The sequence below is a fragment of the Theropithecus gelada genome, chromosome 11, assembly GCF_003255815.1.
Source record: "Theropithecus gelada isolate Dixy chromosome 11, Tgel_1.0, whole genome shotgun sequence".
Lineage (NCBI taxonomy): Eukaryota > Metazoa > Chordata > Mammalia > Primates > Cercopithecidae > Theropithecus > Theropithecus gelada.
In genome coordinates, this window is record NC_037679.1 from 10,477,777 (window position 1) to 10,548,571 (window position 70,795).

General features: G+C 46.1%; 3 protein-coding genes across 9 annotated transcripts in view; all 3 read right to left on the reverse strand.

Annotated features, from left to right (window-relative positions):
• Positions 1 to 901, reverse strand: part of SMAGP (small cell adhesion glycoprotein) — a 25,143-nt gene extending 24,242 nt beyond the window's left edge. For 2 of the 6 annotated variants that reach the window (XM_025402162.1, XM_025402161.1), the window contains exon 1: positions 1 to 467. This exon is cut by the window's left edge and continues 263 nt beyond it. In XM_025402162.1, the coding sequence (XP_025257947.1) occupies positions 1 to 8 (8 nt within the window). In that variant the 5' untranslated portion in view covers positions 9 to 467. Of the gene's footprint in view, positions 468 to 547; positions 714 to 744 lie in introns of those variants that run through there. The other 4 variants (XM_025402163.1, XM_025402166.1, XM_025402164.1 and 1 more) reach the window with 4 other exon arrangements.
• Positions 902 to 12,857: 11,956 nt separating this feature from the next.
• On the reverse strand, positions 12,858 to 53,508 carry BIN2 (bridging integrator 2). Of its 2 annotated transcripts, XM_025401570.1 has the most exons (14): positions 53,332 to 53,508; positions 43,841 to 43,921; positions 35,385 to 35,439; positions 34,983 to 35,077; positions 34,324 to 34,419; positions 31,942 to 32,049; positions 31,538 to 31,623; positions 29,462 to 29,537; positions 28,213 to 28,295; positions 26,389 to 26,391; positions 24,448 to 25,198; positions 20,880 to 20,960; positions 17,533 to 17,604; positions 12,858 to 13,346 (listed from the first exon to the last, which is right to left on the reverse strand). In XM_025401570.1, exons 1-14 carry the CDS (start codon positions 53,506 to 53,508, stop codon positions 13,317 to 13,319), a joined length of 1,794 nt encoding a protein of 597 aa, XP_025257355.1. In that variant the 3' UTR covers positions 12,858 to 13,316. The 2 variants fall into 2 exon arrangements, with proteins under 2 accessions (XP_025257355.1, XP_025257356.1); XM_025401571.1 differs by lacking the exon at positions 34,324 to 34,419.
• Positions 53,509 to 58,031: 4,523 nt separating this feature from the next.
• CELA1 (chymotrypsin like elastase family member 1) overlaps positions 58,032 to 70,795 on the reverse strand; it is an 18,589-nt gene continuing 5,825 nt past the window's right edge. The window contains exons 6-8 of the mRNA XM_025401572.1: positions 70,156 to 70,301; positions 59,129 to 59,278; positions 58,032 to 58,049 (exon numbers count right to left, since the gene is read on the reverse strand). Coding sequence (XP_025257357.1) covers positions 58,032 to 58,049; positions 59,129 to 59,278; positions 70,156 to 70,301 — 314 coding nt within the window. The remainder of the gene's footprint in view (positions 58,050 to 59,128; positions 59,279 to 70,155; positions 70,302 to 70,795) is intronic.

Here is a 70,795-nt window from a genome sequence, read left to right on the forward strand (position 1 = left end):
GGCCACATGCACTTTACCGGGGTGTTACCTTCACACGCTCTCTCCCGATCCTTTCAATGGGCCACCAAATTTACCTCGGAGATCTCTCAAGGCCTGATAAAGTCAGGCAAAGTTTCGCAAATCAGCAGCGGACCCAGTTTCGCCAAAGCGCGGTAACAGGTACCCTAGGGTTCCACAGCTCGGAGTTCTGGTAACGCCATCCACCAGGTGTCAGGAGAGGGCCGGGAAGGTCAGGACCCGCGCCTAAGCTCCGGAGCGGATTGGGCGCAGCGCGGCAGCCGGGCCGGGACCGGGAGGCGAGGGCCGTGGGCCGCCTTCTGGCCCGCCTGGGACGCAGGGACGCCAGGCTGGCCGCCCCGTCCGGACCTGCCTTCGCCGTCTAGGGCGCGGTCCGCGCACAGCCTGCCGAGCCTCACTTGGCTCCTGCCTGCGCCTCACGTCCCGGAGACCCTCGACGCCCCTGCGAACGCAGGGTGGACGCAGCGGGCTGGGTTGGTCCTCGCCCCGCGGTCCCGCCCCCGTCCCCGCCCGGAGCCCCCCGCGTTACCAGCACCCGGCGGAGCGCGCTGCGCTGGGAGCGGCCGGTGCGCTGGAGAGCGGCGTTTCCAGCCGCCGCGACCCTCGGTCCCAGCGGGGCGCTGAGCTTCGGCCGCTCCGGGTTTCGGTTCCTGCCGCGGCCGAGGTGGCTGAGGCGAGTGTGGGCGACCCGGCTTTCCGGCGCCCCCGCCCTCCCCTCGTGCTCACCTTTCCAGTCCGACGGGCTGCCGGGGGAGGGCCGGCGCCGCTCCGCGCGTCCTTTTGAACTCAGTGGGGGCGGGCACCGCGGAGTCGCGGAGGCCGGCAGAGGCCCAACGAGGACCCCGAGAGGAAGAAGCCGCGGGCGGCGCGCGGGGTTGGCGCAGAGGCCGGAGGGGGTGGGGGGCAGGCCGACGGGGTGGGACAGGAAAAGCGGAGAGAAACCGCCCTCTGCAGGTCCCCTCGGCTCCCCCGGGAGGAAAGGCAGCCTGCCCTTCTCCGATTGTCACTTTACTCTCCATCCGGAGCCGCTTCCTCTCTCGCCCCGAGGCTCGGGGTGGCGGGGGACCAGATTGGAGCCGCGGGCTAACTGGGATCAGTCCCATTTCCCTGGGCTTGACGTTCTCTGAATTTTTAGCTAACGTGGAAAGTTACATTTATTTGCATTTGTTTATCACTTGCTCACATAGGTCTGTGTCCCGAAGCTTGGCAGATGAGCGAACTTAGCCAGCACACCCCCGGCCGTGAAGCGGAAAGGTGAAACGGGGAGAGCAACGAGCCTCTCCACCCCGCCCGCCCCCGGGTCTTGCCAGCTGGACGTTCTTGTGGGGCAGCATTGAGCAGCGGTTAGGAGTGTCGTGGACTTTGGATTCAAACAGCCCAGCTCCTCTGCTTGCTAGCTGGGTGACTGGGCAAATTAACATCTCGAAAATCTGTTTCCTCATTCCTAAAATGCGGGGCTGAAAGTGATCATGCCTGTAAAGCCATCTCATATCCATGGTTCTAGAGCATGGTGAGCACCTCAATTTGAATAATCAGTGCCATGCTGTAGTTACCTCTTGACTCACTCGTTTGTGGCAGGAAATGTTCCCAAATTAATAGAAGAATTCAGTGACTAAGAGGATGTAATAGTATATAACACAGGCACTGGAATCAGCTCTGCTGTGTGATCTTGGACAAGTTGCTTCTGTTTCATTTATCTGGGGCAATACCTGTCTGATAGAGTGACTGTCCGGACGAAATAAGTTAGTAAATATGTACTGTAAGGCATTAGAACCTTGCCTGGCACATAGTAAGTGCTCAGTAAACGCTAGCTCTTGTTATCTTGGCTTCCTGTTTAGGATTGAAACCCTTGTGATTATTCTTTCCCTCCCAGTGACAGACTTCTGTGCTTACTTCACACTTCTGTGCTTTCTGTAGGTTTGTGAACCAGTATTTATACAGAAATACTTTCTATAGAAAGACAGGCATCATCAGATTGTGCATGTTAATCCGGGGAACAGACTGAAAGAGGTCTCAGAGGAGAGAGGCATAAAGGGAGAAAACAAAACAAAGCCATAAGCAAAGCAAGAGTAGTTGCTTTTATTCCTAAAGTGTTTGTTATAAAAGAAACCAGAGGGCAGGGCAGTGTGGCTCACGCCTGTAATCCCAGCACTTTGGGAGGCCGAGGCTGGTGAATCACTTGAGGTCAGTAGTTTGAGACCAGCCTGGCCAACAAGGTGAAACCCTGTCTCTACTAAAAATACAAAATCTGCTGGGTGTGGTGGTGTACGCCTGTAATCCCAGCTACTCCAGAGGCTGAGGCAGCAGAATCGCTTGATCCTGGGAGGCAGAGGTTGCAGTGAGCCGAGATTACACCATTGCATTCCAGCCTGGGCAACAGCAGCATAACTCCATCTCAAAAAATAAATAAATAAATAAATAAATAAAAAAGTGAAGAAATTCATTTTATGTAAATATATTGAGAAATATATGTAAATATATGCATGGGAAAATGCCATTCCAACCAAGAAAGGCAAAGAAAGTGACATGCTAGCTATGCATAAGTAACTTAATAAAAGAAAGGTGAGCCTGGCTTGTCCTCAGATAAGAGAATATCCAAGAGAAAAGGAAATTAAAATCCTAGAGGGCTAAATCCAAAAGAGGACAATTGCTGGCATTGACATACTTTAGCTGACCACCTTGATCATGAATTCCAGAAGTTGATATCGTTCTTGTACCTGGGTCTGTCTCTTTCACATTTTCTATTATGTGTTGAAGATTGTTTAGAACTACAGATTCAGCTGAGCGTGGTGGCTCACACTTGTAATCCCAGCACTTGGGGAGGCCAAGACGGGTGGATCACAAGGTCAGGAGTTTGAGACCAGCCTGGCCAACATGGTGAAATCCTCTCTCTACTAAAAATATAAAAATACAAAAATTAGCTGGACGTGGTGGCAGGCACCTGGAATCCCAGCTACTCAGGAGGCTGAGGCAGGAGAATTGCTTGAACCCAGGAGATGGAGGTTGCGGTGAGCCTAGATTGTGCCACTGCACTCCAGCCTGGGCGACAGAGCTACACTCTGTCTCAAAAAAAAAAAACAGACAGACTCAGAGGCTGTCTGGCTCAACTGACTGACTCTACTGATTTGCTGTAACTTCAACAATTTCTTTTTTTTTTTTTTTTGAGACGGAGTCTCGCTCTGTCACCCAGGCTGGAGTGCTGTGGCCGGATCTCGGCTCACTGCAAGCTCCACCTCCCGGGTTCCCGCCATTCTCCTGCCTCAGCCTCCCGAGTAGCTGGGACTACAGGTGCCCGCCACCTCGCCCGGCTAGTTTTTTGTATTTTTTAGTAGAGACGGGGTTTCACCGTGTTAGCCAGGATGGTCTCGATCTCCTGGCCTCGTGATCCGCCCGTGTCGGCCTCCCAAAGTGCTGGGATTACAGGCTTGAGCCACCGCGCCCGGCCCAACTTCAACAATTTCAACAGTTGTTAGTAATGTTCTCTCAATAAGCATCTTTTTTTTTCTCTTTAAAATGTGACTGGCGGGGCGCAGTGGCTCACGTCTGTAATCTCAGCACTTTGGGAAGCCAAGGCAGGCGGATCACCTGAGGTCAGGAGTTTGAGATCAGCCTGGCCAACATGGTGAAATCCCGTCTCTACTAAAAATATAAAAATTAGCGAGTGTGATGATGGGTGCCTGTAATCCCAGCTACTTGGGAGTCTGAGGCAGGAGAATCCCTTGAACCCAGGAGGTGGAGGTTGCAGGGAGCCAAGATCACACCAACCCACTCCAGCCTTGGCAACAGAGTGAGACTCTGATTCAAAAAAAAAAAAAAAAAAGTAACCTTACACCTATAATCCCAGCACTTTGGGAGGCCAAGGTGGGCAGATCACTTGAGCCTAGGAGTTTGAGACCAGCCTGGGCAACATGTTGAAACCCTGTCTCTACAAATACAAAAAAGTTAGGAGTTGTGGCATGCGCCTGCGGTCCCAGCTAGTCGGGAGGCTGAGGTGAGAGGATCACTTGAGCCCGGGGGGTAAAGACTGCACTCCAGCCTGGGAGATACAGCAAGACCCTTTCCCCCCAACCAAAAAAAAGTAACCTTAGGGAGGGAGGTGGGGATGATTAATGGGTACAAAAAAAAAAAAAAAAGAAAGAAAGAATGAATAAGACCTTAAGACCTACTATTTGGTAGCACAACAGGGTGACTATAAATAATAACTTAATTGTACATTTAAAAATAACTAAAATAGTATAATTGGATTGTTTTTAACACAAATGCTTAAGGGGATGTATACTGCATTCTCCATGATATGATTTTATTATGCATTTGCATGCTTGTATCAAAACGTATCATGAGGCTGGGCGGGTGGCTCACACCTGTAATCCCAGCACTTTGGGAGGCTGAGGTGGGTGGATCACGAGGTCAGGAGATCAAGACCATCCTGGCTAACGCGGTGAAACCCCGTCTCTACTAAAAATACAAAAAATTAGCCGGGCGTGGTGGCGGGCGCCTGTAGTCCCAGCTACTTGGCAGACTGAGGCAGGAGAATGGTGTGAACCCGGGAGGCGGAGCTTGCAGTGAGCCGAGATAGCGCCATTGCACTCCAGTCTGGGAAGACGCCGTCTCAAAAAAAAAAAAAAAAATCTCATGCACCCCATAAATATATATATATCCTATGAACCCACACAAATTAAATATTAAAAAAATAAAAATAGGCCAGGCGCAGTGGCTCACGCCTGTAATCCCAGAACTGTGGGAGGCCGAGACGGGCGGATCACAAGGTCAAGTGATCGAGACCATCCTGGCCAACATGGTGAAACCCCGTCTCTAATAAAAATACAAAAATTAGTCGGGCGTAGTGACACATGCCTGTAATCCCAGCTACTCAGGAGGCTGAGGCAGAAGAATCGCTTGAACCTGGGAGGCGGAGGTTTCAGTGAGCAGAGATCACACCGCTGCACTCCAGCCTAGCAACAGAGTGAGACTCCGTCTCAAAATAAATAAATAATAATAATAAATAAAATGTAACCTTAGAAGGTTTGCCGATACTTGATTTTTTTAAAATATTTATTTATTTATTTATTTATTTATTTATTTTTTGAGACGAAGTCTCGCTCTGTCGCCCAGGCTGGAGTGCAGTGGCCGAATCTCAGCTCACAGCAAGCTCCGCCTCCCGGGTTTACACCATTCTCCTGCCTCAGCCTCCCAAGTAGCTGGGACTACAGGCGCCCGCCACCTCACCCGGCTGGTTTTTTGTATTTTTTAGTAGAGACGGGGTTTCACCGTGTTAGCCAGGATGGTCTCGATCTCCTGACCTCGTGATCCGCCCGTCTCGGCCTCCCAAAGTGCTGGGATTACAGGCTTGAGCCACCGTGCCCGGCCTTTAATTTTTATTTTTTACTTTTTATTTATTTATTTTTTTTGAGACAGAGTATTGCTCTATCAGCCAGGCTGGAGTGCAATGGCGTGATCTCAGCTCACTGCAACCTCCACCTCCCGGGTTCAAGCAATTCTTCTGCCTCAGCCTCCCAAGCAGCTGGGATTACAGACATCTGCCATCGGGCCCCGATAACTTTTTGTATTTTTAGTAGAGACAGAGTTTTGCCATGTTGGCCAGGCTGGTCTTGAACTCCTGACCTCAGGCGATCCACCCACCTCGGCCTCCCAAAGCGCTCGGATTATAGGTATGAGCCAGCACGCCTGGACTGATACATGATTTTTTTTTTTAAGCTAGTCACATACCTCATTTTATTTTTAGAGATGGAGTCTCACTCTGTCGTCCAGGTTGGAGTGCAGTGTCTCCATCTCAGCTCACTGCAACCTCTGCCTCCTGGGTTTAAGTGATTCTCATGCCTTAGCCTCTGAAGTAGCTGGGATTACAGGTGTGCACCACCATGCCTGGCTAACTTTTGTATTTTTAGTAGACAGGGTTTCACCATGTTGGCCAGGCTGGTCTCAAACTCCTGACCTCGAGTGATCCACCCATCTCAGCCTCCCAAAGTGCTGGGATAACAGGCGTAAGCTACTGCTCCCGGCCAACATACCTCATTTTAAAAGTGTAGTCATACAGAAAAATAGGATCCAATATGCACATGCTCAGCCTCCAGTTTGGTGTAAAATAAAGACTATTGTAAGCAGTGTGCATATTATGCTCTCTGGTGCATGCTGTTTATCTGGATATGTCATGTCTCGAGTTCTCTGCATGTCTTACCTAGTCTGTCAGTATGTCCTTCAAACTGCTGGAGGGCAGTGACTGGAGAATGCTCTTGCAATTAATTCTATGTAGAGAGGCATACAGATAGATGATGAATGAAGCCTTGTGATGGTAAACTACCAGTGTTCTCCAAGGATTAAATGCTAAACCTCAGAAACTGCAGCAGCCGTCCTTTTGTCAACAGACCTCAAAGGGCCTCAGGGGAGGGACAAGAGATTCATCTCCACCCAGTTTTATTGGCCTTCAGCCCCACCTTGTGCTGCTGCCAGGATGGCAGTCTTTCCCCTGGACGTTACCATTTTGTCAGGGTAAACAAGCTGTTCCCCAAATGGCACCATCCACCCTTGGTAAGCATACAGGCCGTTTCCCCTGCCTCCTTGGAGCCCTCAGTAGGGTTATATGCAAACCAAGTGCCAACCTCACAATTTAGTAAAAATTTCCACTTCAGGTGTGCCTCTATTGCAGCAGTTACTGCTTGTCTGCCCCACCAGACTGTAAGTCCCTAGAAGTCTCTGGCACATGCCAAAGAGGATCAGTCTCCTGAGGAGAGGAGGGAAAGCCCTGGAGAGAAAAGGGTTGAGGGCCTTGTGCAGCTAGGAGCCTCTGTTCCCAGCATTTCCCCTGTATCATTCGCAGCAGTGATTCTGAATGCCAAGGGAGTGGAATATCTTTATTTTATTTTATCTTATTTATTTATTTAATCTTTTGAGATGGAGTCTTGCTTGGTCACCAGGCTGAAGTACAGTGGCACAATCTCAGCTCACTGCAACCTCCACCTCCTGGGTTCACACGATTCTCCTGCCTCAGCCTCCCGAGTAGCTGAGACTACAGGCATGTGCCACCACACTGAGTTAATTTTTAATTTTTATATTTTTAGTAGGGACGGGGTTTCACCATGTTGGCCAGGATGGTCTTGATCTCTTGACCCTGTGATCCGCCCGCCTTGACCTCCCAAAGTGCTGGGATTACAGTCATGAGCCACTGTGCCTGGCCCTGGAGTGGAACACTTTTTAGGAGAGCCATGAAAAAGGACAGGCAGTAGGGCTTTTATAATTTGAAGAACAACTCTCCTCTCGGGGAAATGCAAGCACCTCTCCATTACTGCTGTATACAGTAGAGATCCTTTGAAGATGAAGATGATCCTTTTCTTTTTTCTTTTTTTTGAGACTGGGTCTCGCTCTGTTGCCCAGGCTGGCTGGAGTACAATGAATGGTGTGATCAAAGAACACCGCAGCCTTGATGTGGGCTCAAGATACCCTCCCGCCTCAGCCTCTAGAGTGGCTTGGGCTACAGGCATGTGCCACCACACCTAGCTAATTTTTTATTTCTTGTGGAGATGGGGTTTTGCTTTGTCACCCAGGCTGGCCTTGAACTCTTGGGCTGAAGCGATCCTTGAGCCTTGGCCTCCCAAAGCAAAGATGATGCTTTTTTTTTTTTTTTTTTTTTTGAGATAGTCTTGCTCTATTGCCTAGGCTGGAGTGTAGTGGCGCGATCTCAGCTCACCACAGACTCTGCCTCCCGGGTTCAAGCGAGTCTCCTGCCTCAGCCTCCTGAGTAGCTGGGACTACAGGCACCCACCACCACACCTGGCTAATTTTTTGTATTTTTAGTAGAAGTGGGGTTTTACTATGTTATGTTGGCCAGGGTGGTCTTGAACTCCTGACTTTGTGATCTGCCTGCCTCGGCCTCCCAAAGTGCTGGGATTACAGGCGTGAGCCACTGTGCCCGGCCAAATGATGCTTTTTAAAGAGTAACATCAGCCTGGCTATCATGGCAAAACCCCACCTCTACAAAAAACACAAAAATTAGCCAGGCATGGTGGCACGTACGAGTAGTCCCAGCTACTCAGGAGGCTAAGGTGGAAGAATCACTTGAGCCCAGGCAGCAGAGGTTGCAGTGAGCCTGAGATGGTACCACTGCACTCCAGCCTGGGCAAGAGTGAGCCCTCATCTCAAAAAAAAAAAAAAGAAGAAAGAAAAAGGAGTAACAGGATTAGATTTTAGAAAAAATGACTCCCAAGTATAAACATGTATTTCCAGCTCCTTAATGAACATATCTACTGGAACATCCTGCAAGGACTACAAATTCCTTGCATCCAGTGCTTGTAGGGGTCACCTAGGGTTTGTTTTATAGCTTAATCAAGGCATAACTGATGCACAGTAAATTGCACATAAAATATACAATTTGATAAGCTTTGATACAGTGTATACCCCTAAAACTATCACCATAATTAAAATTAAGAACATTTCTCGCTGGACGCAGTGGCTCACGCTTGTAATCCCAGCACTTTGGGAGGCTGAGGCAGGCAGATCACCTGAGGTCAGGAGTTCGAGACCAGCCTGACCAACATGGAGAAACTCCATCTCTACTAAAAATACAAAATCAGCCGGGCATGATGGTACATGCCTGTAATCCCAGCTACTCGGGAGGCTGAAGCAGGAGAATTGCTTGAATCCAGGAGCACAGATCGCGCCATTGCACTCCAGCCTGGGCAACAAGAGCGAAACTCCGTCTCAAGGAAAAGAAAAAAAAAAAAAAGAACATTTCTATCATCCCTCAAAGTTTCCTCATGCACCTTTAAATTCACCCTCCTCGGCTAGACGTGGTGGCTCACACCTGTAATCCCAGCACTTTGGGAGGCCAAGGTGGGCAGATCACTTGAGGTCAGGAGTTCATGATCAGCCTGGCCAACATGGTGAAACCCCATTCCTACTAAAAATACAAAAATTAGCCAGGCGTGGTGGCGTGCGCCTGTAATCCCAGCTACTAGGGAGGCTGAGGCAGGAGAATTGCTTGAACCTGGGGGGCGGAGCTTGCAGTGAGCCAAGATAGCACCACTGCACTCCAGCCTGGGCAACAGAGTGAGACTCTGTCTCAAAAAAAAAAAAAAAAAATTCATTCTCCTTACCATGCTCCCCTCCTATCACTGGTCTTCCCGTCATAGGCACTAACATGTCTGGTAATAGTGCCAGTCACAGTTCGCCATTTCCCTGGCCATAGGATGGACATATCATGCAAACTGGGCCAGTTCAGTTTTCTCTAAGGAATGTAGATCTGGAGAAAACACAGTGGCAGAAGGTAGCAGCTGCTGGAGGGGCTGTCCACATATTCTTGCTGCAGACATCTGGGGGCTGGCTCTTGTCCTTCTTGCAGCCTGGTTCTTCTTTTGGCTCTGTGAGCTGTCTAATATCAACACATCCTTTTTTTTTTTTTTCTTTTTTGAGACAGGGTCTCACTCTGTTGCTCAGGCTAGAGTGCAGTGGCACAATCTCAGCTCACTGCAACCTCTGGCTCCCACAAGCAATTCTCAGTGCCTCAGCCTCCAGATTAGCTGTGACTATAGGCTCGCAACACCATGCCCAGCTAATTTTTGTTATTTTTTGGTACAGATGGAGTTTCATCGTGTTGCCCAGGCTGGTGTCAAACTCCTGGGCTTTGCCATGAGATCAGAAGCGATCTGCCCATGTCAGTCTCCCAAAGTGCTGGGATTACAGGCATGAGCCACCGTTCCCAGCCCCAACATACCTATTTTTTTTCAGTCTCGCTCTGTTGCCCAGGCTGGACTGCAGTGGTGCAACCATGGCTCACTGCAACCTCTGCCTTCCAGGCTCAAGCGATCCTCCCATCTCAGCCTCCCAAGTAGCTGGGACCACAGGTACATGCCACCAGGTGTGGCTAATTTTTTGTAGAGATGGGGTCTCACTATGTTACCCAGGCTGGACTTGAACTCCTGAACTCAAGCAATCCTCCGGCCTCTGTTTCCCAAAGTGCTGGGATTACAGGTGTGAACCACCACGCTCAGCCCCAATATATCCTTTATTACTTAATTTTGTCAGTTTGTTGCTTGCAACCAGAGAACCCATATAAATGTACATCTTTCTGTGGTCACTGTTAGAGGGAAAGACACCACCAAGTTCTAGTCTCTCAAGCCGAACTTAGAATAATTCCTGGCCAGGTGTGATGGCTCGCACCTGTAATCCTAGCACTTTGGGAGGCCGTGGCGGGTGGATCACCTGAGGTCAGGAGTTCGAGACCAGCCTGGTCAACATGGTGAAACCCTGTCTCTACTAAAAATACAAACAGTTACCTGGGCGTGGTGGTGGGCACCTGTAATCCCAGCTACTTGGATGCTTGGGCAGGGAATCACTTGAACCAGGGAGGCGGAGGTGGCAGTGAGCCAAGACTGTGCCATTGTACTCCAGCCTGGGCAACAAAGCGAGACTCCATCTCAAACAAAACGAAACAAAACAAAAACACCTCAGTTTTCATCATGTGTCCCCTTCTGGCCCATAACTAAATCTTGCCCATTCTGCTCCCTGCTCAATAGTCTATCTCATTAAAGATCTTATTTTTACCCCCCTCATCATTATTTCCCTCGTTCCTAGTACTAGTACTCAGTGCTTGGTAGACAGTTGATGCTCAGTAAATGCTTGCAGAATGACTGAACTAATGGTGATATCATCACTTTAAAAACAAGAGCAGGGGCCGGGCGCGGTGGCTCAACCCTGTAATCCCAGCACTTTGGGAGGCCGAGGCGGGTGGATCACAAGGTCAGGAGATCGAGACCATCCTGGCTAACATGGGGAAACCCCGTCTCTACTAAAAATACAAAAAACTAGCCGGGCGTGGTGGCGGGCGCCTGTAGTCCCAGCTACTCGGAGGCTGAGGCAGGAGAATGGCGTAAACCCGAGAGGCGGAGCTTGCAGTGAGCCGAGATCGCGCCACTGCACTCCAGCCTGGGTGACACAGCGAGACTCCGTCTCAAAAAAAAAAAAAAAAAAAAAAACACAAGAGCAGGGATGGAAGGGTTTTGGCATTTATGTGGCATTTATCAAGGTGGCAGGACTTCAGAGCTATTTTGAAAATGTTTTCACAAATATTTTCATATAAAGTAATGATAGGACTTGAATCCAAGACTTCCTTTTTTAATTTTTTTTTTTTTTGAGACAGTGTCTTGCTTTGCCACCCAGGCTGTGCAATCTTGGCTCACTGCAACCCCTGCCTCCTGGGTTCAAGCAATAATCCTGCCTCAGCTTCCCGAATAGCTGGGACTACAGGTGCGTGCCACCACGCCCAGCTAATTTTTGTATTTTTAGTAGAGATGGGGATTCACCATGTTGGCCAGGTTGGTCTTGAACTCTTGACCTCGTGATCCACTTGCCTCACCCTCCTAAAGTAGCTGGGATTATAGGTGTGAGCCACCGTGCCCGGCCATTTTTTTTTTTTTTTAAGACAGGGTCGGCCGGGCGCGGTGGCTCAAGCCTGTAATCCCAGCACTTTGGGAGGCCGAGACAGGCGGATCATGAGGTCAGGGGATCGAGACCATCCTGGCTAACACGGTGAAACCCCGTCTCTACTAAAAGAAATACAAAAAACCAGCCGGGCGAGGTGGCGGGCGCCTGTAGTCCCAGCTACTCAGGAGGCTGAGGCAGGAGAATGGCATAAACCCGGGAGGCAGAGCTTGCAGTGAGCTGAGATCCGGCCACTGCACTCCAGCCTGGGCGACAGAGCGAGACTCCGTCTCAATTAAAAAAAAAACAAACAAAAAAAACAAGACAGGGTCTCCCTCTGTCACTCAGGTTGGCATGCAGTTGTGTGATTGTTGCTCCTTGCAGACTCAACCTCCCATGCTGGAGTGACCCTCCCTCCTCAGCCTCCTAAGTGGCTGGGAGTATAGGTGCACTCTACCGTGCCTGGCCTAGTTTTTAAATTTTTTGTAGAGATGGGAGTCTATGTTGCCCAGGCTGGTGTCAAACTCCTGGGCTCAAGTTATCCTCCCGCGTCAGCCTCCCAAAGTGCTGGGATTAAAGGTGTGAGCCACTATACCCAGCCCTTTAAAATTTTTTTTAAAAATAAGAGATGGAGGTCTTACCATCTTGCCCAGGTTAGTCTCCAACTCCTGGGCTCAAGCAGTCTTCCCCCGTTGGCCTCCCAAAGGAATCCAGGACTTCTGACTCCAAATTTCATGCCATTTCCAGGATATGATTTTTTTTTTTTTTTTTTTTTTTTGAGACAGAGTTTCATTCTTGTTGCCCAGGCTGGAGTGCAATGGCATGATCTTGGCTCACTGTAACCTCCGCCTCCTGGGTTCAAATGATTCTCCTGCCTCAGCCTTCCAAGTTGCTGTGGTTACAGGCATGCACCACCACACCCAGCTAATTTTGTATTTTTTAGTAGAGACAGGGTTTCTCCATGTTGGTCAGGCTGGTCTGGACTCCCGACCTCAGGAGATCCACCCGCCTCGGCCTCCCAAAGTACTGGGATTACAGGCATGAGCCACGGCACCCAGCGGATATGATTGTTATTATTATACTTTGTATCCTTTCAGTTTCATATCTTCCTCTCTTGCGCTCAGACCCTTACTCATATCAAGTACTAAACTGTAAACACTAGATCTAGCTCTAAAATGTTATTACCCCTTTCCAAGTGTATCTGCTTATCAACCAAAGTGGGAAGTACATGCTGGATTAAGGAGAAGAGTCTGTGGCCCTTGGTATCATAAAAGAATTACAGTCAGGAGTTAGGGTGAGCTGGGTGACTAAAGCTTTCTGAACGTGGGGCAGAATCAATAACTGTACCTAAGTGGAAAACGGTGTGCTGGGCTGGAACAATGCCCTGTGTCAAATAAACAATCCACAGATAGTCAGAATCAGACTTTATTTAACAATCTGAAAATGTGATCTTCTGGCTTTAAGTCTTGCAAAATGGGTCATAAGTCAAAGACAGATTTGTTCACTATCCTGAATATGTGTGGTTATGTCTCTGTGTAGACAAGTGTCTGTGTCTATAGATACTTTTGGTTTTTATAGTGATTAAAGCTCCACTTTAGTTAATGTATAAAGTCTTATTCTAATAATGCTAAAACCAGAATTAAATATTTTCTGAATCTAATGTTCTCTTCTCCCCAGCCTGCCTCCCTCCATCCCTCCCACAAGGCTGCTCCTCCACCTTGATTAATGCCAGGTCTTTAGACAGCACCAGCATTCCCACTGAGAACCCAGGAACGGATACTGGCTCTTATATCCCTCTGACCTATACCCTCTGGTTGAAGAGCTTCTCTGGGGAGGCGTGGGGCAGGGGGAGTCTTGGCAGTTTCTCTTCAGAGTTGTGGATTTTCACTTGTAGACACCTGGAAAGTAAACATGATTGTGTTAGGTGTTGACCTGCCTTCCCACCAACCACTTATGGAGGGGTTAAACTCAATCTGCTTCTACTGAATTATACTTCATGTAATGCCACTGGTCTCTCTTGAGGGAGGCAATGTGAAACTGGTTGTTGGGATTATTGCAAGGACTTGTTGCAGATATTGTTCATTACATCATTCACAATCTCTTTAAGATGTTTCACAGGAGAATTTCCTTTTTTTTTCTTTTCGACACATAGTCTTGCTCTGTCTCCCAGGCTGGAGTGTAGTGGCACAATCACAGTAACTGTATGTAGCCTTGAACTCCAGGGCTCAAGTGATCTCACCTCAGCCTCTGAGTAGCTAGGACTACAGGCGCACACAACCATGCCTGGCTAATTTATTTTAAAAAATTTTGGGCCGGACACAGTGGCTCACGCCTGTAATCCCAGCACTTTGGGAGGCTGAGGTGGGTGGATCACGAGGTCAGGAGATCGAGAGCATCCTGGCTAACATGGTGAAACCTCATCTCTACTAAAAATACAAAAAATTAGCTGGGCGTGGTGGCGTGCGCCTGTAGTACCAGCTACTCGGGAGGCTGAGGCAGGAGAATGGCGTGAACCCGGGAGGCGGAGCTTGCAGTGAACCGAGATCGCACGACTACACTCCAGCCTAGGCAACAGAGTGAGACTCTATCCCCCCAAAAATAAATAAATAAATAAATAAATAAATAACAATTTTGTTGTCTAGAATGGTCTTGAACTCCTGGGCTCAAGTGATCCTCCCACTTCAGTCTCCCAAAGTGTTGGGATTACAGGTGTGAGCCACGGCACCCAGCCTCTTTTTCATTTTAGTGGGAGTTGTTCTCTTAAGGAATGAGCATCATGAATTGGGTTAACTGATCAGGTTTTTCTCTTCTTGGATTTTAGAAAGCCTGGAACTAATTTCATGGTCATCCTTAGTAAGCTTATTTTATAGAATGCATTTTTTATACTTGCCTAATTCATGGCTCCATTTTATATCACTATCCTGTCTCATATAATTCTGAGTTTTTCTGCTATATGTTGTGTATATGTGTGTATGTTAATATAATAAACATATATATATGCAGTTCACGTGCCACATAATGACGTTTTGATCAACAATGGACTCTATATACAAAGGTGGTCCCATAACATTATAATGGAGCTGAAAAATTTCTATTGCCTAGTGATGTGGCTGCTATTGCTAACATTGTAGCCTTCATAACATCACAGCACAACACATTACTCACATATTTGTGATGATGCTGGTATAAACAAACTTACAGTGCTGCCAGTTGTAAAAAGTACAGCACATGCAATTATGTACAGTATATAATACTTGATAACAATAAACAACTATATTACTTGATTTTTTTTTTTTTGAGATGGAGTCTTGCTCTGTCACCCAGGCTGGAGTGCAGTGGCGCGGTCTCGGCTCACTGAAAGCTCCACCTACCGGATTCACACATTCTCCTGCCTCAGCCTCCCGAGTAGCTGGGACTACGGGCGCCTGCCACCGTGCCTGGCTAATTTTTTGTATTTTTAGTAGAGACGGGGTTTCACCGTGTTAGCCACCGTGTTAGGTTAGTTAGATAACCCCGAGTTATCTAACTCGGGGGTTCACCGAGTTAGATCTCCTGACCTCGTGATCCACCCGCCTTGGCCTCCCAAAGTGCTGGGATTACAGGCATGAGCCACCGTGTCCAGTCACTTGATGTATTTAATATACTATGCTTTTAAAAATAATTTTCTATATATATTATTTTTGAAACAGAGTCTCACTCCATCACCCAGGCTGGAGTGTAGTGGCACAATCCTGGCTCACTGCAGCCTTCATGTCCTGGGTTCAAGTGATTCTCATGTCCTCATGCCACAGCCTTCCAAGTAGATGGGATTACAGGCACCTGCCACCACGCCTGGCTAATTTTTGTATTTTTAGTAGAGATGGAGTTTCACCATGTTGGCCAGGCTGGTCTTGAACTCCTGGCCTCAGGTGATCTGCCTTTCTCAGCCTCCCAAAGTGTTGGGATTACTGGCATGAACCACCACGCCAGGCCTACAATACTTTTTATTATTGTTTTAGTGTGTATTCCTACTTATTAAAAAAAAATTTCTGCTTATTGGCCAGGTGTGGTGACTCACGCCTGTAATCCCAGCATCCCAGCACTTTGGGCGGCTGACGCGGAAGGATCATGAGGTCAGGTATTCGAGACCAGCCTGACCACCACGGTGAAACCCCGTCTCTACTAAAAATACAAAAATTAGCCAGGCATGGTGGCGCCACCGGCTGTAATCCCAGCTACTCAGGAGGCTGAGGTAGGAGAATCGCTTGAACCCAGGAGGCGGAGGTTGCAGTGAGCTGAGATTGTGCCACTGTACACTGTACTCCAGCCTGGGCGACAGAGAGAGACTCCATCTCAAAAAAAAAAAAACAACAACAAAGTTCTGCTTATTAAAAAAACATTAACTGTAAAACAGCCTCAAGTAGATCCTTCAGGAGGAGGCGTTGTTATTACAGGAGATGACAGGTCCATTTGTGGTAGTGCCTTGAAGACCCTTCTAGTGGGACAAGATGTAAAGGTAGAAGACAGTGATATGGGTGATCCTGACCCTGGGCCAATTAGTATGTTTGTGTGTTTTTATTTATTTGTTTATAGATGGTGTCTCACTATGTTGCCCAGGTTGTATTTGAACTCGTGGGCTCAAGTGATCCTCCTGCCTCAGCCTCCTACATAGCTGGAACTACTATAGGTACATGCCACCACACCCAGCTCTGTCTTAGTTTTTAACAAAAAAGTTTTAAAAAGAAACAGAAAAAATACGGAAAAAAAGCTTATAGAATAAGGACATAAAGAAAATTTTTTTTTTTTTTTTTTTTTGAGACGGAGTGTCGCTCTATCGCCCAGGCTGGAGTGCAGTGGCCGGATCTCAGCTCACTGCAAGCTCCGCCTCCCGGGTTTACGCCATTCTCCTGCCTCAGCCTCCCGAGTAGCTGGGACTACAGGCGCCCGCCACCTCGCCCGGCTAGTTTTTTTGTATTTTTTAGTAGAGACGGGGTTTCACTATGTTAGCCAGGATGGTCTCGCTCTCCTGATCTTGTGATCTGCCTGTCTCGGCCTCCCAAAGTGCTGGGATTACAGGCTTGAGCCACTGCGCCCGGCCATAAAGAAAATATTTTTTGGCCAGGTGTGGTGGCTCACGCCTGTAACCCCAGCACTTTGGGAGGCCAAGGCGGGCGGATCACCTGAGGTTGGGAGTTCAAGACCAGCCTGACCAACATAGAGAAACCCCGTCTCTACTAAAAATACAAAATTAGCTGGATGTGGTGGCGCATGCCTGTAATCCCAGCTACTCAGGAGGCTGAGACAGGAGAATCGCTTGAACCTGGGAGGCCAAGGTTGTGGTGAGCTGAGATCATGCCATTGCACTCTAACCTGGGCAACAAGAGTGAAACTCCATCTCAAAAAAAAAGAAAAATATTTTTAATGGTGTAGCTTAAGTGTATAGTGTTTATAGTCTACAGTAGTGTACAGTAATGTCCTAGGCCTTCACATTCACTCACCACTCACTGATTCACCCAGAGCAGCTTCCACTCCTGCAAGCTTCACTCATGATAGTGCCCTATACAAGTGTATCACTTTTTATCTTTTATAGGTATTTTTACTCTACTTTTCTACGTTTAGATACACAAATATTAACCACTGTGTCACAACTGTCTACAGAATTCAGTAAAGTAACATGCTGTATAGGTTTGCAGCCCAGAAGCAATAGGTTATACCATACAGCCACACATAATGACAAAATCGCCAAATAATGCATTTCTCAGGGCCTATCCCTGTTGTTGAGCAACACATTACTGTATAATATGACCTTTTTGTATTTTTAAAAAATATCTTAACCTCTTTAATTCCTTTTTGAAATAACTTGAGATTTAATTAAATAAATACCTAGAAGATAGGGCCAGTTTAAGGTCAAGTATAGGGAAATGGGCACAGAGACACCATGAAGTCCCAGTTTATTCTTGCTTCTTCTGGTTCCCACCTGCTTGACTGCCCTAAGGGTATGGTTCCCTGCTGGATTCCCCTTGTAGCCTGTAGTGAAGATTCCAGCCTGTTCCCAAACCCCTGTCAACCTAATGCCCAATCTATTCTCTGTATATCTGGTCTTACCTCTTCTTGAGGTTCAGGTGCTGTGAGGTTGTTGTTTTCTGGTACCGCGGAGACTTGAAGCTGGTCTTGGCTCTACAAAGAGAAGAGTTCTGTCAGTAAGAGGTGGCTCAACCTTTCCAGCCTCTCAGCGTAGAAGTGTCTTCTGTGCCTTATACTTTACAAGGGTCTCAGTATTTGTACTATTACAAAGGGCAAAATACAATGTTGTTTCACCAGAGCCTGAAGGCATCGGGAAAGGCTTTCATCCATCCTCTTTTACAGATGAAGAAACAAGAAACTAAGATTCAAAGGGTAAAAAGACTTGCTGGGACAGGAAACCAGGTCTTTGGATTCCAGAGCTGTTTCCACGATCAAACACCATGTAATCTGTGTGACATGGTGTGGATGTGTATCTATAAGGGAGTGCGAGGTCTTAAAATGACTACCTGCCATTTTTAGACGAACCCTCCTCAAGAACATATTGCAACTCTCACACTTAAGTGATCCTAATCTATGACACGCAGTTAGGAGAAGCAAGTGGTAAAATGATTTCTTTGGGAAAAATTTTAGGTTCTGAGATGGGAACCCAATGTGTAGGAAGCCCGGTCTAGGCCATGTGCAGGGGTGCTGTAGTCCCAGCTCATTGAGAGGCTGAGGCAGGAGGATCACTTTGGGCCAGGAGTATCAAGGTTGCAGTGCACTCCAGCCTGGGCAACATAGTGAGATCATCTCTAAAAATATAAATTTTAAAAAAAGAAAGAAAGCCCTGACTAGAAACTGCTATGCTAGGGGAAGACCCTGTGAGGTTTAAAACAAGTTTTTAAAAAATTAATTTACAAACTATAAAATCCATATTTTAAAAACAGAACCAATTTCTTTTTAATTTTTTTCTTTTTCTTTTTTTGGGAAGGAGTCTGGCTCTTTCACCTAGGCTGGAGTGCAATGATGTGATCTCAGTTCACTGCAACCTCTGCCTCCCAGGTTCAAGTGATTCTCCTGCCTCAGTCTCCCAAGTAGCTGAGATTACAGGCTCCCACCACCATGCCTGACTTTTAGTAGAGATGAGGTTTCACTCTGTTGGCCAGGCTGGTCTCAACCTCCCGACCTCAAGTGATCCACCCCCTCAGCCTCCCAAAGTGTTGGGATTACAGGCGTGAGCCATGGCACCTGGCCAACAGAACCAATTTCTAGCAATGTGATAGTCACTTGAAATTCCATGATTTCTCCTTCAAGGACATTTTCTTTCTTCTTACTCCCTCCTCCCTTTCCAGGTCATGAATTAGCTCAAAGGTGATGTTACATCACCTCCCAGAAAGTTAACAAAACGTTCCATCTCTCTGAGATGATTCAAATGGTAAGCAAGAACAGATTTTTTCCCAGTAATTTTTTTTCAAAAATGGCTATGTTTTTTCCCAGTTATATTTATATTTACCCATTTTTACATGTGACATGTCCATAATTCTGCCTGAGAGAAAATATGATTTATAATGCATCTGCAAGGGAAGTGAGCATACATAGGCTTCAGAGGATTGATGACACGAATAGGCTAGGATCTAAGATGCTCTAGTTGCTTAATTCTATAGCAAAAATATTTCTCCTTAGCTGATGAACAAAGCAGTCCCACCAGAGAGGCTAAGAGTAAGGAAGTATTATAAATCTCAGATATAAGGAGGAAGACACAGGGGAAAGGAAAGTATATCCTGTACCTCTTTTTCAGGGATGACAGTGTTACTAGCCTGTTTGTTAAAATGGTCAGAAAGAGTCTTGGCTCCTATAAACTCTTCCCTTCAAAAAGATTACTCAAAGAATGCAAGCTTGTTTTGTCATTCCCCAGAGGCAAACAAAAGGTCACTCTATTACTGTCTCCATCTAAAATCATATAATACATTATAAAACCAAACTGAAATCAATCCAACCACTGAGTTGTTCTTTTCAGTGCAGAAAAATGAGAAGTAGCTATACTTACCTACTCAAAACTCTGCATTTATCCTGCGCTTATTCACTATCCACATGTCCTGCCTATCTCTCTCCATCGGCACAGTTGCCTCAGACTAGAACCCGACCAAGGAAAAGTTATTTTTATTATTAATTTAAAAAATATTTTTTTGAGATGGGGTCTCACTCAGTTGCCCAGGCTGTAGTGCAGTGGCGTGATCACGGCTCACTGTACCCTTGACCTCCCTGGGCTCAGGTGATCCCACCTCAGCTTCCCAAGCAGCTGAGGCCATAGGCATGTGACACTATGCCTGGCTAATTTTTGTATTTTTTGTAGAGATGGGTTTTTCCTATGTTGCCCAGGCTGATCTTAAACTCCTGGGGTCAAGTGATCCACCTGCCTCAGCCCCCCACAAAGTGCTAGGATTACAGCCACTTTGGGAGGTTGAGGCACTGCACCCAGATCTTTTCATTAAAATTTTTTTTTTGTTTTTTGTTTTTTTTTGAGGCGGAGTCTCGCTCTGTCGCCCAGGCTGGAGGGCAGTGGCGCGATCTCGGCTCACTGCAAGCTCCGCCTCCCGGGTTTATGCCATTCTCCTGCCTCAGCCTCCCGAGTAGCTGGGACTACAGGCGCCGCCACCACGCCCGGCTAATTTTTTGTATTTTTAGTAGAGACGGGGTTTCACTGTGTTAGCCAGGATGGTCTCGATCTCCTGACCTCGTGATCCGCCCACCTCAGCCTCCCAAAGTGCTGGGATTACAGGCTTGAGCCACCGCGCCCGGCCTAAAATTTTTTTAAAGAGATGAGATTTCACTGTGTTGCCAAAGCTGGAGTGCAGTGGCTGTTCACAGGTGTGATCATAGCATACTACAGTGTTGAACACCTGGGCTCAAGTGATCCTCCCGCCTCAGCCTCCTGAGTAGCTGGGATTACAGCTTTGCACTACTGAGCCTGACTTAAGGAGAAGTTTTTTTTTTTTTTTTGAGACAGAGTTTGCGCTTGTTGCCCAGGCTGGAGTCCAATGGCGAGATCTTGGCTCACTGCAACCTCTGTCTCCTGAGTTCAAGCAATTCTCTTGCCTCAGCCTCCTCAGTAGCTGGGATTTCAGGCGCATGCCACCATGCATGGCTAATTTTTGTATTTTTAGTAGAGACGGCATTTCACCATGTTGACCAGACTGGTCTCGAACTCTTGAACTCCTGACCTCAGCTGATCCACCCACCTTGGCCTCCCAAAGTGCTGAGATTACAGGCGTGAGCCACTGCGCTCGGCCTAGGAAAAGTTTTATATCTTGCTCTGTTAGGGCCCTCAGTGCTTCATGTGAATCAGGACTGAGGGCCTCTGAAAGATATACTTCTGGAAAAAGAAAAATAAATTTTAATATGTAAAAACAATAGGGCATAATCATGTAGATGACTTAGGCTTTTAGTACCTCTGAGGAGTCAACTGAGATAAGCTTATCATCCTCTTCCTTGTCTTCCATCTTCTTTGCCTCTCCAGGCTCTGAAGCTATCTGTGAATCAAAGTGAACAGTGGAGGAGAGAGTCCCACACCTTCCCATCCTGGGGCCCATCCCTGTGCCCCTGGTCCATATTAGCTCCTCTCAGATAGCAGGAGGCTCCTGAGGTAGCCTCGGTCAGACACAGGCAGTAGTAGGGTGGGATGACCTGATGAGCGCCAGATATCTCACACACTTCTCCCAGATACACACATGGCTCATGTGCTAGCCTTCTGCATTGCTCACGTCACTGCTGACTGCTCTATAAACTTGCAACTCAGCTCCCATCCCTGTGCCCTTCCCTACTTAATTTTTCTTTGTATCATTTATCATTACTAGATTGTAATTTTATTTATTCTTTTTTTTTTTTTTTTTTTTGAGATGGAGTCTGGCTCTGTCGCCCAGGCTGGAGTGCAGTGGCGCGATCTCGGCCCACTGCAAGCTCCGCCTCCTGGGTTCACGCCATTCTCCTTCCTCAGCCTCCCGAGTAGCCGGGATTGCAGGCACATGCCACAACGCCGAGCTAATTTTTTGTATTTTTAGTAGAGACGGGGTTTCACCATGTTGGCCAGGATCTCCTGGCCTCACGTGATCCGCCCACCTCAGCCTCCCAAAGTGCTGGGATTACAGGCATAAGCCACCGCGCCCGGCCCTTAGCTCTTAACATCAAGGAAAGAGAACTAATTCTTAAGGCGGCCCATCCCATTTTTTTTTTGGTCAGCCCCTTGTGTCTCCTTTGCCCTTACACAATATTTTTTTTTCCATCCCATTTTAAAAATTGAGCTAATTCTGGCCGGGCGCGGTGGCTCAAGCCTGTAATCCCAGCACTTTGGGAGGCCGAGACGGGCGGATCACGAGGTCAGGAGATCGAGACCATCCTGGCTAACACAATGAAACCCCGTCTCTACTAAAAATACAAAAAAATTAGCCGGGCGTGGTGGCGGCGCCTGTAGTCCCAGCTACTTGGGAGGCTGAGGCAGGAGAATGGTGGGAACCCGGGAGGCGGAGCTTGCAGTGAGCCGAGATCGCGCCACTGCACTCCAGCCTGGGCGACAGAGCGAGACTCCGCCTCAAAAAAAAAAAAAAAAAAAAAAATTGAGCTAATTATTGAAAGTTCCTCTTGTATTGATCCAAAATGTATCTTAAAAAAAAGTATACATAGTTTTTTATGCCTCTGCCCTCTGGAGTGTCACAGAACAAGTCAAATCCCTATATGATAGCCTTTCCATATAATGTGACTAGAATATGACTTGAGGCCCAGCACGGTGGCTCACACCTGTAAGCCCAGCACTTTGGGAGGCAGAGACGGGAGGATCACTGGAGCCTAGGAGTTTGAAACCAGCCTGGGCAACATGGCGAAACCCCATCTCTACCAAAAATACAAAAATGAGGCAGGTGTGGTGGTATGCGCCTGTAGTACCAGCTACTTGGGAGGCTAAGGAGGGAAGATCACTGGGGCCCAGAGAGGTCAAGGCTGCAGTGAGTTGTGATCGTGCCACTGCACTTCAGCCTGGGTGACAGAGTGAGACTCTGCCTCAAAAGAAAGAAAGAAAGAAAAAGAGTATGACTTGATTTACAGATCCTTCACAGAACTAGTTGCTCTTCAATGGGTTGGCATCTCTCAATTTTTTTTTTCAAAAGCCTTAAACATTTTTTTTTGAGAAAGGGTCTCACTCTGGTGCTCAAGCTGGAGTGTAGTGGTGCTCACTGCAGCCTCAACCTCATAAGCTCAAGCAATCCTCCTGCCTCAGCCTCCCAAGTAGGGAGCAGCCTTTTTAAAAGACTGTCTTTTTTGCTTTACTTCCCTCTGTGAGTTCCTGCTTCTAGGTCTTCTCATCAGAGAAGACACACTCTGGAAATTTGCTGCCATTTTTTTCAGGGTCTATTTACCATAGTCACAGGCATAATGAAATGAAGTGAGACTCACCCTCCTGCCCCCACTAAAGAAGGTAAAGCTCAGGATTCCAACTATTGGTTCTTTATTGGTTTAAATTTATTATTTATTTTTTAATTTTTTAAATTTTGTGTTAATTTTTTTTTAACTTTTCCTTTTTCTTTTCTTTTCTTTGAGACACAGTCTTACTCTGTTGCCCAGGCTGTAATGCAGTGATATGACCTCGGCTTACTGCAACCTCTGCCTCCTGGGTTCGAGTGATTCTAGTGTTCTTGTGCCTCAGGTCTTCCAAGTAGCTGAGACTACAGACGCCACCATGCCTGGCTAAGTTTTGTATTTTTAATGGAGACAGGGTTTCACCATGTTGGCCAGGTTGGTCTTGAGCTCCTGGCCTCACGTGATCTGCCCGCCTCGGCCTCCCAAAGTGCTGGAATTACAGGTGTGAGCCACGACGCCCGGCTTCAACTATAGGTTCTTTATACTAGGAACTCCCAGAACTTGGAGGAAAAAAAATTAGTAAGAATCTGCTCATTGGCCGGGCGCGGTGGCTCAAGCCTGTAATCCCAGCACTTTGGGAGGCCGAGACGGGCGGATCACGAGGTCAGGAGATCGAGACCATCCTGGCTAACACGGTGAAACCCCGTCTCTATTAAGAAATACAAAAAACTAGCCGGGCGAGGTGGCGGGCGCCTGTAGTCCCAGCACTTTGGGAGGATGAGGAGGGTGGATCACGAGGTCAGGAGATCGAGACCATCCTGACTAACATGGTGAAACCCCGTCTCTACTAAAAATACAAAAAATTAGCCAGGCGTGGTGGCGGGTGCCTGTAGTCCCAGCTACTTGGGAGGCTGAGGCAGGAGAATGGCGTGAACCTGGGAGGCAGAGCTTGCAGTGAGCAGAGATCGCGCCACTGCACTCCAGCCTGGGGAACAGAGTAAGACTCCGTCTCAAAAAACAAAACAAAACGAAACAAAACCAAAAAAAAAAACGTGGAGAAACCCCGTTGCTACTAAAAATACAAAAATAAGCCAGGTGTGGTGGTGTGCGCCTATAATCCCAGCTACTCTGGAGGCTGAGGCAGGAGAATCACTTGAACCCAGGAGGCGGAGGTTGCAGTGAGCCAAGATTGCGTCACTGCACTCCAGCCTGGGTGACAGAGCGAGACTCCATCTCAAAAAAAAAAAAAAAAAAAAAAAAGCCAATTACCCTAAAAGTAGATTACTAAATTGCTATGAAGACATGAAACAATCCCCAGAATCCAAAAAGGTGTCCAAGAGCATTCTGACTATAGTAAAGATACCTACATGGAAGTTATAAAAGGATATAAAGACACTACCAGAGCTGGGTGCAGTGGCTCACATCTGTAATCTCAGCACTTTGGGAGGCCAAGACAGGAGGATCACTTGAGACCAGTAATTGAAGACCAGCCTGGGCAACATAAGGAGACCCTATCTCTACCGGGGAAGGATCACTTGAGCTTGAGAGGTCGAGGCTGCAATGAGCTGTGATCACACCCCTACACTCCAGCCTGGGTGCCAGAGTGAGACCCTAACTTAAATAAATAAATAAATTAAATTAAATTAAATACCCAACCAGAACTACTCTTACCTGAGATGTCATTAAGGTGGGGGAAGTACAAAGTTCTTCGGGGTTCTGATTGTGCATGTTTTCATTTTCTTTGGCCTCAGGAGTTCTTACTGGCTTCTCTGGTGTTTCTGGATTAGGAGAGACCTCTAGGGAGGTCCTAGGACTTGGAGTCCCAGTCCCCAAGGAGGCCCTAGGGCTAGTGGGTGAACCCCCTCCAGAGGCTGGAGGGCTGGAGGGTATGTTCCCTGAGGAGGGCCTGGGGCTTGCAGTGGCTCTAGGTGGAGGAGGCCTACTAGGGGGTGCTGAGGTCCTCTGGAGAGAGGCTCTCTTCTTTGGTTGTTCGGATCCTTCACTTGCGGCGCGGGTTCGGAGGACTACTTCTGCGGCAGATGATGAAGGCTGCCCTGAAGGGCTCAGGGCTCCACCAGGTGATGGAGCTGGGGAGCTGGGGAGAACTTCCTCCTGGGACTTGACACTCTCAATGGTAAGAGAGGGCTGGGCCTGGGCGGGGCCATTGCAGGCTGGTAGAGGCTCTTCTTCCTCAGAGGAGCTTGCTTCAGATCCTTCCTTCTCTATTTCCTCATCTTCTAAGAGCTCCTTGATCTCAGAATTGTCATCCCCCTGGGCTGCATCAGGTGCCAGATCTTCAGTTGCTGAGACAGATTCACTCTCACTCTTCAAGGAAAGTGTAGAGGGACTAGTAGGTGAGGTAAGAGGACTGGAGACCATAGTTGTTTGAACTGGGGGAGAAATGACTAAAGAGCGCCTGCTACTGATAAAAAAGGAAGGTGTTCAGATTCAGAATGGCTAAAAACCAGAAGCAATGTAAATATGCAAAAAAAAATTATGATGCATATAATAAACAGAATAAAGCAATTTAAATGTTAGAAAGTTTGCATAATTTACAATAACACTTACAGAGTGAAGTGAAAAAAGGCCAAAATTTTATCTGTATTATGAACTCAATTATGTAAAACTATGTACAGAGAAAGAGACTGGAAAGAAACACTGCAAAATGTTAGCAAATATTTTCTCTGGGGCAAAGATTAATGGGTGATGTACAGTTGAACTACACAGATTTCATATTTGTGAATTACCTACTTATTTATTTGGAACCCCCAAATCAATACTTGTGGCCCTTTTTTTTTTTTTTTTTTGAGACGGAGTCTCGCTCTGTCGCCCAGGCTGGAGTGCAGTGGCCGGATCTCAGCTCACTGCAAGCTCCGCCTCCCGGGTTTACGCCATTCTCCTGCCTCAGCCTCCCGAGTAGCTGGGACTACAGGCACCTGCCACCTCGCCCGGCTAGTTTTTTTTTTTTGTATTTTTCAGTAGAGACGGGGTTTCACCGTGTTAGCCAGGATGGTCTCGATCTCCTGACCTCGTGATCCGCCCGTCTCGGCCTCCCAAAGTGCTGGGATTACAGGCTTGAGCCACCGCGCCCGGCCAACTTGTGGCCCTTTCCCAGTCACTATTGGACATGCACAAGTAGAGAAGAATGAGTTGCCTGGCACACACTTTCCAGATGAAGTCTAACAAGACAACCATCTACCTTCTTGCTTCCGTTCTCAAACTGTAAACAAGTGTCCTTTCCACCATGTTTTCCTAACTTTGTGCTTTTTGTTGGTGATTTTGCTATTTAAAATGGCCCCCAAGCTGTAGTGCTAAGTGCAAAAATACTGTGATGTGCCTTCCAGAGAAAATACATGTATTAGATAAGCTTCATTCAGGCATGAGTTACAATACTGCTGGTTGTGAGTTCAATATTAATAAATTAATAATATAGATTAAATAAGGTGTCTTTAAACAGAAACTCACATAAAACAAGGTTATATGTTGGGTGGTTGATGAAAATTTTGTGATCAGGGGCTCACAGAAACCTGTGGTTTGATGTTCAGTGAGTGTGGCAACTTTATAGAACAAAACTACCCTGAACAAGAATCAACTATAACATTTATCAAGTACCTACTATGTGCTGGATGCCATGCTTATCCTTGAGCATCCAGGATTAGAATCTAGAATATATCAGCAAACAAAAACTTATATAGATCAATTTTTTTATAAAAGGTCAACAACCCAATTGAAAAATGGGAAAACGATATATAGGAAAGTCACAGAACAGGAATGTTAAATGGTCAGTAACATGAAAAGATACTCAAGGTAATTAGCAATTATGAAGCTATGAGTTAAAACTGCAAAAAATATTCCGTTTCATACCCATGAGCTTGTAAGAATGAAGAAGTCTGACAATTTCACATGTAGTGAGAATGTGGACTCATGAGGGCTCTTACTCACTGCTGATGGGTAGTAAACTGGAATCATCACCTTGCAGGGCAATATGGCAATATCTCATAAGGGTCAAGAAGCCCCATGACAGCTCTTATGACTCAACAATCCTGCTCCAAGTATAGACCCTAAAGAAACTCTTGATAATATTCACAGGGACAAATGTAAAACTTGTTCATCACAACATTATTTATAATAGCAAAAACCTAGAAGACAACTCAAATGCCCCAAACTAGCAGGAGGATAAATAAATCATGAACTACGCATACAATAACAACTATAGAAAGGAAACAGCAGAGTTACTATAGCAACATGTAGCAATAATGAAAAATCTTACAAATAATACTAAGAGAACAAAAGAAGTTGCAGAACAATACATACAGTATAAGTCCATTTATATAAAGTTTAAAAACATGCAAAACAGCCAGGCATGGTGGCTCATGCCTGTAATCCCAGCACTCTGGGAGGCCAAGGTGGGCAGATCACGAGGTCAGAAGTTCAAGACCAGCCTGGCCAACATAGTGAAACCCTGTCTCTACTAAAAATACGAAAATTAGCTGGGTATGGTGGTGTGTGCCTGTAATCCCAGCTATTTGGAGGCTAAGGCAGGAGAAGCGCTTGAACCCGGGAGGCGGAGGCTGCAGTGAGCCAAGATCGTGCCATTGCATTACAGCCTGGGCAAGACCCTGTCTCAAAAACAAACAAACAAACAAACAAACAAACAAAAAAAGCAAAACAATATTTTACGTATGCATGTATGTGTGAAACAATACAATGTGTGTATGCTACATTTAGTATTACATTTAGTATTTATTTCCATGCATGTTATGTGTGAAACATACATGCACACACAAAATAAAACAACAAATGATAAATACTAAATGTAACATAGTGGTTACCTTTAGTGGGGTCAGAAAGAAAAAGTGAGTGGGGAAGGAACAGCTATATTTACAACATATTTACATGGCTATTTGTTATATTATTCTTTATACATTTAGTTATGTCTGAAATATTTAATTTTTATTAATTTTTTTAGAGACAGGGTCTTGCTCTGTCACCCAGGCTGCAGTGCAGCGGCATGATCATAGCTCACTGCACCCTCAAACTCCTGCGCTCAAGTGATCCTCCTGCTTCAGCCTCCTGAGTAGCTAGGAGTACAGGTATGCACTACCGTGCCTGGCTAATCTTTATTTTCTTTTAATCTTTTTTTTTGTAGAGATGAGATTTCACTATGCTGCCCAGACTGGTCTCAAACTCCTGGTCTCAAGTGATTCTCCTGCCTCAGCCTCCCAAAATACTGGTATTATAGGCATAAGCCACCATGTCTGGCCCTGAAATATTTAGTAAAAAGCAAAATAAATTATATAGGAGCATAGCATAAACAACAAACATCATCATGCATATGCACATAGGGACAGGTCCGGATTCTGGACTGGAGATGAAGATTTTGAATACGTTCACACATGGGACAAATGAAGCAAAAGAGTCTTGGACGGTGCTCACCTTGACAGTCCCTTCACCACAAAGACTTTATTGGAATGTTGCTTCTCCAGTTTGCTCATCACCTCGTAGAGATTGTGGTTCAGCTACAGCCAGTAAGAAAGAAGGGGATGCTAGCCAACTGGGAACCCGAGAGTGGCATATCCCTTCTCCCCTCCCCTTCAGACAGCTTCCCAAAATAAAACCTCCCCCTTTCAACTCTGATCTGAATTCCTCTTCATCTGTCTAGCATTAGAGTCCAGGATCCTGTCCCACCACCCCCTCTTCCTTGTCTCTCTGTGTTCTAAGTTCTGCCTCTTCCATCGGACTGGCAGCTGTCTCAAGGCAGGGTCCATAACTGATGTCTGATTTGAGGTTCCAGCTTCTCACAGGTGATCCAGGGAATGAAAACTCATTTTTAGGCCGGGCGCGGTGGCTCACGCCTGTAATCCCAGCACTTTGGGAGGCCGAGGCGGGCGGATCACGAGGTCAGGAGATCGAGACCATCCTGGCTAACACAGTGAAACCCTGTCTCTACTAAAAATACAAAAAAATTAGCTGGGCGTGGTGGTGGGCACCTGTAGTCCCAGCTACTTGGGAAGCAGAGGTAGGAGAATGGCGTGAACCCGGGAAGCGGAGCTTGCAGTGAACCGAGATTGCGCCACTGCACTCCAGCCTGGGCACCAGAGCAAAACTCCATCTCAAAAAAAAAAAAACAAACCTCATTTTTAATACTAACTAGGTAAATCACATGTTAGCCAAATAAACTACGGAGTGTGGTATGTGTAGCTGTGTGTGAATGTAACTAATGTTGTAGTAGCAAAGATCTTGGAATCCCAGGACTAGAAAAGACTTCATAAATTACGTTATATGGCTGCCTGTCACTGAGAGGATTAGTCTTATTTAAGACTAACCACCTGAGAAACTGACTTGTCCTTAAACACTGCACTCTCCAGTCCCCAGCAACAATAGATAGAGATTTCACAATGGGGTTCCCCATTTTAATTGTTCCTTCCATAGGCCTAACCTCCTTTATTCATGCTAAAGCTGAAATTTGGATGCATTTACTCAGTTGTTAAGGGAGATGAAGAGGGCCCTCTGATGTGTTTTAATACAGTTAAATATACAATCAAGTGCTCTTATTTCATCATGAGATAGAAGTCAAAATCTGTGGTGCCAATATGCATATTTAAAGAAATTATGTAAGTCAAGGCTACCTTCATATTTACTACAAAACACACCCACGAGCCTCACTTGGCCAGACGCTTCTCACCTTGCTCATTTCCCTGTAGAAGACATCCCTCAAGTTGGAAATGTTTTGGAAGATGGTCACATAGCAGCCAATACGACTATTAGGAAGCAAAATAACAAACACACGGGTAAGGCATGGGAAAGGAGTTCTTTGTTTGAAATACAAGGTATGACCTTAAGTCAAAACCAGCCACTGAGGCTCCTAAAAGAACACATCCCACTGGGCATGGTGGCTCACGCCTGTAATCCCAGCACTTTGGGTGGCCTAGGCAGGCGTATCACAAAGTCAGGAGATCGAGACCATCCTGGCTAACATGCTAAAACCCCGCCTCTACTAAAAATACAAAAAAAAAAAAAAATTAGCCAGGTGTGGTGGCATGTGCCTGTAGTCCCAGCTACTTGGGAAGCTAAGGCAGGAGAATCGCTTGAACCTGGGAGGCAGAGGTTGCAGTGAGCCGAGATCCCGCCACTGCACTCCAGCCTGGGAAACAGAGTGAGACTCCATTTAAAAAAAAAAAAAAGGCCACCCCACATCCCACACTCAGGATGTTCTGGGATCTGGATTCATCAGAGCTAGGCCAGGAACACACCTGATTCTTAGGAGCAGGAAGGCCAGGGGAGACAATATCAGTTCAGGTTGACATCAAAGTTTAACAGTTTCATGGAGTTATCTGATTTGGGCTCTTGAAGAGCTGAGCAGACATGAAAGGGGTTTGAATAATTTTTTAAAGGGCTATATAAATATAAGGCCACCTAATTATAATTATTACAGTAAGTAATTATTCTTTCCCATTATGCAATACAGTACAACTTCTATGCCTGTATGTACATTAATGGAATTCTCCTGTAAGTGAATCAAGGAAATATACTTTTAAAGAAACTATATTAAATTTCATTTCTAGGCCAGGCACCATGGCTCATGCCTGTAATCCCAGCACTCTGGGAGGCTGAGGCAGGTGGATCACTTGAGGTCAGGAGTTTGAGACCAGCCTGTCCAACAGGGTGAAACCTGTCAAAAAATACAAAAATGGCCAGGCACGGTGGCTCACACCTGTAATTCCAGCACTTTGGGAGGCCGAGGTGGGCGGATCACAAGGTCAGGAGATTGAGACCATCCTGGCCAACATGGTGAAACCCCATCTCTACTAAAATACAAAAAATCAGCTGGACTTGGTGGCACGTGCCTGTAGTCCCAGCTACTCGGGAGGCTGAGGCAGGAGAATTGCTTGAACCTGGGAGGTGGAGGTTGCAGTGAGCCGAGATTGTGCCACTGCACTCCAGCCTAGCAACAGAGCGAGACTCTGTCTCAAAATAAAACAAACACAAAAATTAGTCAGGTGTGGTGGCACGTGCCTGTAGTCCCAGCTACTCAGGAAGCTGAGGTGGGAGAATTGCTTGAACCTGGGAGGCATAGGTTACAGTGAGCCATACTCCAGCCTGGGTGACAGAGTCAGACCCTGTCTCAAAATAAATAAATAAAATAAAATAAAAAATAAAATTTCAATTTTATTTTAATTAGGAGTCACATAATGTCTGAATACATGTATTCATTACAAAGGCTCCATCCTATGTACACCAATAAGTGACAATATAAAATATTCTGACCACAGTTCTATTATGCCTATCTTGTACAATAAAAAGAAAAAAGGATACAAATGGAGTTTCTGCTCAGATTTCTCTTTAAATGTGGAAAATTTGGCCAGGCATGGTGGCTCATGCCTGTAATCCGAGAACTTTGGGAGGCCAAGGCAGGGGGATCACTTGAAGTCAGGAGTTCGAGACCAGCCTGGGCAACATGGTGAAACCCCATCTCTACTAAAAATACAAAAAAAAAAAAAAATTCAGCCAGGCATGTTGGCACAAGCCTGTAATCCCAGGTACTTGTGTGGCTGAGGTACAAAAATCACTTGAACTAGGGAGGTGGAGGTTGCACTGAGCTGAGACTGAGTGTTACTGCACTCCAGCCTGTGTGACAGAGTGAGACCCTGTCTCAGAAAAAGGGGGGCAGTGTGGGAATTTAAATCTAAAACACTTTTATCTACCTACTCTCAAGGCACACAAGGTGCCTTTGCTTCACACAAGCAATTTCAGTCATTACCTATTATAAAGAATAGGCAGCTCCTCTAGTAGTTCTTGGTTCAGATCTTCAAACACAGTCTGGGCTTTGTTGAACTCTTCCTCTGCCTAGGTGGTAACAGAGACAAGACAATCTCCCTCAATTCTGAACCCAGTACTACAGCATGCCCCCTTCATTCTCTGCATTTTTTTAGGCACTAGGCTTACTGGGAGCCATCCCTCTTCTTCCCCTGAGCATGCCCTCCCCAGCCTCAAGACTCTGACTATCCTTACAGCATCAGTGTCAGAAGAAACAGATTTCCTTCAGGACACTGGATGCTGAATTTATAATTTCCTATACCCACGTTGGCCCAGCCACCTCCCACCACCATGGGGAGAAGGAGAACAGGAAGAATTTACCAGTTTTTGTTGTTGTTTTTGCTTTACCTTGGCAGTCTTGGCCTCATCTTTCTTCTTGGCATTCTGCACTGCCTCCAGGTGATGTCGGGTACTGTCATAGTCCACGAGTTTCCGACCCCGCTTGGCAATTCTCTCCTGACCCAGCATAATGAGAAAGGGTGTGGATATCACTTTTTAGTGGACAGGATGTAGGTAACAGAATACCAAACAGAGAGCAAGGTTCTTGGATCCTACTATCAAATTTCACTTTCGTTGTTTTTTGTTTTTGACTTTTTTGAGACAGGGTCTTGCTCTGTTGGCCAGGCTGGAGTGCAGTGATGCGATCTCAGCTCACTGCAACCTCTGCCTCCCAGATTCAAGCAATTTTTGTGCTTCGGCCTCCCAAGTAGCTGGAATTATAGGCGTGTGCACCAAGCCCGGCTAATTTTTGTATTTTTAGTAGAGATGGGGTTTTGCCATGTTGGCCAGGCTGGTCTCGAACTCCTGGGCTCATGTGATATGCCCACCTCGGCCTCTCAAGGTGCTAGGATTACAGGTATGAGCCACTGCACCCGGCCCCAATTTCACTTTCTAATAGGGTTTGGTGCCCATGGGGTCTCCCTCAGTATCTGGGAAGAATGGGGGATTCTCAGAGGGAGATAGAGTCCTACAGAGCATGTGGAAATCTTTATTAATTATATATAGTATATATATATATAATAAAATACATATATATATTTCCACCTCCACCTCCCCCTGTATTAAATTTTAATATTTCCTATGAACCCATTATAAACTGCTTCAGTCTCCAGGAGAAATGGCCTGGAGAATCACATGAAAGTGAAAGTCTGGATTTTTCGGAATGAGTCCCAAATCTGCCATTCATTAGCCTGTGGCCCGTGGCAAGGCACATCTCTTTTGGAGCCTCAGTAGCCCCATCTCCCCTTAAACGACTGCTATTTGAAAGATCGAATGCTGAATACAAAGTGCTCTGAAAGCTCTAAAACACAGTAAAAGCTATAAATTACTATGACCACTGAAAGTCTACTCAGCCTTATCCAAACTATAAATTATACCAGTGAGAAGCAGACTATGTCACTGAACCGTTTCATTCTCTCAGTCACAGAATTTGAAAAGATCTTAGCGATTATCTGGTCCAGCTTCCCATACAATACATGAGTCTTCTCTATAACATCCAAGATAAGAAGTAGTTTGACTGCTGTTTGCACAAAGAACAGACAACTCACTATCTTTGAATCTATTTCATTTCATTTTTGGAAAGCTTTAATTATTAGGAACTTAAATCAGCCTCCCTCTAACTTCTTCCTCTGAATCAGCACAGTGCCTCATAGAGTAGGTGTTTAACAAATACTAGAGCTGGATGCAGTGGCTCACGCCTATAATCCCAGCATTCTGGGGGGCCGAGGTGGGCGGATCACCTGACGTCAGGAGTTTGAGACCAGCCTGGCCAACACAGAGAAACCCTATCTCTACTAAAAATACAAAAACTAGCTGGGCATGGTGACGCATGCCTGTAATCCCAGCTACTTGGGACGCTGAGGCTGGAGAATCGCTAGAACCCAGGAGGTGGAGGTTGCAGTGAGCCAAGACCATGCCATTGCACTCCACCCTGGGCAACAGAGCAAGACTCCATCTCAGAAAAAACAAAAACAAAAACAAAACTAGCTGAATGAATAGATGAATTCTAATTCTGCTTTCTGGAACAGTTTAGAATAGGTGGAATTCCTCTTTTACCTAACAGACTTTCAAGTATTTGAAGATAACTATTTGATTGCCCCATGTTTCCTCTTCTGTACAATAAACATCTTTAGTGCCATCAGCTGTTTCTCACAGCTAAAGGGGATGCCTCTAACTTGGATCTAATTCGAAATCAGCCCAAATATAGCTCACTGAAATCTAAGTTTATTTATTTACTTATTTTGAGACATCAGCCTCTGTCACCCAGGCTGGAGCGCAGTGGCATGATCTCGGCTCACTGCAACCTCTCTCTCCCTGGCTCAAGTGATCCTTCACCTCAGTCTCCTAGGGTGGCTGGGACTACAGACACACACCACCACACTGACAAATTTTTTTGTATTTTTTGTAGAGATGGGGTTTTGCCATGTTGCCCAGGCTGGTCCTGAACTCCTGGGCTCAAGTGATTCTCCTGCCTCAGCCTCCCAAAGTACTGGGACTACAGGTGTGAGCCACTGTACCCAGCCTTGAAATCTAAGTTTAAACATAAACTTCACACTACTTCCGACCTTATATCCTAACCTCTTGTCTAACCCTCAACCTTAATCTTTCTCCTAACTTACCCAAACTTCATTCTTAATTGAGCTCTAATTCTACTTATAATGCTTAACCCAATATGTTCTCTAACCAGGATGGATCATCCACAAGCTAACCTTGATTCTGTACATCGAGTACCTTAATTTCGCTGAACTGGGCAACGTAGTTTTCCATGGTCCTCACAGCCTGGTCAGCCAGTTTCTCCTCGTAGTCTTCCCAAAGGAGATCATTATTCTGTGGGATAGAGGCAGAGGCTGGTGAAGGCTCCACTTCCCAACAACAACTGCCTACCAGGGAAATACCCAAATTCTCCCTGCAAAAACCTTCTTTTTTGTAGCACTGTATTTAGAATACCACGTTGGATTCCGGGGAATACAGAGGAAGAAAAGAAACAGCCCCTACCCCAAGGAACTGCGCTACGGGAGTCTGAACATACATTCAGAGATTACGAACAGGGCACAAGGTTAAAGCCTTGGACTCCAGAGTTTATACGGGAAATTTTAAGAGTGTATGAACTTTGTTTTAAAAAACAACCCATCTTTAGGAGGTAAAACTTCCCATAATGTTTTAAAGAGGGGAAGAGAGTCAAAATTAGAGGAATCCACAGATTAGGGAAAACTTGTTTTTACCTTAACAGTTGTAGCTTCTTCCTACCACCCAGTGACTGAGGCTATACAAATGCACAGTGTGAACTGGCTCCTTTGTTTTCCTATTTTCTTGGATAGAGAAGCTAAGCTGAGGTTGAGATGCAAACAGGAATAAGTGCCAACAAGTCGTAAAACCCAAGCCACTCTTACCCCTACGATGGTCTTCAGCTCCTCATGACCGTCCCACTCGCTGTTGTAGATCTCCTGCAGGGTTTCTGACACTCTTTTTGAACTTTCATGCATCACTGAAAGGAGAGAATTCAGTCCCACCATCATGTTTCCCCAACAGTATTTGTTGTAATCACATGGGTGACAAATCAGTGGTTCCAATTCAGAAGGACAAACTCAGAAGGTTTAGGTTATGTAAGTGAGGAAAGCTGGATGGGGCTGAAAGGAAAAGTCACTCTTCCTCAGCCCACAAAGTTCCAGGAGTCAAGAGTAGACAAATGATAAAATGACAAAAACCTGGGGGTATGGCTGATGTTTTCCACCCCCAAACCTCTTAGTAGCTGTATAAATGCCCTCTGGATTCTCCCATGCTGCAATGCCCACCTTTGACTGCACTAAGGAAGTTCTTCAGGTCCTTGTACAGCTTGTAGCCTTCTGCCTGAAAGAGAAAAGTACATTTGGTGACTAAAGAGATTCATATTTCAAAAGACGCTCCAGAGGTCAAAGTCGAAAAGTAGGTTAAAAGCAGAAATCACACCTGGAATTTCTTCAAATATTCACAATTGTTATAAGTTAGCCTTTACTTTCTTTACCAACATGTTGTAGGTGGTCTCTTTTGTGTTAGTTAAGATAGGGGCTTGCTAAAGCTCCCATTACACTGGCGTCTTCCTTCCAGTGAACAAGAGCCTATACCCAAGTTCCTCTTTTGAAATGTAAGTGTTCTCCATGTGACACTGCGATTCTCTGGCTTGCACCCTCCCCTCTGGGTAAAGTGCTACCATTTTCTGCAGACACCAGGCCTTCTTCTTTCTCTGAACCCCCACACAGACACTCCTCTCCCCCCGATATCCTTCTCTGCCTTGCCTCACTTTACCCTTCCCTTCCATCAGTCACCTGCTTTATGCTACTCCAAGTAGCCTCATCATTGCTTCTCCTGTTCCACCCCGAATGTCTTCATCTATAGCTCTATCTATCCCTGCTTCCATCTTTGCTCCTGTGTCTGAAATCTCGTTTTTTAGCCTAGGAATCCCAAGTTCAGACAAGGGCTCCTCCTCCCTCTAAAAAAGGAAAAGAAGGTATCTTTTAGACTTGGAAGTTTAAATCTCAATCTGATAGATGAACTGCTTTTGTTATTACTCTGACAAATGTTCATTTAGCCTCTGCTTCTCAAATACTTCCAGGAACTGGAAACTAACATCTTGCCTGAGAAAGTATCACTTGATTTTAAACGAGTTCTGTTAAAACTTTTTCTGGCTGGGCGTAGTAGTTCACCCTTATAATCCCAGCACTTTGGGAGGCCAAGGCTGGTGGATTACTTTAGGTCAGGAGTTCGAGACCAACCTGGTCAAAATGGTGAAACCCTGTCTTTAGTAAAAATACAAAATATTAGCCGGGCGTGATGGCGCACACCTGTAGTCCCAGCTACGCGGGAGGCTGAGGTAGGAGGATCGCTTGAACCTGGGAGGCGAAGATTGCAGTGAGCTGAGATCAGATCGCGTCACTGTACTCCAGCCTGGGTGACAAAGCAAGACTCCGTCTCAAAACAAACAAACCAACTTTTTCCTATGAGTCTTGGGTTGGCCTTCTGTACCCATAGAGTAGATCTAATTTCTCTTCCACACATGCTTGAAGACAACTTGCATGTGCCCTTGACCAAGTCTTTCTCATAGATTTCCTCAGTTGTTCCTTATGGTGTTTAGACCCTCTTCCCATTTTGGTCTCCTTCCTATGTGTAAACTCATTTTGAAGGGTTGGTTGGGAATTTAAGGCCAGACATCTGACATTCTGGAAACTGACTTCAGGACTGTGGACTGTAGGGATGGACTGAGAGGTGCAGCCCACTTTAAGGGTACTCTATGGAGCCAGCCTACAGATCAGAGCAGACCAGTTCAGGGGATGTTGTACTTGAAAGCCAAGTTGCATTATTCAGTACACCATAAAATACTTGTGAATTTTTTCATTTGTTATTTGCTGTATTAATTACTTGATAGGCTATTGATGATACCACAAGTATAAAAAATTATGGGGCCGGGCACAGTGGCTCACGCCTGTAATCCCAGCACTTTGGGAGGCCAAGGCAGGTGGATCACCTGAGGTCAGGAGTTTGAGACCAGCCTGACCAACATGGTGAAACCCCATCTCTACTAAATACAAAAAATTAGCAGGGTGTGGTGGCAGGCACCTGTAATCCCAGCTGCTTGGCAGGTTTAGGCAGAAGAATCACTTGAACCCGGGAGGCGGAGGTGGCAGTGAGCCAAGATTGTGCCATTGCCCTCCACTCTGGGCAACAAGAACAAAACTCCATCTCAAAAAAAAATAAATAAATAAAAAATTATGGGAGAGGCCAGGCGTGGTGCCTCACACTTGTAATCCCAGCACTTTGGGATGCCAAGGCAGGCGGATCACAAGGTCAGGAGTTCAAGACCAGCCTGACCAACATGGTGAAACCCTGTTTCTACTAAAAATACAAAAATTAGCCAGGCACGGTGGCATGCATCTGTAATCCCAGCTACTTAGGAGGCTGAGGCAGGGGAATCACTTGAACCCAGGAGGCAGAGGTTGCAGTGAGCCGAGATTGCACCACTGCACTCCAGCCTGGGCAACAGAGCAAGACTCCACTTCAAAAAAAAAAATTATGAGAAAAAAATGAAAATTCAGAAAATTCTATCTAGTGACAAAATTTTTCCTGTGGAAATCTTTGGGGAAAGGTCACTATTTACTTAATTTTAGCAGCAGAAAATTTAGGTCTACTTGGTCAAATCAAAGAAAACTGGACTAGTTATTTCATCAATTTTCTCACCTCCAGAGCTCACTGTTCTTTTTTTATTTTTTTTTTTGAGACGGAGTCTTGTTCTGTCGCCCAGGCTGGAGTGCAGTGGCGCAATCTTGGCTCACTGCAACTTCTGCTTCCTGGGTTCAAGCGACAATTCTCCTGCCTCAGGCTCCCGAGTAGCTGGGACTATAGGTGTGTGCTACCATACACGGCTAATTTTTTGTATTTTTAGTAGAGACAGGGTTTCACTGTGTTAGCCAGATGGTCTCGATCTCCTGATGATGTGATCCGCCCACCTCGGCCTCCCAAGTTGCTGGAATTACAGGTGTGAGCCACTGTGCCGGGCCTCAGAGCTCACTTCTAAGCTAGTCCAAACTTTTGACCAAACATCAGATCAAAAGTCCCTCTCAAGGGGCTGAATGTCAGTTTGAAGAGACATGAGGACACAGTCCTAAAGGAGTGAAAGGCACTGTCAGAGAAGTACAGAACTGTGATTTGTGCTGTGTTAGAGCAAATAAGGATTAAGAGAACATCATATAAACAATCAAGGAAGTAGGCCAGATGAGGTGGCTCCAATCTGTAATCCTAGCATTTTGGGAGGCCGAGGCGGGCGGATCACTTGAGGTCAGGAGTTCGAGACCAGTCTGGCCAACATGGTGAAAGTCCATCTCTACTAAAGATACAAAAATTAGCCAGGTGTGGTGGCAGGCGCCTGTAATCTCAGCTACTCGGGAGGCTTAGGCAGCAGAATTGTTTGAACCATGAAGGTGGAGGCTTGCAGTGAGCTGCAATTGCGCCACTGCACTCCAGCCTGGGCAACAAAGCACACTCTGTCTAAAAAACAAAACCAATCAAGGAAGTGTCAGATGCTACAGAGATGTTAGAATGCAGGAAGAATTGGTAAAATTAACTGGATTTGGTAATGGGTCACTGGTGACCTTGAGAAAGCACTTTCAATAGCATAATGGAGACAGATTCAGTCAGTTAACAAAATTCAGGGCCGGGCGCGGTGGCTCAAGCCTGTAATCCCAGCACTTTGGGAGGCCGAGACGGGCGGATCACGAGGTCAGGAGATCGAGACCATCTTGGCTAACACGGTGAAACCCCGTCTCTATTAAGAAATACAAAAAACTAGCCGGGCGAGGTGGCGGGCGCCTGTAGTCCCAGCTACTCGGGAGGCTGAGGCCGGAGAATGGCGTGAACCCGGGAGGCGGAGCTTGCAGTGAGCTGAGATCCGGCCACTGCACTCCAGCCTGGGCGACAGAGCGAGACTCCGTCTCAAAAAAAAAAAAAAAAAAAAAAAAAAACAAAATTCAGAAACACTCAGCATCTACCAGAAAGGATATATCTCACTTCCTCCTTGCTTTCTCATGTACAGAAAAAAGCTTAGATAGCCTAACATGTTAAATGTACACAACATCGTTTAAACTTGAATAAGGGAGGAGGTAGAAGTTTGAGAATTTTGAAAAGGTGATAATCAAGATTTTAAAGAGCCTTGAAAAAGTTTTGGGGATTATAAAAATGAACAAGGCTTGGCTGGGCGCAGTGGTGCATGCCTGTAATCCTAGCACTTTGGGAGGCCGAGATGGGCAGATCACGAGGTCAAGAGATTGAGAACATCCTGGCCAACATGGTGAAATCCTGTCTCTACTAAAAATACAAAAATTAGCTGGGCGTGGTGGCACATGCCTGTAATCCCAGCTACTTGGGAGGTTGAGGCAGGAGAACTGCTTGAACCCGGGAGGTGGAAGTTACAGTGAGCCGAGATCGCGCCACTGCGCTCCAGCCTTGGCGACAGAGTGAGACTCCGTCTCAAAAAAAAAAAAATTAAAACTTTTAAATTCTTTCCTGAAGGATAAAAAAAGACTCAATTTTTTACTTCACCATGAAAATTTTATTTCAAAAATAAATATAATAAAGTAATAAAAACCGGCAAATTACCTTGCACAGGCCGGGCGCTGTGGCTCACACCTATAATCCCACCACTTTGGGAGGCCGGGGCGGGTGGATCACCTGAGGTTAGGAGTTCAAGACCAGCCTGGCCAACATGGTGAAACCCTATCTATACTAAAAATACAAAAATTATCTGGATATGGTAGCATATGCCTGTAATCCCAGCTACTTGGGAGGCTGAGGCAGGAGAATCGCTTGAACCTGGGGGCACAGAGGTTACAGCGAGCTGGGATTACACCACTGCACTCCAGCCTGGAATATAAGAGCAAAACTCTGTCTCAAAAAAAAAAAAAAAAAAAAAAAATTACCTTGCACAATTTCTACAAATAAAATTCCTAATGTTTTCCCATTAGTTATCATATGACCTGAAAAATCAGATCAGTAATCAAGGTTACCGTGCATAAATGCAGTGTTCAAAACTAGGGGGTACTCTATCACAGCCCAGAAAATGAATGCCTTCTGCTTTCCACTGCAGCTCACAAAAGCCCAGTTCCATTTCTGTGTTTTAGGATCAAGCCTTTTAGTTACAAAGTTCTCCTTTATGCTCTTGCTCTTTCTTTTGAGAAGATGAAGTATGAGTGTGAGAGTGTGTGTGTGTGTGTGCACGTGTGTGTGTGTGGTAGTGGTGTGCAGTGGGGGAAGAGGGAGAATACAGGTCAGCAACAGGTATCATTTTCTTTCTCTGACCTATCTGTCCTCCCCTGGAATATCTCCAGGCTGAATAATCCCAACATCTTTCTCCTTTCCTGACAGACGTGACTCTCATAGTCTTGGGTTCTCGCTTGTCTGGGAGTCAAGAAACTTGGCTCTACCACCAACTAGCAAGTTACTCCACTTCTCTGCCTTCCATTTCTTCAACTATAAATGCAGGGTAAGGCCAGTTCTAGCTCTAAATCTTATGATTTTATCACTTCTGCTCTCTGAATCCTTGCCAAATTCTTGGCATTGCCATAAAGAGTCTGAGTCAGTCCTTCCCACCCATTATACAAACAGGCCCAACCCTCAGTTAATGAACCACTCACACCAGAAGCTTGTCCTGAGCAGTCAGGTGGACAGAGCTAGGTCTTAAGAGACTGGAGTACTGAGGATGGAGAAGGTTCTTGTCCTGGGGTTCCCTACTTTCTGGAGAAAAACGGACTCAGACACTCAGCAAAACAAGTGTAAATAGCATGCCCAAGTGCTGAAGTGATCAAGTATTGAAAGTGCTTGGTTTAATGTAGATCCAGGAGGGAAAGATGAAGCTAGATTATTAGATTTGATTTTAAAGGTAATGAATTGGAAACAGCTGTCACTACCAGAAATAACAGGTTAAAGTGTTGCTTGAGGAAAATAATCTTTCCTATGTAATACACTCTGAAGAGAAAGAAAAGGGGGAAGCAAGTAGAGCCTCAAATAAAAATTACCTATGGAAGAAATGTGATCAGAGCTGGGTGCAGTGGCTCACACCTGTAATCCCAGCACTTTGGGAGGCTGAGGCGGGTGGATCACTTGAGGTCAGGAGTTCGAGACCAGCCTGGCCAATGTGGTGAAACCCCATCTCTACTAAAAATACAAAAATTAGCCAGGCATGGTGGCGCACACCTGTAATCCCAGCTACTCAGGAAGCTGAGGCAGGACAATCGCTTGAACCCGGGAGGCAGGGGTTGCAGTGAGCTGAGATCATGCCACTGCACTCCAGCCTGGGCGACACAGCAAGATGCCATCCCATCTCAAAAACAAAACAAACAAACAAAAACAAAACAAAACAAAAAAGAAATGTGATCAGGAATGTGGGCAAGTGGCAAGACTTTGAAATTAGGCTAGGAAGTTTGGTATTGATAGGCTAAGCTATTAATAAAAAGTTTACCTGCAAGCTAACTGTGGGTGAGGGATAGGGCACATGACCAACCGGTTCAACTTCTGGAACACTCCACTCACACCTGTAATCCCAGCACTCAAGGAGTCAGAGGCAGGAGGATTGCTTGAGCCTAGGAGTTTGAAACCAGCCTGGGCAACATTGTGAGATCTCATCTTCACAAAAAGAAAAAAAAAAAATCCTTGACCTTGTCCTTTTTCCTCCTGTGTGTCTTTGCCACCCCAGGTCCTCAGGTCAGACATGACTGTATTGTCACTGTCTTCCTTCTTAAACTAAGAGCCTTGAGGGCAGGCAGGTTGTCTCATTCATGTTGAAGTCCCAGCACCAAACACAGTTCCTGGCACTCAGCAGGTGGTCATAAAATATTTGTTAAATGAATTTACCAAAAAGAGAATTTCAAAAGCATATTCAATCAGCACTTCTTATAGGTGTATCATTCTCTCAATCAAGAAGTTTTTCCTTATTTTTTTTTTTATAGAGACAAGGTCTCACTATGTTGCCAAGGCTGGTCTTGAACCCCTAGCCCTGCCGCCTCAGCCTCCCAAAATGTTGGAATGACAGGCATGAGCCACTGCACCCAGCTAGAAGCTTTTCCTTATTCCCAACCTAACTCCATTTCATTTCTTATTTTTCCCCTTAAGTGATGTTTAAATGGTGGGCTTCCACAGGGAATTCTGAGGGGACTGTCCCATCGGATCTTGTTCTTCCTGATGGTCCTGCTTCATCTCTTACCTTTTCTACCTACACATCTGCTCTTAGAAAGAGGACAGAGGGACAGAATGGACCAAGAATCAGAAACCTTCCACAGTGGGTATCAACTTACTGATTTTTCTTCTATTCATCCTGGAGTTGGAAATAGAACAGTAAGAAGAGTTGAGAAGAGGCCCAGGGAGGCCTCCTAGTGAGGCATAGTGAAAAAAGCTGCGTTTATGTCTAAATCCTAGCCCTGCAACTTATATGCTGTTACTTTACTATTAACATCACACAAAAAAGGAGACAATCAGACTTTATGTGCCTCCTGATGGAAGAATACAATAACACCTATTAAGTATTCTTGCCATCAAAACAAAAACCTGAATCTCATCAAGCCTCTAAGTCTATAAGCCATTATAAAAAATACAGAAGACATAGGAACATATTAGACAGTATCATGGGAATTCAATCAGCAAAATATAGACTGTAGAAAACTGCAGGACAAACAACCTAGTATCATTAACAAATAAGCTACAAGAAGGGAGGGATTAGAATATAGATTAAGAGATATAACCTTAAATCTAAGAAACTTAAAACATGTCAGTGAGTTGCTGATTTAAACAAACCATAACAAAGTGAGACAGGGTCTCACTTTGTCACCTAGGCTGGAGTGCAGTGGCGCAAACAAAGCTCACTGTAGCGTCGACCTCTGAGACTCAGGCAATCCTCTTGCCTCAGCCTCCCAAGTAGCTGAGAATACAGGAGCACACCACCATGCCCGGCTAATTTTTGTATTTTTGTATTTTTTGTAGAGATGGGGTTTTGTCATGTTGTTGTCTAGGCTGGTCACAAACTTCTGAGCTCAGCACTTTGGCCTCCCAAAGTGCTGGGATTATAGGTGTGAGCCACCATGTTCAGCCTATTAATTTTTAAATTCATTTTTTTCTTTTTTCTTGATGTGGGAGCTGCTTTTTTTTTTTTTTTTTTGAGACAGGGTCTTGCTCTATTGCTTAGGCTGGGGTGCAGTAGCACAATCACAGCTCACTGCAAGAAAAAAGATAAATTCCTTTATTTTTAACTCTACTTTTTTTTTTTTTTTTTTTTTGAGATGGAGTTTCACTCTTGTCACCCAGGCTGGAGTGCAATGGCAAGATCTCTGTTCACTGCAACCTCTGCCTCCCGGGTTCAAGTGATTCTTCTGCCTCGGCCTGCCGAGTAGCTGGGATTACAGGTGCACACCACCATGCCCAGCTAATTTTTTGTATTTTTAGTAAAGGCAGGGTTTCACCATGTTGGTCAGGCTAGTCTCAAACTCCTGACCTCAGGTGATCCACCCACCTCGCCCTCCCAAAGTGTTGGGATTATAGGGGTGAGCCACTGTGCCCGGCTGGTAAATTCCTTTAGTTCACCGAGGAAGGATAAGCAGCAGATCACCCTGTAGCCCTTAACCCTAGGGGGAGGGTGGCTTGGTGGGGATGTTTGCCAGTTTGTAGAACTTATTGTTCTTCTGCCACTCAGCCCTCTCCTTTCTTCTTCCAAGCTTCCCTCCCCTGCCCTCCAGATTACCTGTTGTTGGTAGAAGTTGTTAGCGCTTTGTTCAAATCGTTCATCTTTGGTTTCTACAGCTTTCCCCAATTTCTGCAGCACCTAGGGATATAAGTCAGAAAGGCCCATAAGGTTATGGTCAAGTCTCTCTTACCTGTTGGCCTCATATGACCCTGGCTTCGGTCAAGAATCTCACAACTGAAGGGCTGTGTTTGTTTGTTTATTTATTTACTTATGAGACAGAGTCTCACTCTGTTGCCCAAGCTGGAGTGCAGTGGCACAATCTCAGCTCACTGAAACCTCTGCCTCCCGGGTTCAAGCAATTCTCCCGCCTCAGCCTCCCGAGTAGCTGGGATTACAGGTGTGTACCACCACGCCCAGCTAATTTTTGTATTTTTAGTAGAGATGGGGTTTCACCATGTTGGCCAGGCTGGTCTCCAACTCCTGACCACAAATGATCCACCCGCCTTGGCCTCCCAAAGTGCTGGGATTACAGGCATGAGCCACTGCGCCTGGCCTTGAAGGGCTGTACTCTTACTGGACCAACAGAATTAGGAATGTAACAAACTGCTGAAAAAAGAATCCTGTTTTGTTGTTCTTTTCAAATTAGGGGTAGCTCTAGGGGGTACATAGTAGTGAGCTAGAGGATATATATTAATATAAAGCTCAGAAAAAATAAGGTATATGTGGCCGGGTGTAGTGGCTCACGCCTATAATCCCAGCACTTCGGGAGGCCAAGGCAGGTGGATCATCTTAAGTTGGGAATTGGAGGCCAGCCTGACCAACATGGATAAACCCCGTCTCTACTAAAAATACAAAATTAGCTGGGCATGGTGGTGCATGCCTGTAATCCCAGCTACTTGGGAGGCTGAGGCAGGAGAATCGCTTGAACCTGGGAGGTGGAGGTTGCAGTGAGGCAAGATTGCGCCATTGTACTCCAGCCTGGACAACAAGAGCAAAACTCTGTCTTAAAAAAAAAAAAAAAAAAAAAAAGAAAGAAATAAGGTATATCTTTCTGAATGTCACTGTTATTATTATTATTATTTTATTTGAGACAGGGTCTTGCTCTGTTGCCCTGGCTGTAGTACAGCAATGCAATCACAACTTACTACACCCTCAACCTCTCTGGGCTCAAGCAATCCTCCCACCTTGGCCTCCCCAGTAGCTGGGACCACATGCTCACACCACCACACCTCACTAATTTTTAAAATTTTTCTGTAGAGACAGGGTCTCACTATGTTGCTCGGGCTGGCTGAACTCCTAGGCTCAGCCTCCCAGCATGCTGCAATTATAGGCATGAGCCACCAGGCTGGCTGGCATTGTTATTAATATTTAAAGTGGGTTTTTGAGAAGGAAGGAGGAGAGCATTATATTAAAACAAGTATTGATGAGAAAAATGTAAAATGTGCATGGCTTTTAAGTAAAATGTTAGCTTTGAAGACATTTTTTACTTGAGAGACTGTTTTCAACTATAGCCATAGGTTCCTCTAGATAGATGAGGTTAGAGAGGTTAGGCAGGGACATTTCTCTCAAGGGGGCTTTTGTGGAAAACTTTGAGAGGCCCCGATATAATGCATTTGGAAACTCAGCTACACCTGAATGCTATCCATGTATATCGCCTCTCAACTAGAAAACCTGAGAGCTAAACCATCATACTGATCTCAGTGCGAATGCAAAAGACATGTGGATGAATAAGACCCAGTCTCTATTCTAATAAGACACTCACTTATAAACAGGCAGTTACATGTAGTAAGAAAGCCCTGACTCTTCTGCCTATAACCCCCATCTTGGAAGGAGATACCATCATCCTGCCAAGCCCAAGTTAGAATCTCAAGAGTTGCCTTCAACTACTTTTTCATCCTTTTCATTGAATCCCTCGCCATGTCCATCTCTAGAAACCATCCTATTCCCCTGGTCTTACTGCCACAGCCTTAGTCTAGGCCCTCACCATTTATTACCTGGCCTGCTGCAATAGGTCTACCACACTGCTGCTCCTTAAAATCTTCTAATGGTTCCCCATTCATCTGTTCAACAAATTTTTATTAAATGCCCAATATGGGCTGGGCATGGTGGCTCACGTGCCCAGCCTTGGGAGGCCAAGGCAGGCGGATCACTTGAGGTCAGGAATTCGAGACCAACCTGGCTAACAGCGTAAAACCTTGTCTCTACTAAAAATACAAAACAAACAAACAAACAAACAAAAATTAGCTGGGAGTGGTGGCAGACACATGCAATTCCAGCTACTCGGGAGGCTGGGGCAGGAGAATCACTTGAGCCTAGGAGGCGGAGGTTGCAGTGAGCCAAGATTGTGCCACTGCATTCCAGCCTGGGTGACAGAGGGAAACCGTCTCAAAAAAAAAAGAAAAAAAAAACAAGTCCAATATGTATCTTGAAGTAATAGTTCAAATTCTAGCATGCACGCAGGTCCCAAGGATCGGACCCTGCATTAAGTCTTACCTCTCACACTCCTCCTTTCTGCAGGTCTCCTTCCCTAACACTTTTTTAGTTTCCTGAATACTGTTGCTTGTCATAGATGCTTGTCCCTCTTTCTAGAATGCCTTTCCCCACCTTGTCTGCCATGCAAGTATCTTACAAAACCCAGTTCGTACTCCATATCTTTTGTGATACTTAACCACATCCACTTCATCCCATTGATCGATTATTCACTCCCTCTCAATTACTTGCAACTTCTGTATCTTGTATACAGTTAAATTATTGTTTTATTACTATTATTATTACTATTATTTTGAGACAGAGTTTCACTCTTGTTGCCCAGGCTGGAGTGCAATGGCACGATCTTGGCTCATCACAACCTCCGCCCCCTAGCTTCAAGCAATTCTTCTGCCTTAGCCTCCCGAGTAGCTGGGATTACAGGCACGCACCACCACGCCTGGCTAATTTTGTATTTTTAGTACAGATAGGGTTTCTCCATGTTGGTCAGACTGGTCTCAAACTCCCGACCTCAGGTGATCCGCCTCCTTGGCCTCCCAAAGTGCTGGTATCACAGGTGTGAGCCACCCTGCCCAGCCTGTTTTATTATTTCTATTTGTTTATTCTCCTAAACTATAGGCTCCTTAGGTTTAGGTACTTGCTTTGCTCATTTAGATTTCTCAGTATCCAGGAATCAGATATGTGATAATTGTAATAGGAAGGAGAGTAAGACTGATATGGGACGGGATGAATGAATGGAGCCTTGGAGTAGGATTTTGCTAGATTGAAATAGAGTATAGGGGCTGGGCGCAGCTGCTTACACCTGTAATTCCAATACTTTGGGAGGCCAAGGCGGGTGGATCACCTGAGGTCAGGAGTTTGACCAACATGGTGAAACCCCATCTATACTAAATACAAAAAAGATTAGCTGGGCATGGTGGCGCATGCCTGCAATCCCAGCTACTTGGGAGGCTGAAGGCAGGAGAATTGGTTAAACCTGGGAAGCAGAGGTTGCAGTGAGCCGAGATTGCGCCATTGCACTCTAGCCTGGGCAACAGAGTGAAACTCTGTCTCAAAAATAAAATAAAATAAAATAAAATAAAAAGAAATAGAGTATAAAGGGTGGGAGTAGAAAGAGGATTCCAGTTAGAGACAACAGCATCAGCAAAATCATAGGAGCACACAGCTTCACGAGCTGGTTCAGCATGGCTGTTATGGGGAGTGGTGGGGAATGAAGCTAGAAAGGGAGACAGGAGTTTCATTATGAAGGGCTTTGAATGTCATGGAAGACTGCCCAGATCTGGGGAGTGTGGCACGTTCTGTGGAGAGACTCTGATTCATATCTCCACTCCTTTTTTTTTTTTTTTTTTTGAGACAAGTCTTGCTCTGTCACCCAGCCTGGAGTGCAGTGATGCTATCTCAGCTCACTGCAACCTCTGCCTCACCGGTTCAAGCGATTCTCCTGCCTCAGCCTCCCAAGTAGCTGGGATTACAGGCGCCCACCACCACGCCTGGCGAATTTTTGTATTTTTAGTAGAGACGGGGTTTCGCCATGTTGGCCAGGCTGGTCTTGAATTCCTGACCTCAGGTGATCTGCACATTTCAGCCTCCCAAAGTGCTGGAATTACAGGCGTGAGCCGTCGGCCTGCCAGTATCTCCATTCTTAATCTAGGGGGTGTGTCTCATTCCTGGAGCTCTTGCTGGCTGTAGTGGATAAGATCAAGCACTCTGGAGTTAGACAGATATGGGCTCCTATCTTGGCCTTTCTACTTACTGACTGTAAGTCTTCAGGTAAGTCATTAAACCTTTTGAGCCTCAGTTTACAGAACTCCCTTTCCCCATTAGATAATATTTATCTCCTGGAGTTGTTAGGAAGATTAAATATTTTGCATGTAAATTGCCTTCTCAGAGCTGCCCTACAAAGAGCACTCAAGAGGTACTCACTGTCATTCTGTTTAGTTTTGCTCCCTTGCCTGTAAATGCTTGTATTTTTGGTTTGGCCGTATCTGTTTGGTTTGGCCATATCTGTTTGTGTCTTGCCACCCAGCCCTGGATGTGCAGAGTCTGCCATCCTCCCTGGCTCCACCCTTCCCCGCTAACAAAACACTGTCCTCTACCAGAAAGTTGCAAAACCACCTTGTTTAGTGGTAAGTGCAGCTCTTAACTTCCTTTCTGCTACCCCTCCCTTCCTTTGCCCCTAATTTAGTTCTTCTTAGGTAGAGAGGATAGAAAAAACAGAAAAGAGAAAACTCAGTCTAGAGTCAGTGTAGGAGATGACTGGGGCAGACCAATCTCCCCAGTCCCCAAAAGGCTCGAGGCCAAAAGACTTGGAGGGTGTGGGGTCAGGGGTGGAGGGTACTAAGAGAAACTTCCTCACCTTCAAACTCTGAAAGTGAAAAGGTGTTACCACCCTGAAACATACCCCCGTGCTCTGGGGCCAAAGTAATTTGTTGCCATAAGCAACAGGTACATGTTAGGGCACTTACACTATGTCATGGATGTTCTTTCCAACGAAAGACCTTGAGGGAACAGGGTGTACAGATGCTAAACAGATGTTTGTTGAAACAATGAATAAATTCTACTTTTGGATCACTTCCTAATGAAAACCCATATAATGCTAATCCCTAAAATCCTGCTTTGAGAATTCTGTCCCAATTTACCTGGCCTGGCAGCTAAATTAGAGTATAGATATTTAAGGAGAAAGAGCAAGAGCAAGGCAAGAAAGTAAATGTGGCAAAATGTTAACACTTGGTGAATCTGCATGAAAAATATTCCAATGTTCATTGATTATTTATAACTTTTCTGTAGATCAGGGTTGGGGTGGAAATAGAGCTTTAAAAAAAATTACTACATATATCTTTGGTGGCTACAGTTCCTTACCATTGCCTCTCCGATAATCATTTATTATATTTTAGTTAATTCCCTTGATTGGGGTAATTTGCATAGGGCCTGGATATTTGATATTATAAAATTTTGCTAATATTTTCTCTTAGGTGCAGTAATTTTTTGTGGTTATATAGGAAATTTTCTTTCTTTTTTTCTTTTTCTTTCTTTCTTTCTTTTCTTTCTCTCTCTCTCTCTCTGTCTCTCTCTCTCTTTCTTTCGAGACAGAGTCTAGCTCTATCACCCAGGCTGGAGTGCAGTGGCACAATCTCAGCTTACTACAACCTTCACCTCCCAGGTTCAAGCGATTCTCCTGCCTCAGCCTCCAAGCAGCCAGGACCACACGCATGCGCCACCGCACTCAGCTAATTTTTGTATTTTTTGGTAGAGATGGGATTGTGCCACATTGGCCAGGCTGGTCTCGAACTCCTGACCTCAGGTGATCTACCCACTTCAGCCTCACAAAAGTGCTGGGATTACAGGCATGAGCCATGACACCTGGTCGGAAATCTTTATTTTTAGGATATACGATAAAGTAAGCTTTCCTTAAAAGGTCCTAATATACTTTTTCCAGGCTTTTCTCTGACCACTCCCTGTGCTCCAGCTGAGCTGTATTTCTCACTCCAGGCTCCACGCCTTGCTTATGCTGGCATTTCTCAGCTAGAATACTCTCTGACCACTTGTCTGAAAAACTACTAATCGTCCATAATGCCTATTTCAAATTCAGCCTCCACTATAAAACCTCTCGATTCTCCCCAATCCTTGTGTACTCTGAATTCCCATAGACCTGCATCTCTCGGGTCAGTTATTTTATTATTATTATTATTTTTTAAACTAGATTGTAAGCTTTTGGCAAAGCAAGAGTGTCTCTTACCCCTAAATTCCCTGCTGGGTCCAGCCCAGTACCCTGAACAAAGGAGTTTTTCTGTAAATATTTGTTGAATTTAACCCTTTGGGATTTAAGCTGAGTAGATGTCAACAGAAGAGAAGACCAACAAAGGAGAGGTAAACAATGTCCCTTCTCAGGGGGATCTGAGAGGTTTGCCACAGAGAAATCACAAACAGATGGTGAAAGCAGTACTATAGTTGGAAACGAGAAGATGTATCATACTAAACACACACACACACACACACACAAAATAAAGTCAGCTTAAATTCAGTCTCATGTTGAGTTTGGGCGGGAAATGGAAAACAGACCAAGAATGTTTCATCCCTATTGTATTTAATGGTCACCAGACCTCCACTCCCAGCTTTTCAGAGGATGCCTGAACAAAAAGTTTCTCTACTCCTGAGCTTTGCTCCTCAGAGAGGATCAGGAAGTGGGGGAGGCACAGATGTGAGAGTGGCTTATCAGGAACGTTGTAAAGCAGCAGCCTCAGTGAGGTTAGGATTCAGAGGCAGGACACCTGGGTTTCAGTAACATTTCTGCTACCTACCAATCTCTTTTGAGCCTTGTTTCCTTATTTCTAAAACACAGATGTTAGTAACCTGCTTTTAAAGAGTTGAATAGATGAAGGGAGATGACATCGGTAGAATGTTGGCTCTGTAAAGGGAGAGATAATCACTTTCTTTATTTTATTTTATTTTATTTTTTTGAGACAGAGTTTCGCTCTTGTTGCCCAAGTTGGAGTACAATGGTGCGATCTCAGCTCACCACAACCTCCGCCTCCTGGGTTCAAGCGATTCTCCTGTCTCAGCCTCCTGAGTAGCTGGGATTACAGACATGCACCACCACGCCTGGCTAATTTTATATTTTTAGGAAAGACGGAGTTTCTCCATGTTGGTCAGGTTGGTCTCGAACTCCCGACCTCAGGAGATCCACCCGCCTGGGCCTCCCAAAGTGCTGGGATTACAGGTGTGAGCCACTGCACCCCGCCGATAATCACTTTCTTATATCCCTGTTTCTGGTCCATAATAGGCGCTTGATATTTGACACATATCGCTATTTGACACATTAGCTATTACTTATTATTCAGAAGATTACATCCAACTGCTTGCAGAAAAAGCAATAAGTGTTGAAAGGAATCCTTTCATTTTAGTGCAAATTTCTCCCTCTTTATCTTGCTCTCAGTAACTTCCCAAGACTCAAGGACTGGCTTCAGGCTGACTGAGCTGAGCTCCTTTCCGGCATTCCAGGCCATTCCCACCTTATCCAAGTTCAACCTCTGCCTACCCTTGTGTCTAGTCTAGATTCAGAATATCTTGTTTTCTACATCAACTGGGAATTCCCCATGGCAGATTTGAGTTTGCTCCTCTTTCTCTACTTCCTCAGGGTTCAGGCCAGAAGAACCTGAGAGGCTGGTTCTCTCTTTGGGAAGTATTTGACTCTGAGTTAAATGTGACTCCTTTTCAATTTAGTGTTCTTACCATATTGAGTTTCATCAAGAGCATCAACCCTCTCATTTTACAGGTGCAAGATCTGAAGCCCAGAGCAGGACACTATTTAGCCAAGGTTTGGAGTCTATGCTTACAAAGGAGTGAAGGCCCAAAGCAAGGTCATAGTGTTGACAAGAGGCCAGATGAAGACAAAAGATGCAAGACTGAAATACAATCAACTGTATGTCTTTTATTTTTATTTATTTATTTATTTATATTTTTTGAGACAGAGTCTCCCTCTGTTTGAGTGTGGTGGTGTGATCACTGCTGACTGCAGTCTTGATCTCCTAGGCTCAAGCAGTCCTCCCACCTTGGCCTCCCAAAGTGCTGGAATTACAGGAGTGAGTCACTGTGCCTGGCTGGTATGTCTTTTTAAAATTACTACTATTCATGAGTGTTTTGTCTTTTAGGGCTTTTGTTTTGTTTTTTTTCAACCACAGTGTGGCCTTCTCCCCTCCAGTACCTCCTGCTCGCCCACACTGTTTCCAGCTAGACCTTCCCATAGGCCCTGCTCTCAGGTCTACCAGATTTGTAAGCCTTCAGAGAGGCTGAAACTAGGATCAAGGTGAAGTTAGGGTAAGTGAAGTAACAAAGTCTGGCAACACAAACTCTTTCCCTTTTCTTCCTCTCTTTCACATGACCTCAAATGATAGAAAAAAACCCTCCCTTCCATTGTGGTCTCTTAAAGTCAGGAGCTACATCTATATTCCATCAGTTTTCTGCTGATAAATCAACTCTGGAGAGCTGGATGCCTTTAAGCCTTCCCAGGGCTCAAACCAGTGCTCCACCTTTAGAAGATAATAGGGATATTTCAGTTGTTAAGCAGAGCTGTTCATCCAAATGCTTCTAAGTCCATCAGCTCTTAGAAAACCAAAACTTCTCCGTTGTAGAAGGTGGGTAGGCTTAATAAAGAGAGAGAGAAAAAAAGGCAAACCGAAACTCTATCTCAGGTCCTTCTTGTCTCTCTTCCCCCGCTCTTTCTTCTGGCTGACATGTCTTCCCAAACCGCCTTGTCTACTAGAGGGTTGGTAGGTGGAGAGCAGAGGTTCAGGTTAGAAGCAAAGAAAATATTCTGGACAGGTAGAAACAAAAATGCCATCAAAATGTGTAGAGAATGTCCCCATGATCTAGATTGCCAAGCAAGTAATAGATGGGCTATCTAAATGCCAGTTCTGGGGCAGGGCTACCTGGCATTAACCAAGGACACACTCTGAACACAGATGTGGTTCATCACCCTGGGAAGTGTACTCCCCAACGCCAAAGGAAGGGTACAAGAAGCAGATTTGGGCTTCTGCTTACATCAGCCGAAACACCACCCAGAGGCCAGGCAGGGAGAGGTAGGGGGAGAACTATGCAAGATTATTCCAGCCTTCGGTGGGGGGTGCACGCTGGCATCCCGCTGCATCGCTGTCTTTGGGCAAATTGCCCTCTGAGGAAAATTACCCTTCAATTTCATCATCTGTCAAATACCAATCTTGGATTGCTAGCACAAAACTTGATACAAAGGTGGCCACCGCCGTCACTTCCTTTCTTTCACCTTTTCTGGGTCAGCCTGAGGGTTGTCGAAGGTTCTGCCAGAGACTGTTGTCTCCCCAGCTTCCCTCATCCTTGCCCAAGATCGGGTGGCGGTCTCCGACCTCTCTCCAATCTGCCAGTTTTCATGGAAGCCCACTCCTCGCTCCCGTTTCCCTGGGAGAGCGGGAGACCCTTCTCGTCAGCCCAGGCCCTTCGGGGCCCCTGAGCGCCCTGCCCACCCCTCCTGCCCGCCCGGGCTCGGCCTCGGCTCCTGTGGGCCAGACAGACGGCGAGGCCGGGCCACCTACCTTCTCCTGGGCCCTGCTGAACTTCTTCTGCACCTGCTTGGCGAAGAGGCCGGCCGCGCCGCCCGCCTTGCCCTCTGCCATCGTGCCGGCTCCCCGGGGGCCGCCGCCCTGGCCCAGCGCCCTGTGGTTTTCTGAGGCCCCCGAGGAGGAAGTGCGGGCTCCCAGCATGCCTCGCATCCGGCCCTGAGCCACTTTAGGCCGCCCCTGGCCAGCCCTGCGGCCCGCCCCGCGGCCCACCACGGTCAGCCGAGGTAGGCCGGTCCCGAGGGGCGGGGCGGGGCCTGCCCTCAGGCAGCGCTCGCTCGAGGCCAGCTTCCGAGCTCCAGCCCCTGCCAAAAACCTCGTCCTCACTGAACCAGATCCTCAGCAGTGGGCCCAGAGTCGTTCGCTCCGGAAAGCCAGTTCCCATCACGCTGAGCACTGGAAAGTAACTGCAACCTCAGGGTAGAAAATGGTGTGGGTTCCACTCAGCGAGAGGACCTACCCTATCGAAAACACGTTTAGGTTCTGTGAGTATGCATGCGAGGCCGCCATGTAAAGTGCGTTTCTTGTTCCAGGTGGCGGTGTAGGCGCTAAGCCTGGAACTGGTAGGGATAGAGTGCAGAAAGCGGGCAGGACACCCGATCCTGGCTTGAAAGAGAGAAACAGGCCGGACGGATGCAGTGGTTCACGCATGTAATCCCAGCACTTTGGGAGGCCGAGGTGGGTGGATCACCTGAGGTCAGGAGACCAGCCTGACCAATACGGTGAAACCCCGTCTCTACGAAAAATACAAAAGTTAACTGGGCGTGGTGGCGCACGCCTGTAGTCCCAGCTACTCTAGAGGCTGATACAGAATTGTTTGAACCCGGGAGTCGGAGGTTGCAGTGAGCCGAAATCGCACCACTGCACTCCAGCCTGGGCGACAGAGAGACACTCCGTCTGAAAAAAAAAAAGAAAGGGAGGAACAACTAAGCTGGAGATAGAAACAGGGTAGGGGGCTAGTTCTTAGGCAAGGGAATGATCGCATTGAAAAAAGGCTGAGGAGGATAGTATGGACGCCCGTGCCGGGGATGAAGAGCAAGTTTTTCTAGTTGGAGTACAGTGTACTGGATGGATGCAGAATGTGAGAATGTGAACACAGACAGATTGTGCAAATTGGGGTGGGGCTGTTGAGATGACAACTATTGTTTCTCTAGGGAGAAGTTCTCCAAAAAATTCCTCCCTGACCTGTTTGAGGGGATAGCTGGAGATTAGGACACTAGGCGTGGAGGAACCACGCACTCAGATTTTACAGTGCAGGTAAAATTTCTTCAAGGAAGGGAAGAAGGTCAAAATAACACTTCCTAAAGAGTGGGGGGGAAGCTGGGGGCCTGACACAAAATTAAAGGCCCTTGTATGCTATTGTGTTCCTCTTCTTTCTCCAAAAGAGTCATTACTGCACTCCAGATCAACTGTGTAGCAGGCATTGCTGGGTGTTCTGAAACCAAGGATGAATAAAATGCAATCCCTGACCTTAAGATGCTTAATCATGTCTGGCCAGGCACCATGTCTCACACCTGTAATCCCAACACTTTAGGAGGCCAGGGCAGGCAGATTGCTTGAGTCCAGGAGTTTGAGACTAGCCTGGGCAACATAGCAAGACCTTGTCTCTGCTAAAAATACAAAAATTAATTGGACGTGGTGGCACACACCTGTAGTCCCAGCTACCAGGGAGGCCGAGGTGGTAGGATCACCCGAACCAAGGGAGGTAGAGGCTGCGGTGAACCCTGATGGTGCCACTGCATTCCAGCCTGGGCAAAGTGTGAGACCCTTTCTCAGTAAATAAAAAATAAATATTAATAAATACAAATAAATACATAAATAAAGATGCTTAAAGTCTGGAGGTGGAGATAGGTGGGTAATCAGGTGATTATAATGTAATGTGCTTAATTCATTTGTAGAGATGGATACAAAATTTTCTGGCAATAGGTGATTAGGGTTTGTTTGTTTGGAGACAGGGTCTTGCTTTGTTGCCCAGGCTGGAGTGCAGCAGTGCCATCAGGGCTCACTGCAGCCTCTACCTCCCAGGCCCAAGTGATCCTCTCACCTCAGCCTTCCGAGTAGCTGGGACTAAGGTGCGTGCATGCCACCACTCCTGGCTACCCAGGCTGATCTGGAACTCTTGAGCTCAAGCAATCCACCCGCCTCAGCCTCCCAAAGTGCTGGGATTACAGGTATGAACCACCGTGCCCTGCCAGGCAATTAGGGTTTATTCTGGATATTAGCCTTGGTGATGCCCTGGAAGAGGCAGGGTGACAAAAATGGAAGGTCTTGATGTTGGATGGGGAGAAGTGGGGAGAAGCATGGAGAATAGCAGTACTGCGAGAACACTGAGGGGAGATGGCAATGCTAACAGTTGTGTCACTGGCAGAAGGAGGCCAATACCTGTGTCCCTGCCAGGACTATATGGCATCCTCAGCAATGCAACCCAGCCACTGTCTCCTAAGAAACTCTGTTTAGTGCCAATATCTTGCAAACTGAAATTGATGGTCTCCAAATTATGTAGTATTAGAGAAGAAACAACCTTTAGAAGTTACTTAGATAGGGAAATTGAGTCATAGAAAGGGCTGATGACTTGCCCACAGTCACCCAGCTCCTCAGTGATGGAACTGTGATGGCAACAGACTCAGCCTCTTATAGCACACGGAGTGTTCTAGAGGCCTCTGCTGAGCCTGCCAATTCCAGGGTCTGTCTCAGCCAGTTTCTCCTTCTGTAATGTTTAATATCCTAGTCCCTTTTGTCTGGTCTTCAGTGATTGACATGAAAAACTGCTTCTCATCCTTTTTAGCCTTCCCCTTTCAGTTCCCCCTTTGCTTTCTCATAGGCCACTCTAACAGACTGAGCCCTGGCCAGGATACAGCAGAATTATCAGTTTCCCAGTTCTCTGTGGTTTATAGAACCCTGGATCCGGTTGCCTATTTTAGTCCCAGCCTTGAAGTGCTGATTCACACTTAGCTTGAGGCCCTATGTTGTTGTCGCCTCTTCCTTTCTGTTCTGCCTCTTCCCCTCAACCCTTTCCTTTTTTTGTTTAGTATTTTCTCTTCTGTCCTTTTTTCTATTCTTAGCTCTCCAGTCTCCTTTTTTTTTTTTGAGACAGAATCTCACTCTGTTGCCCAGGCTGGAATGCAGTGGCGCAATCTTGGCTCACTGCAGCCTCCACCTTCCAGGCCCAAGCAATTTTCTCCAGTCTCCTTTCTAATTTGTCACTTTCTTAGTCTGCTGGTATCTGCCCTGCCTCCTAATCTTACACTTTTATCTCTGGTGTATCCTAGTAGTTGCCATCACCCAGAAACTTGGAGTGGGCACTCGTTTTAGGCACTAAAGGGGGAAACAAAAGAAGGATGAACCCACGGTCTACCTGGGAAAGTTAGGGCACATTCAGTCACTCAGGAACTTTTTTTGTTTGTTTATTTTGAGACAGAGTCTTGCTTTGTTGCCCAGGCTAGAGTGCAGTGGCACGACCTCGGCTCACTGCAACCTCCGCCTCCTGGATTCAAGTTTTCCTGCCTCAGCCTCTTGAGTAGCTGGGATTACTACGCCCAGTGGAGTACCTGCCACTACGCCCAGCTAATTTTTGTGTTTTTAGTAGAGACAGGGATTCACCATCTTGGCCAGGCTGGTCTCGAACTCCTGACCTCGTGATCCACCCACCTTGGCCTCCCAAAGTGCTGGGATTACAGGCGTGAGCCACCGCAACCGGCCCACTCGGGAACTTTTTTTTTTTGAGATGGTCTTTCGCTCTTGTTGCCCAGACTGGAGTGCAATGGTGCAATCTTGGCTCAGTGCAACCTCCACCTCCCGGGTGGAGGCGCCCACCACCACACCCAGCTAATTTTTGTATCTTTTTTTAGTAGAGACGCCCACCACCACACCCAGCTAATTTTTGTATTTTTTTTAGTAGAGACGGGGTTTCACTATGTTGGCCAGGCTGGTCACAAACTCCTGACCTCAGGTGATCCACCCACCTCAGCCTCCCAAAGTGCTGGGATTACAGGCGTGAGCCACCTCATCCAGCCCACTCGGGAACTTTTTAAAGCACTCTGTGCCTTCAAATATAGTAAATATCCACAGGAATAGGGCAGATGGACAGATTAGTGGATAGGTAGATCCTAAAGTAACCCAAAATGTATAACATAAAACTACTCTCACTGGGTTTGTGTTGTGGACTGGTAGAGGTAGCAGCAAAGGGAAGACCCTGCCCACAGATGTGGTGAAATCCAACTTGGATCCTATAACTGCATTTCTTCTAAATCAGTGGTCCCCAACTTTTTTGGCACCAGGGACCAGTTTCATGGAAGACAATTTTCCACGAACCAGGGTGGGGGATGGTTTCGAGATGATTCAAGGGCATTGTATTTATTGTGTACATTGTAATATATAGTGAACTAATTTACAACTCACTATAATGTAGACTCAGTGGGAGCCCTGAGCTTGTTTTCCTACAACTAGACGGTCCTATCTGGAGGTGATGGGAGACAGTGACTGATCATCAGGCATAGGGACCCCTGCTCTGGAGGGCTTAATTACAAATAGACACAGTATGATAATGTATATCCAGTTTTATTTGCTTTTCTATCAATGGCTCAATAGTCTTTTAGAATGTTTTTTACTTGATGATCGCAAGTTCTGTTGCAGATCTAAGAACCATTTTGGGAAGGTCATTGGACTCAGGAAAATGTTCAGTTGGAGGCAATGGTCTGAAGGAAAGACAGTTATGTCCACAGTCAGTAACTTCTGCCTACCTCCTTTCTTATTTCCTCAGGGCTCCAAGTTAAGTATGGTTTTGTACTGGGTTTATGGGAAGTTGACAGGGTGTGGAGGACAGGGCGGCAGGAAGTCAGCCTCAACTGTGATAGGACAGCTCAGTGTTATAGGTACATACCCAGAACACAGTGGCAAAGACAGACCTTAAAATGGCCGTGAGCCAAGATTAATACACAAGGCTCCAGAATGTGTTTGAAGGGTGGAGGGCACAGTGAAATGTGTTGTGTGGCCTTTCTACCAGGTCAGTGTAGGCAGAGCCTCACCTAACTCTCAAGCATTATTTAAGGTGGTAAAACCTTTCAAAAATTAGAGTAGGCTTGGCGCTGTGGCTCATGCCTGTAATCCCAGCACTTTGGGTGGCAGGTGGATCACCTGAGGTCAGGAGTTCAAGATCAGCCTGACCTACATGGTGAAACCCGATCTCTACTAAAAATACAGAAAAAATTTAGCTGGGTGTGGTGGTACATGCCTATAATCCCAACTACTTGGGAGGCTGAGGCAAGAGAATCACTTGAACCCAGGAGGCAGAGACTGCAGTGAGCTGAGATCAAGCCACTGCACTCCAGCCTGGGTGACAGAGTGAGACTCCGTCTCAAAAAAAAGTTAGAGCAAATTATCCTAATGTCCTTAGAAAGACCTTGTGGGAGAGGAAGTCGGTGCCTCCTTCCCTTGCCTAGGAGTACGCAGGCCTTTCAGAACCTGTTTTTCCCTGGGCTTCAACTTACGAAGGCACTGATATGTGCCTGGTTCAGATTTGATGTTGCCGCTGTCTTACCCTAAGCAATAAATAATACAGTGAAGTCTGCTCTGTGCGTATGTGGAGGGGAGGGAATTCAGGATGGCAGCATTATTGAGGGAAAGTATGCTATGGAAGGAAGGGAAGGGAGTAAACACATGAATGTAGTAAGGAAGGTGACGGCTTGCCCAGTCCATCCAACTTTTGTTCCCCAACCCAGCCAGTGTGTGGGTCTCCAGGTGACCCCATTTCAACCCATCATTTGAGAGGACTCACTTTATTTATCCAGGAAATGTAAGCAGAGACCCGGGTGAAGACTGTAGGCTTCCTGGAGACGTTACAACCCTGCTTGGACACAAAGCTGGTCACTCCGTGGACAGAATACTTGCCATTCACCAAGCAATGGAGGGGACCCCCAGAATCACCCTGCAGGGAGGAGAAACAGAGTCCTAACACTCCAGATCTTTGGGCTTTTGCTTGCACTCCCCCCCGCCCCGTGTCTCTGGTTGTGAAATTCTGTACAGTTTTAAAGCTCCAATGCAAATCTCCACTTCCTTCATGTCCCCACAATCAAAATGAATCTCTTCTTCCTTTCTAAACAACCACAATACTTCTTCTCTTTTGCTGCACTTCTTTCATGTTCTGCCTTGTATTTTGGTTTCATAATTTGTTTCTGCCTCCCACACATGTCTATGAGCTTCCTGAGACAAAAACTCTTACCAAGATCTTTCCTCTCCACAATGCTAGCATAGAACTTTAAACATCTAAAGTTCAATTGCTTTTATTGGCTTAAATTGAACTTAGGGTGGCAAAAATAGGGCATTCTAATAATTTCTTTATCCCCAGCATTTACACCAATGGGTATAATTAGATCAAGTATTTAGACTTGGTAGTCAACACATGCTAAACTAAACTGGAATGAAGAGGAAAGTGATATATTGGGTTACGTGCTCAATTGGGAACCTGGGTTTATGGACTATGTTCTTGCCTCCCTCTTACTCAGCTTCCAGAATGCCAGATCCATAATGCCATATATAAAACGGGAAGATACTTCTCTGGAAAAACTGAACAGCCCGCCGGGCGCGGTGGCTCATGCCTGTAATCCCAGCACTTTGGGAGGCTGAGGCAGGTGGATCACGAGGTCAGGAGATTGAGACCATCCTGAATAACACGGTGAAACCCTGTCTCTACTAAAAATAAAAAATAAAAAAAATTAGCCAGGCGTGATGGTGGGCGCCTGTAGTCCCAGCTACTCAGGAAGCTGAGACAGAAGAATGGCATGAACCTGGGAGGTGGAGCTTGTAGTGAGCCAAGATCACACCACTGCACTCCAGGCTGGGCGACAGAGTGAGACTCTTGTCTCAAAAAACAAAACAAAACAAAACAAAACTGAACAGCCCAAGAGGAAAGACCTAAAGATACTGACATTGGAGGTCCTCCACTAAAGTGGCCCAGCCAGATTGCCTGACAGAGAATCCACTATTGATGAACCCTATCTAAGGCTCAGAGCTACCAATCAGCCCACCCATTCTGGATAAAAATACCACCCCCACTCTGAAAAAAGCAGATGGTTAAGGATCCCTAAACATCTAAAGAATGCCTCTAATATAAAAATAAAGATTGAAACAAAGAAACAAGGAGCTAAATAAAAAATGAAGGCAACCAAGACTATGTAGGGAGAAGAAAACAAGCAATAAAACCATGACTAATAGGCCAGGCACGATGGCTTACACCTGTAATCCCAGCACTTTGGGAGGCTGAGGCAGGCAGATCACCTGAGGTCAGGAGTTCAAGACCAGCCTGGCCAACATAGTGAAACCCCATCTCTACTAAAAATACAAAAATTGGCCAGGCATGGTGGCACATGTCTGTAATCCCAGCTACTCAGGAGGCTGAGGCAGGAGAATCACTTGAACCCAGGAGCTGGAGATTGCAATGAGCTGAGACTATATCACTGCACTCCAGCCTGGGCGACAGAGCAAGCCTCCATCTCACAAAAAACAAAACAAAACAAAACAAAAAGACACGACTAATATGCATCCATGATATAAGAATGGCATACTACCAAACAGAACATTCAGACAGCAAAAAGAGCCTTTGGAAATTATAACTTTGATAGATTTAGAAATGATAGACTAGAAGAGTTGGAATATAAGTAGAATAAACAAGATATAGAGAAAATAAGAGGACCAGCTTAGGAGGTAAACATGTGAATAACAGAAATTCTAGAAAGAGAAAAGAAAATAGAGTGGGAGGAAATCAACAAATAAACAACATTTTCTGGATCAAAGGTCTGGAGTTTCCAGGAAAACCCACCCATTAAGTGTCCCTCACAATGAATGCAAATAGATCCACATAGACCACTAGGTCAAGAGAAGATGATACAGGTCACTTAACAAATTAGTGGAGCGTGTGTGGGGTTGAATTAATGAAAAATTGACTATATTAAGCAAATAAAAATAATTATTAACAGGGAAAATTGAAAAGTTGTGCAGCGAGGACTGACCATGGTGGTTTAGGACTGTAATCCCAGCACTTTGGGAGACTGAGGCAGGAGGACTGCTTAAGCTAAAGCCAGGAGTTTGAGACAAGCCTGGGCTACAAAGTGAGACCCCCATCTCTATAAAAAATTTTTTTTAAATCAGCTGAGTGTGGTGGCATGTGCCTGTCTTCCTGGCTACTCAGGAGACTGAGGTGGGAGGATTTCTTGAGCCCAGAAATTCAAGGCTGCAGTGAGCTGTGATTGTGCTACTACTACACTCCAGCCTGGGAGACAGAGTAAGATCCTGTCTCAAAAAAAAAAAAAAAAAAGTTATGCAGCAAATGAAAAGTAAACCTGGCCGGGCGCGGTGGCTCAAGCCTGTAATCCCAGCACTTTGGGAGGCCGAGGCGGGTGGATCACAAGGTCAGGAGATCGAGACTATCCTGGCTAACATGGTGAAACCCCGTCTCTACTAAAAATACAAAAAACTAGCTGGGCGCGGTAGCGGACGCCTGTAGTCCCAGCTACTTGGGAGGCTGAGGCGGGAGAATGGCGTGAACCCGGAGGGCGGAGCTTGCAGTGAGCCGAGATCGCGCCACTGCACTCCAGCCTGGGAGACACAGTGAGACTCCGTCTCAAAAAAAAAAAAAAAAAAAAGAAAAGTAAACCTAGAATATATCACATGATTTTGTTGCAAATAGTATTTGGTATAATCATAGTAAATACCAAATGTTGATCTAACCAAAATATTTTGAGAGGTTGAGGTGGTGATCAGAAAATGTCATGCTTGGAGGGCAGGTATATGTATATAAAAAATAAAGAGAATCACATCTGCCATAATGTCTCAACTGAAAAATAGCAGTGTAAGTATATAATTTTAAAGATATAGATGTAGACACCAAAAGAATCAGCTGAAGAGTTGAAAGTGGCCTCCTGTGGGGTGGGAGAACTAGAGTAGCTATTCTTTTCTGTTATTGAGCTCCATAATCTTATTTGTCAACTTAAGCTACAATAAAAAGTAAAACTTGGGGCCAGGTGTGGTGGCTTACACCTGTAATCCCAGCATTTTGGAGGCCGAGGTGGGCGGATCACGTGAGGCCAGGAGTTTGAGACCAGCCTGGCCAACATAGCGAAACCCCAACTCTACTAAAAATACAAAAAGAATTAGCCAGGTATGGTGGCACATGCCTATCATCCCAGCTTCTGAGGAGGCTGAGGCACAAGAACCCAGGAGGAGGAGGTTGCAGTGGAGTACACCCCACTGTACTCCAGCCTGGGCGACAGAACAAGACTCTGTCTCAAAAACAAACAAAAGTAAAACTTAAAAAAAAAAAAAACTAGGGAAAGAGACCAAAATTTCAAATTGAGATAATTCTGTGTGTGTGTTTGTTTTGTTTTGAGACGGGAGTCTCGCTCTGTCACCCAGGCTGGAGTGCAGTAGTGCCATTTCGGCTCACTGCAACCACCACCTCCCGAGTTCAAGTGATTCTCCTGCCTCACCCTCCAGAGTAGCTGGGACTACAGATGTGCGACCCCATGCCCCGTTAATTTTTTTTTTTTTTTTTTGAGATGGAGTTTCACTCTTGTTGCCCAGGCTGGAGTGTAATAGCACAATCTCAGCTCACCACAACCTCCACCTGCCAGGTTCAAGCAATTCTCCTGCCTCAGCCTCCCAAGTAGCTGGGATTACAGGCATAAGCCACCACACCCGGCTAATTTTGTATTTTTAGTAGAGATGGGGTTTCCCCATGTTGGTCAGACTGGTCTTGAACTCCTGACCTCAGGTGATCCACCCACTGTGGCCTCCTAAAGTGCTGGGATTACAGACATGAGCCACTGAGCCTGACTTTTTTTTTTTTTTTTTTTTTTTTAAAAGACAGAGCCTCTGCCCAGGCTGGAGAGCAGTGGTATGATCATAGCTCACCGCAGTCTCAATCTCGGCTCAAACAATCCTCCCACTTCAGTATCCCAAGTAGCTGGGACCACAGTGTGCGCCACCTTGCCTGGCTAATTTTTTAAATTTTTGCAGAGGCAGGGTCTCCCTATGTTGCTGAGGCTAATCTCTAACTCCTGAGTTTAAGTGATCCTCCCACCTCAGCCTCCCAAAGTGCTGGGATTATAGGTATGAGCCACCGTGCCCAGCCAGGGGTAATTATTTTAAAGTGGAACTACCTGTACTCCACCCTAACTGCTATTTAGGAAAGGATGTTTTCTTTAGATTATTGTACTCAAAACAAAACAGTCTCTTCCACCTAAATTCTATTAGGGATTTGAGAGTATTTCAGGGGCTAGAGGAATGATAGATAAATGAATTGCATATAATACTATTGTCTTGTACTAATTGATCTGAAAAGAGACCAAGCCTCTGGAGAGCTGGAGGGTGGGGCTGAGGATTTTAGAGCAGAAGGAACAGTTGGAAGAGAACTCAGTGGGGATAGGCTGATTGAAATGGGAGATTCTAAGTGAATCCACTCTGAGGAGAAGGGTTGGAGACCCAGAACTCTGAAAGCCCAGAAGACACAGTATTTGAGAAACTCCAGTGGGGAGGGACCTGGGGACACAATTGCCTCCGAGAATTGTCAATTTGGAGTGGCAGCCAGAAGAAAAATACTCGTTTTTTAGAGCTCAGGGCTTATGGGAGAGCACAGCCATGTGTATTCACTCAGAAAGGTTAAACCTTAGGAGGTTATAGGTGAAGCTGGCTGATGAGGGCCTAGAAGAGGTTGCATTATGCATTAGTCTCTCTATTTTCCCCCTTATTCCCAGGTAGAGTCCCTGGGATACAGGACTTTTAAATGTTAATACCAGGAAAGTCTAGGGCAAACTAGGATGAATTGGCTAGTTTATTTCCATGGTTCTTTGCACTCATACACCCAAAAAACTTTTTAATCTTTTTTTTTTTTTTTTTTGAGACGGAGTCTTGCTTTGTCACCCAGGCTGGAGTGCAGTGGCGCGATCTCGGATGACTGTAAGCTCCGCCTCCCGGGTTCACACCATTCTCCTTCCTCAGCCTCTCTAGTAGCTGGGACTACAGGCACCCGCCACCACGCCTGGCTAATTTTTTGTATTTTTAGCAGAGACAGGGTTTTTACCATGTTAGCCAGGATGGTCTCGATCTCCTGACCTCGTGATCTGCCCACCTCGGCCTCCCAAAGCACTGGGATTACAGGCATCAGCCACCGTGCCTGGCCTAACCCTTTCATTTTATAGTTTCAGCCAGCCTGTCAGCCTCCTGCCAGCCTCCTGCCAGCTTCGTGCCAGCTTCTGTCTCTCCTCCATCTAGTTTGGACCTTGCAGTTGATCTGTAATCCTGTCCTTTTACCCCAATCATACAGGAAACTGTCTTTGAGTAAAACAGAGTGAATCATATACCCATGTGGTCATAGTCTGGTCTCCAAACAACCAATCAGCAACATCTTGGAAGACAATCCTCCCATTCACATTAACTATTCCAGACCCATACAACCCTGTCCCCTTCATTTTCAGCAGTCAAATTGACTCCTCCTAGTTCATGAGTAACTACAAGCAATAATGTAGAACACCTGCCAATGTTCGGCTACCAAATCCTGCAAACTTTTCCATGTCTGTGTGCACATCTGGTATCCCTCTTCCTGTTCAGAGCCAGCTCCATCTGTGCTCTTAGTTCCATATCTTTCTTCTCCTGTGGGATCTTGTGCCATCCATTATTATTATTACCTCTCTCTGACTCTACAGGATTCTTTCCTTTCTGCCTATTTATGCACTCAGTTTTCTTTTCTCTTTTTTTTTTTTTTTGAGACGGAGTCTCACTCTGTCGCCCAGGCTGGAATGCAGTGGCGCGATCTTGGCTCACTGCAAGCTCTGCCTCCTAGGTTCAAGCAATTCTCCTGCCTCAGCCTCCTGAGTAGCTGGGATTACAGGCACGTGCCACCATGCCTGGCTAATTTTTTGTGTTTTTAGTAGAGACAGGGTTTCACCATGCTGGCCAGGCTGGTCTCGAACTCCTGACCTCGTGATCTGCCTGCCACGGCCTCCCAAAGCACTGGGATTACAGGTGTGAGCCACTGCGCCCGGCCAATTTTTTTCTTTTAGAAGATCCATTCCCTCCATGACTTGCTGTCCTTAAAGCTACCAGACATTTTTGTTCTTCCTTTTTTTTGTCCTCTTTTGAGACAGGGTCTCACTCTGTTGCTCAGACTGGAGTGCAGTGGTGCAATCATAGCTCACTGCAGCCTCGAACTCCTCGGCTCAAGTGATCTTTCCACCTCAGCCTTCCAAGTAGCTGGGGCTACAGGTGCACTCCACCACATCCAGCTAATTTTTTTTTTTTTTGAGACAGAGTCTTGCTCTGTCGCCCAGGCTGGAGTGCAGTGGCACAATCTCTGCTCACTGCAAGCTCCACCTCCAGGGTTCATGACATTCTCCTGCCTCAGCCTCCCCAGCAGCTGGGACTACAGGCGTCTGCCACCATGCCCGGCTAATTTTTTGTATTTTCAGTAGAGACGGGGTTTCACCGTGTTAGCCAGGATGGTCTCGATCTCCTGACTTCATGATTCGCCCATCTCGGCCTCTCAAAGTGCTGGGATTACAGGCATGAGCCACCGCACCTGGCCTAATTTTAAAAATTTTATAGAGGTGAAGTCTCCCTATGTTTCCCAGGCTGGTCTCTAACTCCTGGGCTGAAGTGATCCTCCTACCTCAGTCTGCCAAAATCTTGGGATTATAGGCATGAGCCACTACACCCGGCCAGTTATATTTCTTATTGCCTCTTTATTCCTTACCCTTCAGACAAGCTTCTGCCCTCACCACTCCACTGAAACTGCTCTTGCCAAGGTTACAATTGCCAGAGTGGCCACTTTCAGCTCTTATCTACTGTGGCTTCTGGGTGAATTGTATATTATGTGATATCTGTAAGTACTTCCTGAGATTTCATAATACCCTTATTACCAGATTTTTATCTTACATCTACTTCTCCTTTGTTAGATCCTAGTGGTTTCTTTGTCCTCCACCTATCCCTGAAACACTCAAGTATTTATGTGCTGACAGTTCATTCCCAACCCACTGCTCTTTTCTCATTCAATAGTTTTTCCCTGGGATGGGATCTGATTTGTTCTCAGTGGGTATCTCTAGACCAGCTCTTCCCCGAGGCCCCACTCTTTCTATCTAATTTCTTGGCCAGGCGTGGTGGCTCATGCCTGTAATCCCAGCACTTTGGGAGGCTGAGGTCAGGAGTTCAAGACTTAGCCTGGCCAACATAGGGAAATCCCATCTCTGCTAAAAATACAAAAATGAGCCAGGCGTGGTGGCACATGCCTGTAATCCCAGCTACTCAGGAGCCTGAGGTAGTAGACTCACTTGAGCCCATGAGACAGAGGTGGCAATGAGCTGAGATAGTGCTACTGCACTCCAGCCTGAGGGTGAGAGAGGGAGACTCAAAAACAAACAAACAAATAAATAAAAAAAGACAACAAATTTCTTACCAGTTGCTATACCTGAATCTCAGGTATAGCTCTCAGACAAAGCTTGTCCGGAACCAGATTCATCATCTTCTCTCTCAAACTCTGTAAATCTTGTCTCAGGGCAACAATGCCCTCCCCCAAATCACTTAAACCAGATGCTTGACTGTTGTTCGAGATCCTACTCCTTCCCTCCTCCGGTTCCTGTCACCGCTGCCTTAATTCAGGCCCTCAAACTTCTTGCCTAGATCATTGCAATAGCCCTCTAGGCAATCTCCCTGCCTTTCTTGCCTTCTTCAAAAACACGCCTAAAGAACACTTCTAAAAGGTGAATCTGGTTGTACTAGTCTCCTGTTCAGAAGTCTTCGATGGCTTCCCAATGCCCAAGAGATAAGATTCATGTCCCCAAGCCTGGCATTTGAAGCCCTGAGTTGTACGGCTCTTGCTTGCCTCTCTAGTCTTGCCTCTTGACATTTCCTAGTATGGTGGTAGCTTCTATTCTAGCCCAGGGGTCAGCAAACCTCTTCTGTTAAGGGCCAAATAGTACATATTTCAGGCTTTGCAGGCCATACAGTCTTGGTTACAACTACTTTGTGTTGTAGTACAAAAGCAGCCATAGGCTGGGCATGGTGCCTCATGCCTGTAATCCCCGTATTCTAGGAGGCCAAGGCAGGAGGATTGCTTGAGGCCAGGAGTTCAAGACCAGCCTGGGCATCATAGTGAGACCTTGTCACTACCAAAAACAAAACAAAATTAGCTGGGTGTGATGGCATGTGCATGTGATCCTAGCTGCTTGGGAGGCTGAGGTGGGAAGATCATTAGAGCCCAGGAAGTTGAGGCTGCAGTGAGCCAAGATGGCACCACTGTACTCCAGCCTGAGTGATGGAGCAAGACCTTGTCTCTTCAAAAAAACAAAAAAAAAGCAATCATAAACAGTTGTAAATGAGCAACTGTGACTGTGTTCCAATGAAATGTTATTTATGGGCACTGAAATTTTATATATTTTTCATGTGTCATGACATATTATTATTCTGATTTTTTTTCCTTACCATTAATAAATTAATAATCCCAGTCTGGGCAACATGATGAAACCCTGTCTCTACAAAAAATACAAAAAATTAGCTGGGTGTGGTGGTGTGTGCCTGTAGTCCCAGCTACTAGGGAGGCTGAGGTGGGAAAATCACCTGAGCCCAGGAGGCAGAGGTTGCAGTGAACCATGATGGTACAACTGCACTCCAGCCTGGGCAACAGAGTGAGATCCTGTCTCAAAACAAACAAACAAACAAACAAAAATATATATATACACAGAGAGAGAGAAAGAGAGAGAGAGAGAGCCAGGCGCGGTAGCTCACACCTGTAATCCCAGCACTTTGGGGGCAGAGGCAGGTGGATCACGAGGTCAGGAGTCCGAGACCAGCCAGTTTGAGACCAGCCTGGCCAACATGGTGAAATCCTGTCTCTACTAAAAATACAAAAATTAGCTGGACGTGGTGGTGCGTGCCTGTAATCCCAGCTACTCAGGAGGCTGAGGCAGGAGAATTGCTTGAACCCGGGAGGCAGAGGTTTCAGTGAGCTGAGATTGCGCCACTGTACTCCAGCCTGGGTGACAGAGTGAGACTCCATCTCAGGAAAAAAAAAAAAACATATATATACACACACACACACACACACACACACATATATATATATAAAAATAGAAATGTAATAACCGTTCTAAGCTCATGGGCCATACAAAGAAAGCAATGAGCTAGATTTGGCTTGTGGACCTCCAGCCTCTGCTCTACTGTAGCCTTAGGGAATGCCCCATAATTCTCTATGTACTCTAGGTTGTTTCTTGGCCCCCTGCCTTTATTCATGCTGTTCCCTCCCTCTGAATGTCTTTTCTCCTTTTTGCCTGGCCTATTCCTGTTTACCCCTCAGGACCAGCTACAGATTCTACTTTCTTGGGGAATGCAGGTCTTTTCTAGCCCCAGTAGGTAGAGGTAAGTACCTACCCTTGGGGTTCCCTATCACCCATGCACATCCTGATTATTAACACTTAACCACACTGTATTACAATGTTCTATTGTGTGTCTGTGCCTCTAGTTCCTTTACTTGACACTGTTTGATCCATCTTTGTATCCTCAGCAGTTAGCACAATGCCTGGCCTATAGTAGATACATAATGAACAGTTGTTAAACTGCACTAAGAAATCTAGGGTGGGGCATGGTGGCTCATGCCTGTATTCCCAGCACTTTGGGAGGCCGAGGTGAGAGGATCACTTGAGCCCTGGAGTCTGAGACCAGCCTGGGCCACAAAGCAAGACCCCATCTCTATCTTAAAATAATAATAATGATAAAACTTAAAAAGAGAAATCTGTAAGATGGTTTGTGGCTGATTGATCTTGTCAAAATAGAGGAAGGTTATATTTGTTATATATAAGCTATTATAAAATTATTTTGTGCACTTTCCCCTATCAAACTCACCTGTACATACCACCAGAAATATCACTGGGGTAAAGGGACGGTGGTGGAGGAACTGCAAGAGAAGTTGGACTGATGGGTGAGGGGAGGCAGGGTACTGCTTATACACCATCACAACCACCTCTCCAGGCTTGCTCCATCACTTCCGTTAAAAAATCTAGGTAACTCGGGAGGCTGAGGCAGGAGAATGGCGCGAACCCGGGAGGCGGAGCTTGCAGTGAGCCGAGATGGTGCCACTGCACTCCAGCCTGGGCGACAAAGTGAAGACTCCGTCTCAAAAAAAAAAAAAAAAAAAAAAAAAAAATCTAGGTAACAAATTCAGCTGGGCGTGGTGGCTCACGCCTGTAATCCCAGCACTTTGGGAGGCCAAGGCGGGCGGATCACTTGAGTCAGGAGTTCGAGATCAGCCTAACCAACATGGAGAAACCCTGTCTCTACTGAAAATAGAAAAAATTAGCTGGGTGTGGTGGCACACGCCTGTAATCCCAGCTACTTGGGAGGCTGAGGCAGGAGAATTGCTTGAACCCGGGAGGCGGAGGTTGCTGTGAGCTGAGATCGTCCCATTGCACTCCAGCCTGGGCAACAAGAGTGAAACTCCATCTCAAAAAAAAAAAAATCTAAGTAACAAATTCTAAGAACACACACATATACCAACAACAACATACAAATGTTGGGCCACGTACAAACTTTGAAGTGAGGGCATTGAGCGAGATACAATTTTAAGGTTCCTTTCAACTTTGAGTTTCTGTGTGTATAGAGTTACCAGCACAGAATCATTCTCACTTAGATGCCAGAGTAGAAAATTGAGTCTGTGTCGGACTAAGAGTAAGTGTGGAATACGGAGGTGAGGAAGAGGGGTAGAGGGATAGGCAGAGAGTGGTGGGATCTGGGGTGGGACTTCTGACACCCCCTGCAAGTGTTCACCTGGCATCCGGAGTGAACTCCATCTCCACCAGCACACACCATGGTGTTCTTCACAGTGGAGCCCCAGTAGGAGGAGCTGGAGCAGATGGCGTAGTCCACAGAGGGCAGATAAGCCTGCTGCAGGGTCTGGGCCAGCTGCCCATTGGCTGAACAGGACACATAGCAATGGCGGTCAGCTCCAAATGTTGTCCAGTGGAAAAACCTTCCACCCTTGCCACACCTTCCCAAACTCTCGTGAAAGCTGAACTCAGGGCAAACTCCTTCTCTCTGCCTGTTGCGTGTGGTGGATCCTTCTGTCTTCTCTCTTTATATGGCTGCACAGGACCCTTCCCTCAGGGAGGCAGCCTTGCTTACTCTACCTAGGCTCCAAGTCACCAACCCTACTCCTGCTCTTTCCACTCGTGGATAACTTAGTTGCACCATGGAATGGCCTTATTTGTGGATGATTTATCTGTCTGTTCCGTTTCCTCCTGCAAGCTCCATGGAGCAGAACTGGGATTGTGCATGCTTGTTTCCATTTCTTTTTTGAGATGGAGTTTGACTCTTGTTGCCCAGGCTGGAGTGCAATGGAGCAATCTTGGCTCACACAACCTCTGCCTCCCAGATTCAGGCAATTCTCCTGCCTCAGCCTGCCGAGTAG

Excerpts from the sequence above, each read along its gene's own strand:
- BIN2 (XM_025401570.1), bottom strand. The coding sequence starts at position 53,508 with ATGCGAGGCATGCTGGGAGCCCGCACTTCCTCCTCGGGGGCCTCAGAA. Across the intron at positions 32,050-34,323 it reads CCCAGTTCAGCGAAATTAAG|GAGAGAATTGCCAAGCGGGG; the intron begins GTACTCGATGTA and ends ATGCTGGGTCAG. Across the intron at positions 13,347-17,532 it reads CACCTGAACCTCAAGAAGAG|GTGTCTACAAGTGAAAATCC; the intron begins GTAAGACCAGAT and ends TTTACTTTCCAG.